Source organism: Gossypium hirsutum, chromosome A01, assembly GCF_007990345.1.
Source record: "Gossypium hirsutum isolate 1008001.06 chromosome A01, Gossypium_hirsutum_v2.1, whole genome shotgun sequence".
In the NCBI taxonomy this organism is placed as follows: domain Eukaryota; kingdom Viridiplantae; phylum Streptophyta; class Magnoliopsida; order Malvales; family Malvaceae; genus Gossypium; species Gossypium hirsutum.
The window spans coordinates 12,500,630-12,568,905 of NC_053424.1; the positions used below are offsets into that span (position 1 = coordinate 12,500,630).

The 68,276-nt window shown below is 33.2% G+C and overlaps 10 protein-coding genes across 22 annotated transcripts; 6 read left to right on the top strand and 4 right to left on the bottom strand.

The window, feature by feature from the left end:
* The first annotated feature begins 5,894 nt into the window (after nt 1-5,894).
* LOC107918196 (uncharacterized) lies at nt 5,895-7,826 on the top strand. The gene is made up of 4 exons (XM_016847728.2): nt 5,895-6,473; nt 6,568-7,017; nt 7,097-7,406; nt 7,520-7,826. Exons 1-4 carry the CDS (start codon nt 6,075-6,077, stop codon nt 7,654-7,656), a joined length of 1,296 nt encoding a protein of 431 aa, XP_016703217.1. The 5' UTR covers nt 5,895-6,074; the 3' UTR covers nt 7,657-7,826.
* Nucleotides 7,827-12,440: 4,614 nt separating this feature from the next.
* On the top strand, nt 12,441-16,695 carry LOC107917949 (EH domain-containing protein 1). 10 transcript variants are annotated; one of them, XM_016847388.2, is made up of 17 exons: nt 12,441-12,509; nt 12,603-12,753; nt 12,823-12,902; nt 13,191-13,259; nt 13,352-13,409; nt 13,589-13,644; nt 13,735-13,777; nt 13,864-13,925; nt 14,213-14,326; nt 14,440-14,542; nt 14,640-14,689; nt 14,893-15,021; nt 15,105-15,356; nt 15,475-15,554; nt 15,697-15,823; nt 15,922-16,065; nt 16,205-16,695. In XM_016847388.2, the coding sequence occupies exons 2-17, from the start codon at nt 12,669-12,671 to the stop codon at nt 16,388-16,390; spliced, it is 1,638 nt and encodes a 545-aa protein (XP_016702877.1). In that variant the 5' UTR covers nt 12,441-12,509; nt 12,603-12,668; the 3' UTR covers nt 16,391-16,695. The 10 variants fall into 10 exon arrangements, with proteins under 10 accessions (XP_016702877.1, XP_040932203.1, XP_040932214.1 ...); XM_041076269.1 differs by having other exon boundaries at nt 12,451-12,509; nt 12,599-12,753; XM_041076280.1 differs by having other exon boundaries at nt 12,453-12,509; nt 13,592-13,644.
* An 817-nt stretch (nt 16,696-17,512) lies between these two features.
* Nucleotides 17,513-20,045, bottom strand: LOC107917856 (GDSL esterase/lipase At4g26790). The gene is made up of 3 exons (XM_016847220.2): nt 19,486-20,045; nt 18,910-19,399; nt 17,513-18,700 (listed from the first exon to the last, which is right to left on the bottom strand). The coding sequence occupies exons 1-3, from the start codon at nt 19,849-19,851 to the stop codon at nt 18,507-18,509; spliced, it is 1,050 nt and encodes a 349-aa protein (XP_016702709.1). The 5' UTR covers nt 19,852-20,045; the 3' UTR covers nt 17,513-18,506.
* A 1,664-nt stretch (nt 20,046-21,709) lies between these two features.
* LOC107917858 (grpE protein homolog 2, mitochondrial) lies at nt 21,710-24,453 on the top strand. Its single transcript, XM_016847221.2, has 6 exons — nt 21,710-21,961; nt 22,663-22,873; nt 22,958-23,169; nt 23,257-23,424; nt 23,761-23,889; nt 24,091-24,453. Exons 1-6 carry the CDS (start codon nt 21,824-21,826, stop codon nt 24,145-24,147), a joined length of 915 nt encoding a protein of 304 aa, XP_016702710.1. The 5' UTR covers nt 21,710-21,823; the 3' UTR covers nt 24,148-24,453.
* On the bottom strand, nt 24,449-26,123 carry LOC107917859 (uncharacterized). The gene is made up of 3 exons (XM_016847222.2): nt 25,648-26,123; nt 25,083-25,244; nt 24,449-24,783 (listed from the first exon to the last, which is right to left on the bottom strand). Exons 1-3 carry the CDS (start codon nt 25,924-25,926, stop codon nt 24,655-24,657), a joined length of 570 nt encoding a protein of 189 aa, XP_016702711.1. The 5' UTR covers nt 25,927-26,123; the 3' UTR covers nt 24,449-24,654.
* A 393-nt stretch (nt 26,124-26,516) lies between these two features.
* LOC107918070 (trigger factor-like protein TIG, Chloroplastic) lies at nt 26,517-30,467 on the top strand. The gene is made up of 13 exons (XM_016847575.2): nt 26,517-27,021; nt 27,161-27,244; nt 27,537-27,662; nt 27,772-27,860; nt 28,036-28,219; nt 28,389-28,479; nt 28,765-28,919; nt 29,098-29,190; nt 29,287-29,379; nt 29,478-29,558; nt 29,641-29,790; nt 29,905-30,000; nt 30,138-30,467. The coding sequence occupies exons 1-13, from the start codon at nt 26,593-26,595 to the stop codon at nt 30,213-30,215; spliced, it is 1,749 nt and encodes a 582-aa protein (XP_016703064.2). The 5' UTR covers nt 26,517-26,592; the 3' UTR covers nt 30,216-30,467.
* Nucleotides 30,335-34,551, bottom strand: LOC107918072 (phosphatidate cytidylyltransferase 1). The gene is made up of 12 exons (XM_041076325.1): nt 34,383-34,551; nt 33,932-34,060; nt 33,330-33,583; nt 33,095-33,246; nt 32,651-32,792; nt 32,380-32,536; nt 31,954-32,001; nt 31,794-31,868; nt 31,332-31,460; nt 31,172-31,228; nt 30,926-31,009; nt 30,335-30,769 (listed from the first exon to the last, which is right to left on the bottom strand). The coding sequence occupies exons 1-12, from the start codon at nt 34,518-34,520 to the stop codon at nt 30,680-30,682; spliced, it is 1,455 nt and encodes a 484-aa protein (XP_040932259.1). The 5' UTR covers nt 34,521-34,551; the 3' UTR covers nt 30,335-30,679.
* Nucleotides 34,552-48,898: 14,347 nt separating this feature from the next.
* Nucleotides 48,899-53,653, top strand: LOC107917819 (65-kDa microtubule-associated protein 1). 4 transcript variants are annotated; one of them, XM_016847157.2, is made up of 11 exons: nt 48,899-49,052; nt 50,016-50,110; nt 50,210-50,413; nt 50,564-50,651; nt 50,730-50,815; nt 50,889-51,104; nt 51,342-51,497; nt 51,578-51,889; nt 52,256-52,343; nt 52,835-52,983; nt 53,167-53,653. In XM_016847157.2, the coding sequence occupies exons 2-11, from the start codon at nt 50,039-50,041 to the stop codon at nt 53,467-53,469; spliced, it is 1,674 nt and encodes a 557-aa protein (XP_016702646.2). In that variant the 5' UTR covers nt 48,899-49,052; nt 50,016-50,038; the 3' UTR covers nt 53,470-53,653. The 4 variants fall into 4 exon arrangements, with proteins under 4 accessions (XP_016702646.2, XP_016702645.2, XP_040932271.1 ...); XM_041076343.1 differs by having other exon boundaries at nt 48,951-49,133; XM_016847156.2 differs by having other exon boundaries at nt 50,564-50,815.
* Nucleotides 53,654-54,659: 1,006 nt separating this feature from the next.
* On the top strand, nt 54,660-57,181 carry LOC107916632 (protein HOMOLOG OF MAMMALIAN LYST-INTERACTING PROTEIN 5). The gene is made up of 6 exons (XM_016845944.2): nt 54,660-54,828; nt 54,928-55,028; nt 55,475-55,584; nt 55,835-55,910; nt 56,032-56,172; nt 56,292-57,181. The coding sequence occupies exons 1-6, from the start codon at nt 54,735-54,737 to the stop codon at nt 57,030-57,032; spliced, it is 1,263 nt and encodes a 420-aa protein (XP_016701433.2). The 5' UTR covers nt 54,660-54,734; the 3' UTR covers nt 57,033-57,181.
* A 2,435-nt stretch (nt 57,182-59,616) lies between these two features.
* LOC107916882 (indole-3-acetate O-methyltransferase 1) lies at nt 59,617-63,288 on the bottom strand. The gene is made up of 4 exons (XM_016846252.2): nt 63,084-63,288; nt 62,583-63,002; nt 61,347-61,622; nt 59,617-60,247 (listed from the first exon to the last, which is right to left on the bottom strand). The coding sequence occupies exons 1-4, from the start codon at nt 63,192-63,194 to the stop codon at nt 59,894-59,896; spliced, it is 1,161 nt and encodes a 386-aa protein (XP_016701741.2). The 5' UTR covers nt 63,195-63,288; the 3' UTR covers nt 59,617-59,893.
* Nucleotides 63,289-68,276: the final 4,988 nt, after the last annotated feature.

Consider the following 68,276-nt stretch of genomic DNA (forward strand, 5'->3'; position numbering starts at 1 on the left):
ATAACATTATGTAAAATCATATAAACAAAATTAAACAGAGACCTAAAGAGTTGAAAAAGTTGATGTTGGAGATAGGGAACCAATCATATGCATCTTTGCAGCTGTTGCCAATGCCATCCAGTGAGCTGATGAGATGGTTTTCTGCTATATTTCTTTTTTTTTTTTTTTAGTTCACGAACTTATCAGATTTTTGTGATTGAGGTCTAAATGGGGTGTACCAAATTTTGGGTCATAATTATTATGATATATGCAAACAAAATGGTTCCAAATTCCAATTGAAGAAAGCTTGGTGAAGTTGGTATATATATTATTTTCCAATAAGATAAAGAGAGAACAAATTCAGTTAAGAAGATGAGGAGAAATAGGGCACATTAATGATCCCAAATGATAAAAAGGAGGAAAGTTCCTTTGTGTAGCATTGGAAACCAGGAAGTATAGAGGTAACTGTTTAAATGGTTCCTTCTCTATTTACTCAACTCAATACTATAATTTCATAGTTTTAGGCCCCATTTTCTTACCCTCACAGGAAAATGGGATGTATCAGAAATTCACAGATATAGCAAGTTTTTAACAGTTCAATCCCAACTTATATTTTTTATTCGTGGTTAGGTTTCTATACTGGGCCACCTAAAACTGTGGCTTGGCTCAAGGGTAATATACTCAGCTTTACCCAAACCAATAACATCTAAAGCCTTAGTTTCAGTGTCATATTATCTTGGATAATACTTCAATTCAAATGGTGATTTTATTTGTTCAAAGTAACTCGGAGAAGCTGTCATATTTTACCTATCCATGTGTCGAATCCATCTTTTGGGAGACTGTTTTTGCTTTATTTGCTTGTGTTACTTTGCATTCTTTATGTAGGTCTGTTTTGGAGAGTTGAAACTTCTTGTAGGTGAGGTAATTTCGGTCACTGATTGTAGCAAGTTAAAGATATCCATTAGGATACAATTGTTTGTTGTGTAAGTGTAAATTGAGTTTTAGGTAATAGATTTTTGGTTCGATTGTTGAATAAATTATTCACCGAGTTTTAGGTAATAGAAGTTTGTGTGTCTATTTCTCTCTGTCTTATTCCTTTATTACCTACTTTAAACTATTTCAATATTAATTGAAAGATTGAGTTACAACGAAATATAAATTTATTCATTTTAAAAGAAAATGAGAATGGCGAAACTTATTTCATTTAAATGTCAAATGAAAGCTTTAATTAGTGCTCTAAGCAAGTCTTATATAAACATCATCTTTAGTATGGAAAGTTATACACCTAAGTTCTTCCAACCAGTTTTATGTATAGACTCCTAATGATAAAATTAATCCATTTTTATGTGATTTTTACCTATGAACATAATTTATTGTGCTGTCAACATATCTAACTGCGAAACAGGAATATTAAAAAGTTATTGATCGCCTTTGGTTGGCTTTTCGTCTTTCCTTCTTCTCTTTAGAGTGATTTTTTTTAATCATATTCTCCATTGATCGATACTAGCCACCAAGTGTCAGGCTTTTTCTTCGAAAAAAAAAATGAGTGGCTGTAAAAGTAGAAGTTTGGCAGAATGATTTTCGAGCTCCAAAACAAATGAATCAATGCATTATGCATAACAACTTTCTTTGTCAAAGAAAACATATGTAGATTATGTTTAATGGGAGAAAAACCTTCTTCAATTCTTCGGTGCATCTCTCTGAAATCAGAAAATTTGTTATATGAGTTAGAAATTAAATTATAATTTTTATGATAAAAAAATGTAATTTTATCATTTTAATAGATTATATTTTTATAATTTTTAAGTTATTAAATAAAATTTTTATATTTTTAAGGAGTTAAAATATAATTTTACCTTTATTATATGGAAAAGTTTTCATTTTAAGGGAGTTGGGTTGACCCAGCTCCTTGTTGTTTGAAGAAACCCTCTACTTCAATTAGTATTTTTCACGAAAAGCAAACATGAGATAACAAATTCAGTCTTTCACTAAGATTTTGAATAGTTGTCCCGAGTTTAAGTTGATTATGTTTCGCCTCTTACTCGGAGAATGACGATCAAACAATTCCCAATCATGGTCTTTGCGGATCGAATCATCTATATAATATACAAAAAGAAACTCCAGATGTTTGATATCTTTCTCTTTGAATGAGATCTCAATTCTAGCGACGATTTCATTAGATATCTTACAACTAGAATCCTTCTTTTTTCCGATCCAGTTCCTCTACTATCGCGAACCCCGGTTAGATTCAGGCATGATACACTTTTTAGTTATTGGGAGAACCCAAGTACTCTCTTTCGGATCCAGGAAACAGCTCTCAGAAATCTTTTTCCTTTTGGAAGATCCTGCCAGCCCTTCTAGTTTCACCATTACTCTCTATCTGTATATTTATAGATTATAAATTAAAGGGCTAATACGTAGTTTGTCCTTTGAACTTGTTTAAATGTATTTAATTGGTATCTAAATTTGTATTCCATCAACCAGGTTGGTACATTCACACTAACACTATTAGTTTGGGTTGACGTGACACACGGCATCCTATAGTGATACATGACAGTATTTCAATATAACACATGGCTAATACAAATTAAAAAATTATTTTTTAAAAAAGATATAAAATAATTTTAAAAAAGTATAATTTGTTGGACAAATTCAGATATCAATTAAGTACTTTTTTTATAGGTTCAAGTACCAACTAAATACTTTTGGACAAGTTCAAGGACAAGCAATATATTAATCTTTAAAAAAATAAATTAATAAATTGAGACAATTTGTATAACAGAATACAAATTTAAGTACTAAGTAAAATAAAATTCAAAAACCAATTAAATACTTTTAGATAAATTAATAAATTACATATTAATTCTAAATTAAAAAAATGTCCAAAAGGTTTATTCATGAGGAAGGCGTGGCTATTTTTTTCTGTAAGGGAGGCATCACCGTTTTTATTTTGACATTATACGGTAATAATAAATTTTCAATTTTCGTGTCTATATACTCAAATTTATTATTTAATCTCTATCTTCTATGTAAAAGGAATGCCTTTGAGGTAGAGGTATTTATCAGCCGGATTGGGTTTAACAAAAATTTTAGGCCCATTTGTTAGGCCCGAGTTAGAAAAACGGGTTTAAAATTTTGTCCAAATTCAGCTTAGATAAACATGTTAAAACCCAAGCCCAATTTAGCCTGTTCATATTAATTTTTTATATAATTTTTAAATATATATAATATATCAAAAATACTAAAAACATTAAAATAAATATTTTCCAACAAATTGAAAATAAATTTTAAAAAAATATGTATACTTAAATTAACACTAAAATAGATGCAACTTAATATGTAAATGCCTTTAAAATAATAACAAAATTAACAATAAAATAAGTGTTATATAATATTCAAACAGTAACAACAAAATAGTAGTAATACAATAGTGAAATGATAGTAAAATAATGATAAAACAATAAGAAAATAGTAAATTTTTTTTGTCCTTTTGTGAATTTGGGTTGGGCTGGTTTGGGTCTAGGCAAAAAATGCCTTACTTGATGCCTGGCCTATTTTAAACAGGTTTTTTTTGCCCAAATTCATTTTTCGGGCCTATATTTTTGCTTAAACCCTCTTACTTTTTGAGTAGCCCAACCCATAAACAAGTCTACTTTAAAGTAATGAGGCATTCCTGGTCATAATTTTTTTAGATAATATAATAATATTTTAATTCTTATATTATATATTTAATTTCTTCTAATTTTTATATATATCTTAAAAGCATAATGATTTATTTATTTATTTTTTATCTTTTTTAGCTTTTAAATTTGTATTGCTTGTTAAATCACCCCAAATGAATGAAAAAGTTAACATCTATTAACTTTGGTGATGTAACATGCATGTAGATGCCACATCATCAATTAATTAATTTTTAAAATTTTAAAAAATTAATGAAAATAATATTTTTTAAAAATTAAAAAGTATAAAAATTATAATATTTTTAATATTTTAATTTTTAAAAATTAATTAATTGTTGACATACATGTGGACTGCCATATTAATGCCACATCAACAAAGTTATTAGACGTTAATTTTTATATCTATTTTAGGATGATTTGATAAATAATACAAGTTTGAGAGCTAAAAGAAGTGAAAATGAAATGGGGGCTAAAGTGATTTTTTTTGTAAAGTTAGAGGGTTAAATAAATCATTATGCCTATATTAAATGTTATTGTCAGGTTCGAGTACACTGAAGTGCATTATCCTCCTATTTAAGGATTGAAGAGGGATTATAAATAATTTTATGTATCATTTAAAAAAAAAGCATATATAATAAAAACCTATCATGACATTAATGTTAAAAAAATTTATGATGTAATATTTTTTACGTGACACATGTCACTACTCAAAACCTTTCTATATTTTCTTTTAGATTATATAATAATGGTAAATTTTCAATTTTTGTATTTATATTATGCTAAAATTTATTATTCAATCTTGATACTTTAATTATGATAGCTTGATATCTCAATTTTTATAATGTCATTTATTAGTCTAAATATTTTATTTTAATTAAAATATTGATACAATTTTCACTAAACTAGCAATACTGTTAAAATTTTTTACTAAATTAAGGTCCATTACAAAGACATTTTTTTCTTACATGACTATCAATAGCGTTTTTTTTTAATTTAAAAATATATTACTAATAAATTTAATAGAAGAATTTAATGATGTTAACAATTGAACCTAAACTTTTTAATCTTTAAAAATAAAAGAATTAAATTATAAAAAATACAAATATAAAGATTAAAATACATATATATATATAAAAATATAAATTTAAAATATATTTTAACCTTTAAATATTAATCTTCGTTTATTATTAAAGCCTCATAAGAGTTTTGAGAAATCCTTTTCAGTGTTAAAATTTTTAATTGTATGTAGTTTAAAATTTTCAAAATTTTAATTAAGTTTTTAAAATTTTTAAGATTTTAATTAGATCCTAATATTTTTTAAAAGAAATTGATAAAATATTTCAAAATTTTAATCAAATCCGTAAAATTTAATACCACGTCCCAACATTGTGAACACCGAAGTAGTCATAGAGTTGATGTGTTTAATTATTTAATATAAATTGGGCCACGTAATAACATTTTGGTTTGAGTTTGAAGAACTAGAAAGCATGAGAGGAGTGGTTGGAAGAGAAAGGAGACGATAAGTGGAAAGTGAGTTCCAATTGAGATTCATAGTAAGTTTGGGATTATAATTTTGGATACCACTATGATTTATGTCCTAAATTTTTCTTTAATTGATTCCGGTTGATATTACTACAAATGTATGAATTATGAAGACGTGTATTCATTTTTAAAGTTATAAAATAATAAAAGAACACCAGACTACATCTTTCCAGATGCAATTTTTGAACAAAGTGTTTTGGACTTATGTTGTGTAAGAAGATGAGTGACAGATCAGGTGCAAACATCATCTAAAGGCCAAACCAGTATTTACCAAGATTTGGTTGGAATACAATGACTTAGGGTTTGAAAAATGCTTATAAGAATTTTAATTTTGTAAAATAAAAAAATTTTATGTATTTAAATTCATTAAAGTTATAATATATGAAAATATAAACTGAAATTTTAATAAAAATATGGAAATAAAATAATTTATCATCCTATTTTAATATATGTCAAAAAAGATAAAATCAGGAAAGCAATCAATCAATCAATAGCCCCTACCCAATGACCATATCACAGAGTAGCAAAGGTAACCCCACCTCCAACCAGCTTTATTCCCCCATCTAAACTATTAAAATAATAATCAACTGTTAAATACCTAAATCTGCAATGAACTATCAACACCTATAACTCAAGTCTTAGTATTTAAATATACAAATTATAGTAATAAACAATTAATTGTCTGACTTCCCATGTGGCAGTATCATGTGATGAGATAGATCTTTGCCATCTACAGTGATGGTGATTAGGCTGATTACCTCCTCCATTAATTTTTTAAGTCCCTTCTCCAAGCCGTGACATTGATGATCTGTAAACAACAAAGAACCACTTGATCGTATATGTAATCCAGTGTTTCAAACAAGCCCTTCATTCATGGGGGACAACATGGAACCTTTGGTGGAACGAACTAGGCTTGCAAGAACCATTTCTCACGCACAAGACGAGTTAAAAAGCTTCAGAACATACCTCAGATGGATGTGCGTTGATCAATCCAACATTTGGATGGGTTGTTTGTCTTGGTTTATGTTCATCGTGTTCGGTCTCCTTGTTCCTTTGGTGTCCCACTTTATGTTAGCTTGTTCCACTTGTGATGCTACACATACAAGGCCTTATGATTGGGTGGTTCAGCTGTCGTTAAGCAGTGTCTCGGCCTTGTCTTTCGTTTGTTTGACGAGGTTCGTGAAAAAACATGGTCTGAGGAGGTTCTTGTTCCTTGATAAGCTTTGTGATGAAAGTGAGACTGTTAGGAAACAATACACTGTTCAGCTCAATGTATGTTTTTTTTTTCTTCCTAAAAAATTTCTGCTGCCATGCCTGTTCTTTTAAATTGGAAGTTTATGGATGTTCTTTAATCCAATATATGCAGAGGTCACTGAAGATTGTGTCATTTTTTGTCCTGCCGTGTTTCATAGCTGAGACTGCATACAAAGTATGGTGGTATGCCTCTGGTGCTTCCCAAATTCCTTTCTTAGGCATTGTGTGGTTGAGTGACACAGTAGCCTGTGTCATGGAGTTATGTTCCTGGCTCTACCGAACCACGGTCTTCTTCCTCGTGTGTGTCCTGTTTCGCCTCATCTGCAATCTCCAGGTTCTCCGGCTCCACGATTTCGCCAAAGTTTTCAATGTCGATTCCGATGTGGGTTCGGTGTTGCGCGAACACCTCAGGATCAGGCGGCAATTGCGGATCATTAGCCATAGGTATCGAGCATTTATAGTATGGTGCCTCATCTTGGTGACTTTCAGCCAATTCACTTCATTGCTTATCACTACAAAGAGTAATTCTCGATTGAATATTTACAAAGCTGGAGAGCTTGCTGTAAGTTTGCGATCGAAAAAATCAAACATAACCGTATTCGATTAACATAGATGATTTATCTGTTTCATTTTTGTTGCAGTTGTGCTCTATAACTCTTCTCACAGGACTCTGTATATTGCTTCGAAGTGCAACAAAGATAACACACAAAGCACAATCAGTTACATCCCTTGCTTCAAAGTGGCATGTTTGTGCAACACTAGATTCCTTTGATGAAGGCGAGACCCCGAGGACTCCGGCCATCCATGACCAACAAGTGTTACAACACGTGGGTGTAAATGGTGAATCTGAAGGTGACGATCCGGGTGAAGAAGAGGACGAGTTGGATAACTGCAAGCTGATCCCAGCATATGCTTATAGTACCATTTCATACCACAAGAGACAAGCTCTAGGTAATATATTTTATGTCACTTTTTTAATAAATAAAAAAGAAGAAGAAGAAGAAGCTGAATGTGTTGGTTTTAGTATCGGTGTTGATTTGCATTGATGGTTGCTTTGATGACAGTGACGTATTTTGAGAAGAATCAAGGTGGGATTACAGTATATGGGATAGCGTTGGATAGGAGCACACTGCACACCATTTTTGGGATTGAGTTATCGCTTGTTCTATGGATACTTGGAAAGACCATTGGTATTTCTTGATTTTCAACTAGATCGATTATTGAATCAAATGCTTTCTTGCACAACTTTTCTAAGATTTTGAGCTCATGGGACAGTTTTACTTTATGGGTTTTATTACTAATCCTCGTATCTTGATATTTGGTAGAAGGAAAATTATTTGATCTGTTTATAAAGGAGTTTTTAGTTCCATATATGAAACTTCTCTATTATTGAAGCTCCTATTAAATTAACACATAAGCTGCAAAACCTGGCTGCCACTATTTGGCTCTTTTGATATATTCAATCAAGCAGTAATATATCTAAACCATATTCACCATTAAACAAAACCAGTCACACTTTTCACTTAAGTTTAATAAATCTGTCAGAAAACTTCGATAAATTACCTTCTTTACTGTACTTTTCAAGTTATCTTCCACTTTCCCCCCTTAACATGGGTATTCATGTCTTCTTCAATTGTAACACATCCATGAGGCCGGGACAGGATATGAGGTATTATTGGACTTAACATACACAATAACATAAAATCGGACCATAAAATTTCATTCAAATAAAAAACATTCATACATATGTATAATGTCCCTTAAATGGGCTTACAAGGCCCTAAGTACGTATCAAAGATGATTTGGGACTAAACAGGAAATTTAAAAACTTTTGAAAAAACTTAGAAAATTTCATCATGAAGCAAGGTTACACGATCGTGTGGACAAATGCTAGGCTATGTTCCAAGCCATTTTGCCACCCTCATAACACATGCACACACATATCTCAATGGCATCCAACATGGCATAAATGAACACTTAATAATCGTAAATATAGCTTATGCACGACATTCTCATAACAACTTACGCATACACAAAGCATCATACTTTATCAAGATTAATCATAACAACTTTCATACCGAGATTATCATTAATACATTTTCACATTTCACCCTTATGCTATAATCTATCCATATGCCAATTATGCCAAAATCAATCATTAAGTACTTAAGTCGTATGCACACAGTCATCTATATCAAACAACATGATCACACCATAAAACATTGGCAAATACACATGAATAATCATATGATCAGCATAAGCCATCATTCATGGCTATATATAAGTTAGACTCATCAAAGATTCTAAGCATATAAATTATAACCCCTAATTATTTTTTTTACAATTTTTAATGATTTTTCAAAATCAGAACAGGGGATTCTGAGATCATTCTGACCCTGTCTCACAAAAATTTAAATATCTTATAATCTGAAATTCTTTTACGTACACCGTTTCTTCTATGTAAAAATAGATTCAATAAGCTCTAATTTAATATTTTATTCATCCTCTAATTCAATTTCCACAATTTTTGGTGAATTTACAAAGTTGGACTACAACTACTGTCCAAAACAGTTTTAGTACAAAAATGATGATAAATAAGCTCATCACACCTTCACCAATCATTTCCACCATCATGGTATAAATACACATTATACAACATAAGCATGGACCCATAATCACAAGGTCATCACAAAATCAAATCATGTTTTCAATTTTCATGTACATTTCCACAATCGTAAAATACATTTATCAAGCACATACTATACATCAAATCCACATTTAACATAATACATATATTTTCGCTCATATACGTATAATCATGAATCAAAATATAACATCACATATCCAATGACCAATTTATCTTATTAAAATAATAAAATAAATATTTTTGGCTTTGAATCTGTGGTCCTGAAACTACTGTTCCGATCTGATCCAAAAACAGGCTGTTACATCAATTGCTTCGGATTCTTAACTTCTAGGTTTGATTCATCCTTTAGGTTCACCCTAATTTAATTGTCTTGTGTCAACCGTATATTAATTCATTGGTTAAGGGTTAAGGTTTAGGGTTAGGTTTAAGTTAGTTTTTGTCTTGATTCGTTGCATTTTGATCCGTAGGAAAATCAACAATTTCAATATTAATGGCTGACGGCCGCCCCCATCAATTTCTTTCTGTTTGTTGTTAAAATTAAGTGAAAATAAATTAGTAATTTGAAGGGCTTAGCATGGAAAAAGAATATGACGTGGATTAATTTAACTAGCTGGACTTGGTGGTAGGAAATGCTGGTATAATAAATTCATATCACATTTAGGTTGGTGTAAAAAATAAAAGATAAACTATTAAAAATATTATTATTCGATGCACTCGTGATAATTTTTATTTTACAAGCGAGATTATAAAACTATCTTATTCTAATGTATTTATGATAGTTTGAAAAACCATTTAATAATAAATTGAGGAAATAATTGCTTATAATTATATATTCGTGTCATGTTTGGATAACTATTATAATTAGTGGGTCTCATTTAATTAAATATAATTATAGTAATTCAATTACACTCTACATGATTTAAATTTAAAAATTATTTTTATATGATTAGTTTTTATTTTTAAATGTTTTGATATAATAAAATAATTCTTAAATTCCCTCTATTAAATTTGCAAAAATTAATTTAACAACACATTAATTATTTTCAAGTGTTGAAAAACTAAAAAAAAAAAACAAGTTTCTAAATATTTTAAACAAATTATAACTGTCTTTGTGTACTCCTAAGTTCAGGCCTTTAAAAAACAATCTCTAAGCTAAGTCTCAAGATCTCTCAAAGAGAATCTAACAAAGCTTTTAAGAAAAGTATGGTATTGATACATTCAAAGTCAGTAGCCACAAGGCGCGTTTGAGAACAAGATGGTCACGATACATGTTCTTCTTAGTATTGAGACCTATTCAAAAAAGTATTGAGACTTATACATTGTCTTGACTCTTCAAACTGCATTAAATGTGCAAAACTAATGTCTCCAATGGCTAGAAGCTCCCTCCAATGACTCCAAACTTCTTCAAATCAATGAGAGGGTATAAATCTAGGTCAATAACACTTGAAGAGAGGTACGAAACATATGCAAGCATCAAAGTCAAGAGAAAAACTTTTAATTTTTCATTTCTCATTTTTCTCTTGTGCATAGTTTTTTTTTTTTACTTACTGTAAAATCTTTTCTTACTCTTATATAATTGTATTTATAGCTTCACTCCAAACATATACCTATGAGAGGTTGATTGTTAGTTTGCTAGTCTTCTTTTAGTTGTAAAGATTATACTTAAGGTTTTTGAGGTATAAAACTTTAAGAGGATTAGAGATGTTTATAGTGTTTGATCTAATACCCTAAGTATAGTATATTCGTTTTGTATACTTGTGTTTTTTGAACAAATCGGTTTAATAAAATTTCAATTGATAACATTAATAGTCTTTGTATATTGTCCTCAATGTTTTTACATGCAAAGAAAAATGGAAACAAATATTGACTCATTGGTTATCTAACGTTTAACTAATACTAAACGGTATTATATGGTCGGTTCATAATACAAAAAGACAACTTGGATTGAAATCGATTCCAAAAGAAAAGAACAAATCGTTAAGAAAACTAAATCTAAATCATGCTACTAAACTACAAAGGTTTTTGGATGCGTGTAAGACAACTTAGTTACATCAAACCCCTAAAGTCTTATTTATAGAAATGTTAGCAACTCAAACTAGGTCTTCAATATATCCTAGGTCTTCATGTAAGTTTAATTGTGCAGACGAAAATAACTTTGAAAAGCTGAAAACAAATCATCTACTTTGTACCGTAGTCAAATAATTATAAAAATACTAAAAACAAATCATTTTTTTTTCTTTTTATCTAGCTTAGAATCTATTTTGATGTTGATTTTAATGTAATTGTTAAGAAAATGGAAAAGTATATTTGCTTGTTCTAGTATCTTATTATCTTTACTTTGAATCATTTAATTTAGATATTACTTTTATCAATATTTAATCATTTCATAAATAAGAGCACCATATCCTTATTAATTTCAATAAAATATACATTTTCCTTTCTTTAATAACAAAATCGAATCAATTTCCATCAATATTTTCCACGCATAGCACACCCACCTTTCACAAACCTCTTTGGGTTTTTTCCTTCTCATTAAGGATAAAAATGCCGTTTTAGAAAGTAATACTTGCATTTTTTTTATTTTTTTTATTTTTGAATTCAACGATGAACTATTTTTAGTGATGTTTTCTTTTGAGGGATTTTAGTGATGTTATTACATTATTTTAATATTGGTATACTAAATAAGCTTTTTATTATGATTTTATACTAAGCAGCCAAATGAAGAGGAGCATTTTATTTATTTATTCGACATAGTATTAAAAATATTAATTAATTTTAAAATTAATTAATCCATTCATGGATAAATTCAGAAAATATTTTTAAGGATCGAAATTAAATTATAAATTTTAATAGTCTATATCTTTATAATTTTTAAAAGATTAAATCAAAATTTTATCATTTTTAAGGGGGTTAAAGTGTAATTTTAATTTTATTAATTCAAAATTTTAAAAATTTTAAAAAATTTAAATAAATAATTTTCTATTTTAAGGAGAGTCCAGCCCTACCAACTTCTAAATACGCCACTCAATCTTTCTTAAATCAAATTCTTATTTTAAAAAAGATAAGCTTTTTTATAAGCAGAGAGTTTGTTTGGACATAATGAACTTAATTTAATGTAATTATGTTTTTTATTCAAGCAAGAAAAATGTAATGTAGTTTCATTTTCTTAATTTACTTCAAGTTACTGCAAATCGGCTCTATTTTCATTTTTAACATTTTTCAATAATAACCACTCTTGGCGCGAGTGTTAAGAGAAAGCAACTATTAAAAAACCTATCAGAACGCTGTCGTTCTAAAAACCTTCAAAAAGCCGTTAAAACTCGAAGGGTTTATACGACGACGTATGAACTTCCCCTTTTCGTGGTGTTAAAGCACTCTCTCCCTCGCAGGAAAAAACGCGGACGGTGGTACGGCTACAGCATTGTATTTTTTTTTCCTTTTTCAGTTTTGTTCCATTTTTTGTACTTATTTTCTTTCTCTCTCCACTGTTTCGAAGCCAGCTTCTCTTTTATCGAACGCTTGAAGTAACTCAAAAAAAAAAAACATCTACAGTTTTCTCTTCAGCAATGGAGATTGGGAGCGGTCGGATCGGTTCCTGCTCTAAAGAACACCAGAAAATTTATCAAGAGTGGTTCAACTTCGCTGATTCAGGTACGATTTTAGCTTTACTTTTTGTTCAAATTTTCGTTTTACTAATTTTTAATATCTTCTTTTCGGTAGATAATGATGGACGCATTACTGGAAATGATGCAATCAAGTTTTTTGGTATATCAAATTTATCGCGACCAGATCTCAAGCAGGTCAATATTCTTCTATTTTCATCGTTTTTGGTTATTTTTATTTTTATTTATTTATTTAAGTTCAGCTTAAACTTGAAGTATCTATTAAAAAAAACATAAGGGAAGTTTTAATTGCTTCTGTTACTTGATCGTAATCTCCAAAAGTAAGTCTTTAATTGAATAATTGAAGTTTGATTTTCCGTAAATTTAGTCAAAATCCAAGGGAACTTAGAGTTTGCTTACTGTTCTTGTTTCCTTTATGCTATTTTCTAAATGATTCAGCTACATTCTTGTTTTGATTCCTTAAAGGTGTGGGCGACTGCTGATTCTAAGAGACAGGGATTTCTTGGTTTCAAAGAATTTGTTTTTGCTATGCAGGTTAGGAGTTGCAAGTTTCTTTGGATTACGATATAGTATATATTGCTTATTGATTTCTTCTAATCTGACTTCTTGTTACTTTTAATGCTTAGCTGGTTTCGCTGGCGCAAGAAGGTCATCAAATATCACATGATCTCCTGAATGGTGATGGTATGATGATTTAGCATGTACCTCTTTCTGAATTGCATGGTTTGAATGTTTAATTCGTGCTGAAAACTTTTGAGGTGCATTTATTTATTTAGAAGCTGTTTTTTTGGTTGTTTTGCCAGTACATTTATAGTCTTGCATAATAGTCAGAGCTAATGTTAAGGTATGCTGATATATTGCAGTAGACTTTGAGAATATTAAACCTCCTGTGATGGAAGGCTTAGATACATTAATCATGGTATGTGGCTTCTTTCTTTTACCTTCTTAAACTCTATGTTCCATATGCTTAGCGTCTGGAATTTCTTATCATTTTGCTTGATTTATTCAGAGAAAGAAACAATCTTCAAAGTCAATTAGCCTTGAAAGCAATGGTATGACTTTCTTGTTGTAACCTTTGATGATTAGTTTACTCCGATTTCACTATCATATGTTATTTTTACTAGTTGGGGGCTTGCAGGTAGTTCTTCAAATCAAACATCACCTGCATCTCAATGGTTTTCTTCAAAATCATCAAAGAAGGTTTGTTTTGTCATTTTATAGTTGATCTTCCTTTTCTGCTGATGCTCTTGTTACTACCATTTTAGTCTAGGTATAGGGTTTAGGGTTATAAATAATTCCTTTATTTATATCAAATTCATATTTGTCTCTTTATTTTACTTCCATAACACTTATTTTTTTTAGCTTTGGTATTTGTGTTGTTAATGATGTTAATATCTGTCTAATTCCTTTACTTGATCCTTTTTTAGTTTGTTTTTATTTGTCTGCATCCTTAGCATGTGTAACTAATCCTTTCTTGTGTAGAACAGATATCTTTGTCCTCTGTGACTTCAATTATAGACGGCTTAAAGAGATTGTACCTTCAGAAGTTGAAGCCTTTAGAAGTTGCATATCATTTTAATGATTTTGTATCCCCATTGTTGGTGAGTGAGTTGTAGATCCTACTCAGTTTTAACTATCCTTGACTATGTGCCAAAAGTTCTATTTAACAGCTCTGTAAAGCTAATCAGCTGGTTCTGATTTTCGTTTATTGCAGACAAACAGTGATTTTGATGCCAAACCAATGGTTATGCTTTTGGGTCAATATTCCACTGGGAAAACAACCTTCATTAAACATTTGCTTAAGACTAGTTATCCAGGCAAGTGATCCCCTCCCTCTCACTCTCACTCAGACAAATCACTAATTTAGAAGCCCCCCCTCCTTTTTCATTCATATATTTTTGTTATCATTTTCAGGAGCTCACATTGGACCTGAACCAACGACTGACAGATTTGTTGTTGTTATGGTAATTCAGAATTGCTGTTCTGCAGATCTAGCTTGGAGAGTTTCCATTACTTGGTGGTTTTAAAATCAATTATGGAAATTGAATCTTAATTTTCTGTATACTGTCTATACTGCTTTGTTTGTTATCATTTGATGTTTGCTGTAATTGTGGAATTTTGTTTTGATCTCGCGTGTTATGCACATACTCTCTTTCCCTTTATGCAGTCGGGAACTGATGAAAGAAGTGTTCCAGGGAACACTATCGCTGTCCAGGCAGATATGCCATTCAGTGGCCTCACTACTTTCGGAACTGCATTTTTGTCGAAGTTTGAGTGTTCTCAAATGCCACATCCAGTGAGTTAATTGTTCAATTCTAGTTTGCTGTGATTAATTTTTCTGCTTATATAGAATTTAATACCTTCTTTTCATGTCTGAAGCTGTTGGAGCACGTAACATTTGTAGATACTCCTGGAGTGTTATCAGGAGAAAAACAACGAACACAACGAGCCTATGATTTTACAGGTGTAACGTCATGGTTTGCTGCAAAATGCGATCTTATTCTTCTTCTGTTTGATCCTCACAAGTTAGATGTAAGTGATGAATTCAAGCGCGTGATATATTCTCTGCGTGGTCACGATGATAAGATTCGTGTGGTTTTGAACAAGGCAGATCAAGTTGATACGCAACAAGTAAGCATTTTGGCAGCCATGTTTCTGAACCACTAGTCTTTCTTAGATGCAACTACTGATGGTTGGATTTTCACGTATGGTTGGATTTTCATGTACCCATCTTTGCCTTTTATTGCAGTTGATGAGGGTTTATGGAGCCTTAATGTGGTCACTTGGGAAAGTCCTTAACACCCCAGAGGTTGTGCGTGTGTATATTGGGTAAGCTCTTTCTGCTCGTCAATCTTAATGGCTGAAACAAATGTGTCCAAATGTTCATTGTTGCATATTACTTGAAACTTCTTTTAAACTATGATGCATCTTGGTCTTAAACTTTTTGATGTTAATATCTCATCTTTGGCAGTTCATTCAATGACAAGCCTGTAAATGAAGCTGCAACAGGACCAATTGGGAAAGAGTTGTTCGAAAAAGAACAAGAGGACCTTCTTTCCGACCTGAAAGACATTCCAAAGAAGGCTTGTGATCGTCGAGTAAGTTCATTGTACTAATTTTCCTGTGAAAAGAAATGAAGTTTTCTAAAAAAAAGATACGTGTTAAGGAGAAGTTTCGGTACTTTGTTTACCTGCAGATAAATGAGTTTGTGAAGCGTGCTAGAGCTGCCAAGATACATGCTTATATCATCGCTCACCTTAAGAAGGAAATGCCTGCTATGATTGGGAAAGCAAAAACTCAACAGAGACTGATCGATAATTTGGAAGGCGAATTTGGAAAAGTATTCTCTCTTCTCTATTGTGTGTGTGCGCGTGTGCATGCGTGTGCGTGCATGTATCAGTGCTTGCAAGTTTACATTGAATATTAAATTTGTTTATCATGCATCAATTTCTTATGCAAAAAATCTGTTTGTTATATAGGTTCAAAGAGATCATCACCTACCACCAGGGGATTTTCCAAATGTGGAACATTTTAAGGAGATTTTGTCTGGTTACAACTTCGACAAATTCGAGAAGCTAAAACCTAAAATGATTCAAGCTGTTGATGACATGTTGGGTTATGATATCCCTGAACTTTTGAAGACATTCAGGAATCCCTATGACTAACGACTGCTACAAATTTCTTATACCGAACATGATGCTCAATATTTGATTCGATTAACGACAATATCTCAATTCTACATTAGCAATCTTTAGCCAGATTTGTTGTAGATTATATCTTGTATTAGGTCCTAGAGCTGCTGTTCTTGGCGAGTTTTATGTTTCGACTTTTCTTAAACATGTAAAAAACGATGATCCTTAAACTAAGCTGATAGCTTTACGACATAGTTATGGGATCAAAGATTTTGTGGGTCTGATACTCACACCTTAAACTACCACTAGAAGTGCAATAAAAGTTAAATTTTCTTAAATGTTTTGTAATTGATATAGTTTTTGAGGATTTTTATTCTTCTATTGGAAGTCTTACGGTCCTTCGAATTGTCCTCGTATCAGATTGCGACCATGATTTTGAAAGAAAAAGTGTAAAAATATGTGCTAGAAGAAGCCAATCTTTTTCTTTTGGAAAATTTGCATTCTTATTGAGAGGCATAACCTTAACATGTCTCCAGTAATGGTTTTGTTTTCCGACTATTGAAAATTATGGTGGATTAACAAAGTAAGAGTGTATTTTGTGCCTGAACAGGTGCAATCAACTAGCTGAGGTAGAGCTCTTTTTTTGTTGAGGGTTACAAACTTTCAACAAGTTTAGTATTATTTTCGATTGGGGTTTATCTTTCTACTTTACAGGAAGTCTCGTTGATTTTACAGAATGCTTAAATAGTTAGAATCATGTGCGTAGTAGACTTGTTGAGGGTCTAACCCTTCAACAAAGAAGAACATCCAAAAGGGATTTTTTCTCCTAATTCTATTGAAAGCCTTTACTAGTTTATAAAGTGAGAGCGTGTCAAAGTGCTGGAATAAATAAACTCATGCACAAACTATAGTCTAACTCAAACTCATTACCTATGGCATTTAGATCATTTATGAAGACCTTGCTTTATCATTTGAGATAGTTATATGTCTTAGGTTATAAGATCGAATCTAATCATGCCCAAACAATTCAATTTATTATGATAAAATTTATTTAGATGATATTAGACTCTCCTTTACGCATTATAGATAAAATCAAAAGTAAATTCACAATTAACAACTATACCTGTTGAGGCGACGTCAACAAATCTTACAACAAAGAGAATTCCATTAATTTTGTTACTTTGCTAAGAACTTGAAGTGCACTTTAAAAGAAAAAAAAAATCAAATCCTGGTCCTGATAAAAAACATACAAGTGAAAGGAAAACCAAGAATAAAAGGGTGAAATTTACATCTGTTTCTTATCAGTATCTCCCTTTCCATGATTCCCTCCACTAGTGTTGCAACCGTTGATGTTATTGGCTTTGCTTCCACCATGATCATGACCACCTCCAACCTTCAACAAGAATGTTTTCATTTTGAATAAATTATTTGTCAATTGGGTCCTTTTCTCTGATGAAATACAAGCACAACATGGCCTTTTCATAGGAGACTTCTTCTTGCTATTACTGCGCCCAGATTTTCCAATATACTTTTTGATCTTCAACTTACATGCACACCTCTCTATCATATTCTTTACATAAAATAATGCCTTCTTTGCATACCCATCTCTTTTATTCCCCTTCGAACCATTAATGTTAGCTTCAACTCTTTCTGGTGGCTTAGTTGATTTTTTGCTTTCCCCCAAACCGCTGCCATTTTTAACTCTCAGACTAGAGACCTTGGATCCCATTTATTTAACAAAACAGAAAATAAAAAGAAAAAAAAGAACCCTGGAAATGAATAGAACTTCGAAATTTTCATTTTGGGCGGCAATAGAACGTGTATGACTTATAGGAGATGAATTTGCAAAGGAGATGAAATTTCAACGAAACTGTGAAGAAGGTTCAGAACTATTTCCCTTGTACATCCAGCCATATATACTATAAATATAATGGCATTTGGATCTTAGGAATAAACATTACAAGGTATAGTTATTGTCAACTGAGGGTGTTTGATGGAGACAGGCAATGGAGGCTCCAGTCATTTTCAATCGATAATAATCTTACGTGGTTAAAAGCTTGACCCATTTCTTTGCAATGAAAATAATAATAGTATGTTGAATTCTACAACAATGAAACACTGCTTCTTCTTGTTTTGTGCTTTATAGTAATTATCGGAACACGGTAAGGGTAGTTTTGAAAGCATGATCAGCCAAAATGAAATTGGTTTTCTCTGTTGGGTGAAAGGAGTCCCAGAATATGTATTTATTGGCATCCGAACATGTAAATGGGTTCATCCTATCACACAGGTAACTCATCTCGAAGTATCCTGTCCCACAGCATGCTGTTGCCACATTCTCAAATCCTGTCATGTCGTAGAAATTTCATCAGTCGAGAAACACATGCAGGTTTAACTATGATTTCATGTTTCAGACAAATATGGTTGGGTAATTTATGTTGTCCTTCTATGTCTTTACCATTTTAATGCATGAAGTTCAATTATAGACATATATCTCCTTGTCCTAGGACTTTCCTTTTCTATGCAAGTACTATGAACTATTGCTAAGGACTAACCGAACAGAATTGGATTTTGGATCATTTCTAAGAGCTTATAGTAGGGGTTCGACATCACGAGTTGGATTCCACCGAGCTCCCGATTCAGCTCCGTGACAGAATCCTGCAACTTTTGATTGAAATCTTTAGCCACGTCGTTATACTCTTCGATACATGCACTTCCGTGCATGATATTCGTCGTTCTTTCCAACGGTAAACATCCCATCGGAGGAAGGCCGCTTATTGCTATCTTCCGAGCTCCCAGATTGTAAAGCTCCCTGATGAAATTGCTGGCAATTCCTATTAGAAAAATCTCGTATTTATCGACAGGGTACTCCGAAGATCGGGTTGGAAAAGTATAGTAGTTCTCTAGGAAGTCATTGGTTCCTATGCTTATCAGGTGCAGTGATTCACTCAAGTGATGATTAGCTATATCATTGCCTAGATACCCTCTTAGTTTATCCTGAAATTCTTTGTAGTACACCATTTCCTTCCAAAATGGTATCACTGACTGCAAAATCAATGGGAAAAAAATTGAGAAAATAGCTGAAGAAACCGATAATTTTATAACTATCAGCCATCCATGGCTTGACTTACTAGGACATCAGAAGTTGCATTGTCGTAACCGGTTCCAGCCGAAGCAAACGAGACTCCGGTAGCGAAATCTCTTATGTCAAACTTGGGATCCAAGTATGCTGGTATGGCTGGCTTGATACCATATGCTTCCGAAATGAAGTCCGTGGCAATCCTACCATTGGAGAAACGTCCGGTTGGCTGACCACCGAAGTAATCCCGACCATAAGGCGCGAAATTGCTCTTCAAAACAGTGGATATCTGGTTGTTGTTCCCTGGATCCACCGTAGAATCTCCGAAGACTATAACAGCAGGCACCATTGCACTTATTTCATGCATTTCCACAAGTAGATAAACAAAGAAGAAGAATGAGAAGACCTTAATTGCCATATTTAATTTCTTTCCAAAATTGCAGGTTTGTATATATAAATAGGCAACAAGGGTTTGGTGAAGCTGGTGGGATATTGATGAAAGTGAAGAGTGAGAGGAAGTTAATAGACAATTAGACAGATGAAGTTTGTTGTGACTTTAAATTTTGCTCAAAGTAGGTGAAAGAGCTTTGTATTATTTGAGACAATGATCATTCATGACAATAACAATGTTTTATTGGCTGGGATGAACCAACTTGTTTTTGAGTTCCCTACATAGTATTTATACCAATTATAATGATGGGTTTGAAGCAAAATTTTATTAATGAAATAAATTATGATTTTTATTCGGTAATTAATAAATTGGGAAATATTTATATGAAACACATGGCCTATTTTTTGTTGATGGTCGGATTCTCTATGGATTTGGTATTATTCTCGATCAAATTTTGTTTTTTCTTTTTTAGGAGAGTTTTGGTAAATTGATAAATTAAAAAAATTTTAAATCTTTGAATAAAAGAGAATCATAGTAAACTAAAGCATTTGTTAATATTTTTTTTATTTTTTTATGTGCTTCATCACATATTTTACAAATTGAATATTGTCTTTTGTTTAAGTTTTGTCTTTTAAATTTGTTGAAAACCTTAACAGATTTACATAATGGGAGTATTTTGTAGTGCCTAAATAGACTGAAGTAATATGCTTCCTCATCACTAACCTAAATGCCAAAGGTCATGAAGTCGAGCTAGACCATATATAAACTCTTTAGTTTACTATGATTTTGTTGGTTCAAGTATTTTAAAATACTCTCGTTTTGTAGACCTATCAAAATTCTTGACAAAAATTAAAAGATAAAATACTAATTAAGAATAATACTAAACTTGTTTAAAGTGGGTAGCCCTAAAAAATAACTGATGAACTTTGAGGGATTAAAATTCAAACGAGCAGTTGAGCCTGCCTACCCACATGAGGAGGGGTAGTGATGAAAAACTTGAAGGGAGGGCCAATTGCTTTAGAACAGCTTTAAACATTGCTTCTATAAGGGGATGAGAATCCATGCAGTTATAAGTTTGTAACGCCTACAAGAAACCCAGAAGAAATGATGTTGTTTCTGGTTATTTTGCTTGTAGGATTTAAGAAAGTTGGCATTGCAACGCAACCCTTGAGTCACATGTCAAATGTGACTCCCCATTTCTTTACTTTCCATCTTTCAACTCCCCTCCAAACCAACTATGTGGTTTTAGGATTCAATCTTAAATTTTTTTTTAAAGTATTTTATTATATTTTTATAAGATAAAAAATTATTTTATAAATTCTTTCTATTATATTATTCATAGTTCATTTTCAATTATGTAATGATGTTTTAGTAATTTTTTCTATATAATTTATACATCATTTTGGTATTTTTTTACCTTCAACTTTAAACCTTAAATCTTGAATCTTAAACTTCAAACCTTGAATCCTAAACTTGAATTTGGATTTAAAGTTCAAGGTTTAAGGTTTGAGATTCGAAATTTAATGTTCAATTAAAAAATTTATCAAAATTATATATCAATGATATAAAAAAATTATTAAAATATCATTAAATAACTAAAAAAAACCATAAATAATATGACAGGAAACGCTAATAAAATAAAAATTCCCTGTATTTTTCAACTTATAATCTTCCCTCTAAGTAGAGTTTAAAAACAGTGACAATATAACAAATACTATTTCAAATGTTAATTGAAAATTAAAATCTTGACAAGGCAAAAACATAACAAAGGAAATGTCGAAATTCACCAATCCACATATCAAAACGACGTTGTTTTATCCCTACTAAGAGATGGTTAAGTCCAGCAACGAATAAAATCAACTTCCATCTCTTCACGCGCCTTCTTTGTCTCTGATTCCTTTTGCCCTTGTTTTTTTATTCTCTCTCTCTAAATACCCCTCATTTGTCTTTTTTATTTCCAAATTTGGCCCTCTAGAACCGTCATCCTTCATCTTCAGAGATGTTGATGTCTAGGGCTTTGTCACGCGTTTCAAAGAGCGTTGGTGCACGCTCCTTGCTTCTCTCTGCTCTGCAGAAGCTTCAAAAGCCAAGCTTTCCCACTCAGTTTCACTCTCTTGTTTGTCAATCTTCGAATAAGGTACTAAACATTGTCAGCAAATGAAGTAAAATAAAATAAAACCCTCGTATTTTTATGGTTAGTTCTGAGAGGGTTTTGATAGGGTTTAGGGTTTCGTTCAATTAGCTCAATTTTGATGATTTTTTAATTATTTTTTTCATAGGGGCATTGGCTTTTTATTGTATATTATTTGTTTTATCATGTTGAAATTCGCTGGTTTTGTTTGCAAGTTAGAAGGTTTAATTTCTTATGAAACTAAGTTCCTTTTAGGATCTTAAGATTCACAGTTCACACTATCTTTTTTTTCCCCTTTTCTTTGGTCTTTTTGATCGATTTTGCTGCCTTCTTATTTAAATTGTATGTTTTGATTGTGTAAAAGTTTAACACGAAGGAGTAAAAGATATAATTTTTGTTATTGCTATGGATGAAACATAACAAAGGAGCAATTTTACTAATTGCCTTAATGCAGATATTTCATTTGTGATTTAAAACTTGTAAACTCATTCTTCATATACTTTTGATTAAGATCTTGTTTAGTTTTAAGGTTCTCATGTTTTTTAAGTAATTGAGTGATCATATAGGAATTAGGATCCTAAACCCATATTTTTGGTTCTTGCAAAACATAATCACCCTTACATATTGACATAATATTTCATTATATTGCCTTTTCTTTGAGGTTTGATGCACTATTATAGGCTGTATGTGCTTTCTTCTCTGTGCAGTTGGTTACAAACGATGTGTTTCTGCTGCATCATTCAAGCCTTAATTTCTCTGCATTCCAAAAATATGGAATCTCTTCGACTGCCTCGCCGCCTGAGCCTCCGAAAAGGGAGCATGAGAATTCTGCACAAAGTAATGGTGAAGAGCCTGCAGGGCCAAGTGGGGGTACAAATCCTGGAGGGGCTGAAGTTACCGATCAAGCAAAAGAATCAGGTTTTAACCCAGGTTTCCAAGATACAATGCCTTAATCTGATAAAAGAAGGAGAGCTGCTAAACGGACTGTATTTTCTGATTCAGATTCAAGTTCAGATTCTGATTCCGAGAGTGATGGTGACTTATCAATGGCTGATATGATCAAACTTGTGGAGGAAAAAGATGGACTCTTGGAGGAAAAACAAAAGGAGATTGAACAAATGAAGGACAAAGTTGTTCGAACCCTTGCAGAAATGGAGAATGTTATGGCCAGAACACGACGTGAAGCAGACAACTCAAAAAAGTTTGCTGTACAGGTATTGTTGGTGACACAACATCACTTGATTTCTGTTGTATTCGGGATCTTATGAAAGTGATGAGAATTATTTGTCAATATGCTGCAGAATTTTGCGAAGGACCTATTAGATGTTGCAGACAATTTAGAAAGGGCTTCTGCCCATGTTAAAGGCAGTTTCTCTAAGATCGACGAATCCAATGATACTGCCGGAGCTGTACCACTCCTTAAGACACTCCTCGAAGGAGTTGAAATGACTGAGAAACAGCTTGGAGAGGTAATTTTTGTGACTCTTAACCAAAACTCAGTAGTTTGTTTCACAGCTTCCTATGGTGTTGTGAGTTCTCGTCAATCCAAGCTAGAGTTGGTAACTTCCTATACTTGAATTAGTAGGTTTGATTTCGGCATTTGTTCTTAGTAAGAGAGTAAAATTAGCAAACTAAAATCAATTCAACTATTGCAGCTTCATCCGAAAGTTTGTTATACACAGCCATTTGTGAAGTTAATTTGCAACAAGTTGTCTCTTGTCACTCTTGACAATGTTTGGACTCAACATGTGTTCCATAACATGTTAGAATTGTTACTGACCAGTTAGAAATGTTTTTGCTTTCAGGTGTTTAGAAAGTACGGGATCGGAAAATTCGACCCTACAAATGAACCATTTGATCCAAACATGCACAATGCAGTATTCCAAGTTCCTGATAACTCCAAGCCTCCGGGCACTGTTGCTCATGTGTTGAAGGTATCTCTTTCTAATCCAGTTTTATTGAAACCATTCCATTTACGTATTGTCCGTTAGAGCCGATTCAAAGTTAAATCTGGGTGAAGAAATATGATTGATAACCAAGAAGATTATTCAAATATAATAATCATTTACCAGATAGAATTTAACCATGAGCTGCTATTCAAACAGCCTTAAGTGATCTTGCCTCCTTTATTACAGGCAGGATACATGCTCTACGATCGAGTTATTCGACCAGCAGAGGTCAGTGTTACTTAAGCACTGGATCCTGATGCAGACAAGAATAACACAAGTAACAAAGACTCTGATGCTTGATGATAAACATGGTAAAGTTTCCATTGGCAAATTTTCAAAAACTTTGCCTATGTCATAAGAATTTATATATCATAATGAGGTTTTCACTTATGTTAAAGATTCATCTTTGAAAATTTGTTTCCTTATCAAAATTTTTGGCCTTCAATATCTTGTTTCACTGCCTAATAAAAGATGTCACAATAGGCTAAGCCTTTATGTAATACTTCTGCCTTAAAGCGTAATCCACATGATGAAAGGAGATATATATATCAAATCTAGGGGTTCTATTCTATGTATAATAGCTACAATGACAAGGTCTGATAAGTTGCAAACGACTGCTAAGGCTTGAATATACACCACACACTGATTATACGATCAAGCATATGTATGTACCTACTACTACTATATGGAGTGACCAAATATACGGATTCTTTTCAGCACATGAACCCTATCCCTTGAACTAATTACAAGTCAACCGATTGCCCAAAATCCCGTTGAGCTTGCTGGCTTCACCTGATCCACCTTCTCGCCAACAGAATTGTGGCTGCCGTCATGGCCTTTCAGACACAAACCTAAGTCCAAATTACCCATGCTTGAATCCTGCAAAACAGGTAGGCCTTTATCTTAATCCAGTCTTGAAAGGGAATTCAATGCTTCATTTTCAACTTTCAGCAACTCAACTATTATTTTAACAATACCAACTACGGGACAAGAATGTTCTTCCATAAACCATGACAAATTTAAGAAATGCTGTTACCCCTTGTCATGGTCAAATTTTCCAGACAAGAATTGTCAACCACCATTTTTATTTCTTACTTCCATTTGAAAAGGTCATATTACAGTTAAGTTCAACTTTCAAACGCAATTAAGACAGTTCAAATAAGAATTAAAGGTGATACCTGAGTTTCTTTCTTCAAAATGTTATTCATGTTCAGCTCGTTATCAGTCTTGGAAGACAGCCAATCTGGGGATCGCTTGGTCTTATTCTCATCTGTCTTAGCTTCATTTTCAACCTGTTTTGCAGCAGCTGCCCTTCTACGCTCTTCCTCTAACACAGCAACCTGCAAAAATGACGATCAACAACCATTTTTATGATTACCACTGTTTTTTTTTTAAAGAACAGAAGCCAAAACACTGTGTCAGAAAAAATAAGTGAGAATATTCAAGCAGAATAAACAAATTAGTGGAATAACTACAGGGGAAAAAAAACCCATTTTTAACAATAAAATATATTGGAAATTCAAAGTCTTATGTTTGATTCCATGAAAAAATGGGTAAACAGGTTATCATTTACTAAAGAAAAGTTAATGGTTTAGCTCCAAATTGAATCAAAAACATGAAATTTTAAATAACAGTAAGCAAAACCCTAGCTAAAACCACCACAAAAAGGACACGAAGCTTTATACACGGACAGATACGTGTACTTACAAGCATATATACGTATATTCATACACACACACTTACAGGGGTATAACGGTACTTGCGCTTTGGGGGTTGCTCCTCGTCCTCGCCATCGACGGCGGAGGACCCGGAATCAGCAAAGGAGAGTGGGGTCCACCTACAAAGTAGGATGCTGGAGGCGGCGGAACCGTTCCCGTTGGACTGAGAGAGTTTAGCGGTGGATGAAGGCGATACGTGAACCCACTTCTTCTTCCACTTCCTCACTGGTCCATTGAACACCGCCGTTGAACCTCCGTACCTAGCGGAAGCTCGGCCCAGCCTGGTGGAGCCCACTCCTTCCATTTCTATATTCCAGAGTTTGAAGATAATTATCAGGAGTTGCAAGCAGAGAGAAGAATTTTTTTTCGAGTGAAAGCGGAAGTGTTTAAAAGTGCTAAGTTCGTTTTGTACAGTTGTTGGTGTTGGGTTCGGTTCAGTAATTAAAACCAGACAGACGAGATTAATAAAGACAATAATCAAGCCTGTAAGAGAACGGCGTCGGTTCAGTTTGTACTTGTGATTAGGCCGGTAATAAATTAATTAAGTCCACGTGTTAAGCAAACATAAAACAAAGTTTAATGAAAGAGAAAAAATTTAAAATTATACATTAATTTTAATTTAATGTAAAATTTTATATATAAAATTTTAATTTAATCTAATTTTTACAAATTATTAACATAATTAATGATATAATTTCATTTTATATTTATATATTAAATACAAAAATAATATTTTTATCTAACATAATAATTAATTGATATATTTATTTATTTAAATATATATGATTGAATTAAAATTAAAATTTTATATATACATTTGAACTGCAATTAAAATTTTATATATATAATTACATCAAATTGTAATTTATGTATCAAATTACACATTAAATCAAATCAAAGTTGTTATATAATTTTAAAATTTATTGGAAAACGACGGAATGGAATTTATTTGTTCAAAATCAAATGGTTAATGAAACGCACCGTTTACTTCATTGAAAATCCTATCAAAAATAAATATCACACAGCAAGGTTGTCAAGTCTTTTTATCTTCAACAGCCAAAGCTTCAAGCTTTACCACAGAGCAGCCACAATGGAGGTCTGTGTGAACTCCACAAAACTCCTCAATTTGAACCAAAACACCCGTCTTTTCGTTCCCAGAAACTCCATTTCTCATTCTTTAAAAAACCCAATTCTCCAATTCAATAGCAATGTCCAAAAAAGACCCTTAAATTATCCTCTTAACCAACGCTCTTGTTTTTCCCGCCAAATTCGGTCGCTTCAACGGCCAATCTCATCTCGGATTAAGGCTGCACCAGCTTCTTCAGCGACTTCTGGATCCGAGACAGATAAGCTTCCAGCTGATATAATGGTCACTGAGACTCAAGAGCCTAATTCAAGAGTAAGATTTTAGCGGTCTGTTCTATTGATATTTTCATAATTTGAAGTTTGTGTTTCTTAATATAATTTCTTTTTATTTTTTATTTTTTACTGAGACAATTAATAGTTGTTTTCTTTGTTTTATTTGACTTCTTTTGTAGGTAAGGTTGAGTGTAGAAGTTCCGGCTGCAGTAGGTGAGGATTGTTACAAAAGGGTCCTAAAGGAGTTTATGAAGCAAGCGAAGGTAATTTCTTGGTCAAAGTTCAGTTTTAAGTGGTGCTGTAGTTTTGTCATTTGTAAGGTCATCTGGTTCATGATAAAGCCTTCTTCGTTTACAATTTCTTGATCTCATGCCTCAAACTTTTATGTTGATTATATGATAATATCCATAGTTTTGCTGTTTAATTCTCCCCCACTTTGCTATATGTAGTACTAGCACATTCTTTGTTAGTATGCTGAGATGCTCTTATGTAGCTGTTTGCTTTTTTAGATTCATTTTGAATGCTGAAATTCATTTCCTTTTTAACATGAACCAGATACCCGGATTTCGCCCAGGGAAGATCCCGGAGAGTATTCTTCTTAATTATGTAGGTGAGGAAAGTGTTCAGAAGGCCACAGTAGAATCCATTCTGAAAAGAACCCTCCCTCATGCGATGTCTACGGTATGGTTACTAATGATTAGGCCGGTCTGGTCTGGTTATTGTTCCCGAGCTTCGGCCTATACATTGTTAAGAATCAACTTGCTGATATTTGGTTGATCTTATTCTATAGGTAACCGGAAGAGCTTTGAGAGATTCGGTTCGAATAATCACCAAATTTTCTGATATGGAAAAAAGCTACTCTTCTCTTAGCTCTCTTAGGTTGGTAAATATTACATCCATAAATATCACTTTCATATGCTCAAAATCATTCCTGTTAGATACTTGAGAGAGACAGGGAGAGGCTTTTAATAGGTGGCAAGACTTGCAATATTAGTATGCATTTGCCTCTACCAGCAATGATACAAATGGTTATTAATTTGATTTGTTTCTGCAGTTACGATGTGATTGTAGATGTGGCACCTGAAGTCAAATGGATATCCGAGAACGGATACAAAAGCATGAAGATTGTCGTCGAAATAGACCATGACATAGAAGCTGAAAAAGCCTGTGAACAGGAAATAAAACGCCGCCACAAGTCCTTAGGCACACTGAAAATTGTAACTGACCGAGGACTACAGGTTACTCATTTTTTAGAAAAAACCCTTTCTTTGTTCAAAATAGTATTAACCGCTGACGCTTTAACTTTCCTTGCAATCGATGTTTTCGGTGTCGATTGTCTCATATTTGTTTATGAAAGATGGTTATCATAGAGGTCTTATAACTTATGGAAGGTTCAAATATTTTCAGGTTGGTGATCTCGCAGTCCTTGATATATCAGCAACAACTATTGATCAAGATGAGTCTAAGGTTCAAAAAGTTCCAGCTGCAGAGAGTAAAGGTCTGCCAATACGAGTCCAACTGCCCATTTTTTCCTTTTTACTGCACAAAGCATGTTTATGTCTACCCTAGTTTTATTTTATTCAATTCTCTCCAGAATGTCAAAATATATCAATGGTCGGAATTGATATTAGAATGAATATTTGAAAAAGAAAATGCCAGTTCTTTCGATTTACAAAGACTTGTTGAAAATTTCTGGCATTCGATCTCATTATGTCTCTATGTTTCCAATACTGTTTCTGCATATTGCATATCTGTTTACTAGCTGTTTTTCTTCTTTTTGTAGGTTTTCAGTTTGATACAGAAGATGATGATAAAGTACTTCCCGGTTTCCTTGATTCAATAATCGGTATTCGACAAGGTGAAACCAAGTCCTTTCCATATGTATTCCCAGAAACATGGCAACAAGAAAATCTTCGGGGTGTTGAAGCTCAATTTACTGTGAGTTCCATTTTGTTTTATGGTTTCCAAGTTGTCATAGATTTTCTCATTTGCTAAGTTTAACGAAAAAGATCAGTTAAAGGAATTGACACGCAATGGTAATTGATTTGGTGTTAATGGAATTTATATGCAATGGTATGAAACTCTAATCTTATTACCTTTCTTGGTTTTCTTATAGGTTGAATGCAAAGAACTATTCTACAGGGATTTACCCGAGTTAAATGACTCTATTGCCGATAAGCTTTTTCCCGGTTGCACCGACTTAAACCAGGTTATCGATATGATATGAACTCACACACCATTATTTTCCAATTCTAAATCCGAAAAATGCATTGACACAAATTTTTTCCGCCGCACAAATCTGCAGGTCAAGGAGTCGTTATTGCAAAAGTGCCAAGAAATGGAGCAAGCTGCGAAAGACCAAGCAACGGATACTGCAATTCTAGACCAGCTTTGCAAGGTTATTGATATACTGACGATTATTAGTTTAATGTAATTTCAGGTCTCTCTTTGTCTTTTCCTAGAATACTAAACTTTTACATCATGATGTTGAATCAGATGGTTGAGATCGATATTCCCCAATCCTTGTTTGAGGAACAAGGTAGGCAGCTTTATGGAGCTAGACTTCTAGAGATTCAGGTAAAAAAAAAAAAACCATTTACCTGTTTATGTTTGTCTCTTGTCTGCTTTTTTCATTTGTTCATTATTTTGGCATTGGCAGGCGAATGTAAAGCTAAATGAACAACAGTTGGCTACTCTATCAAGTCCTAAGGCGGTGAATGAGTTTCTGGAGAACCAGAGAGAGAACATAATAAACTTGATAAAGCAGAATCTCGCAGTAGGAGATATTTTCAAACGTGAAAATTTGCAGGTAATGTATATTGCTTCCAACTTTTGACATAATCGATATGATTGACTTGTAACTAATAATAATTGAACATCAAAATTCCTTTTCAATATGTTCCTTCTCGGGTTTTCTATGTAGTTTTCAACTGAGGAGCTTGTGAAAGAGGTACAGAATTCGGTCGCCGAATTCAAACGACACAAGCAAGAATATGATGAGGAACGCGTGAGGGAACAGGTCCAGTATTCACTTCTTTTCTTTTACTTCCTTACACATTTTAAACTGAGGGAAACATGCTTCACTCTTCCTTGTTTTCCACTAGAAGATTATTTAGTGCAGTGATGATATGATGATGTCCTTTTGAAATTGTTTAGGTACAAGATGTGCTAGAGGGTGCAAAAGTGCTTGAATGGCTTAAAGAACATGCAGATATTCAGTATGTAACTAGATAAACAGAAAAGAAAGAAGAAAATTCTGCCCTGGACCGAATCAGGGGTGCATTCGGATTAGGGGTGACTGTCAAATTGCCGACAAAAAGTAATATCTTCATTTATGCAGAATAGAATCTGCATTTGGTTGAGAAACTATGAGACGTAGATTCTTTCAAAAGATGAAGCAGTTCAAATTGTGATCAACCTTGTATCAGAACAAACATCTTTCAAAACATCGAGTTTTCCCCGAGTACTAAGTTTGCTTAGGTCCTATATTTTTTTTTTCCTTTTTCATCATAAACATGAATATATAATCCTACTCTTTGGTGTCATAAGACTAAGTTCACCAACTGTAAAAGTTTACCTTGTTGAAGATGGAAGGATCATGCAGGAGACATCCGAAGACTGTAATCAAGTCCAACCGTAACTGGAGAAGCAAAAAGTGTTTTGATCGCAATCACCTTCAAAATGCATTTGAATAAACTTCAGTCCCATCCAAACATTCTCTCCTGCAATATCTGTCCTAACTTCATATACAGTATTTGCTGCTCTTCCAAGGTAAGGCTGCTTAATATCTAGAGCAGAAGAGGGGGGGGGGGGGGGAAGCAAGACAAACATAAGATCACACTCGGTTCTTGTATGAAAAGACGCCTCATGTTTCGGAAACTAGATAAGAAAAGGAGAAGAATCGAATCTTTTAATTTCCATATATGATGAGAATAAGTGGTTACCTCGCTCATAATTGTCTCAACTGTATAATCTTGGGGAACAACAAACGATTGATGATAGATGTATGCAAAAACAGCCATTACCATCTGGAATACAACACATTAACCATATTTAACAGAAACAATGATACAGAAAACTAGCCACAGACAATATAAACGGAAGATAAATTCAAAAACATGATAATTGATATGTAGAATATAAGGATGCCGTTATGTTTTAGAAATCAAGTCATGCAACTAGCAGCTTGCCTGGCAGTCCATTCGGTCGGTAAGTCCACCATGCCCAGGTATACTATCACCAAAATCCTGTGTAACCCGACATGAAGTTGGTCAACGTGGTTGGCAGGGGCATGGAAAAAGTTCTTCAGTTTTACTATTTAGACAGCACAATAGTAAACAATATGTTCACCTTAATCTTAAAAGCTCTCTTGAAACCACTTGCGAAAAAGCCACCAAATGGTGCAATAATTGATGCAAAGAGGCCCAGCCATAAAGCATGCCACTGAACTGGCAGAATTGCTATCTCTGTCCATGGCAACTGCAACATATTACCAAAAGTAAATTACTCAGCAGCTCATATTTTGTTAGAAAGATTAATACTCATAATTCTAATGTCAAGAACTCGGCCATGGATAGCATTGACTATACTGGGCTATTACAACAAGCGGGGCTTGTTAGTCCATTTCGTTCTTCTACATGCAAATTGTTAGGTATAGATGTTGCTAGTGCCATGTATTGTGACCAGTGAGACAACATCCCACAGTCAAGGAAAATTTATCAATGACATAAACATATTTGAAGGGCTTATTTCATTTTTGGTTGCTTATCTAATTTGACCATTCATATTATTGTTTCTAGATGGCTCACTCACCCATGGTAACAACGGATAATACTCTGGCTTAAAAAGTGGACCAGGATCACAGTGAAGCCAACCGGTTGATAAATCCTGCATGCATTTAAGTCATATTATCATTATCAGAATATACAACTTTTTTCTTGATTAAAGACGAATCTGTTCCATGATGTGTTACCTTCCTAGGACACGTCAGCCACTGAAAGCTACCATAGATATTTGCGAGCTGCATAAAATGATTGTGAAGAATCTATGTCACCAATACATCACAGAACGTAAGGTTGTTGAGAGATTCATCCCGGTTCCCGTTGATAAATCAGATGTTGACAACATTTATTACTAGTTCTATTTTCAACACAATTCAGATAAACGGTTTCCCCCAGATGATAAAAAGCACTTTGTGATTAGACTCAATTGATGGATTTATAAACACCTATTTCAAGCACACACTGCATATCGTTTGCAGCATAAAAGGCTTATATCTCAAGAATTAATCTAACATCAATGGAACAAAAACGAACCAGGAATTAGGAATCTTTTTTTTTTCAGTTCTATCCAAAACAAGTTGAAGACTATGTCACACTAGCCAAGTAAAAATTCTTACCACAAATGCTGAGATTGTAGTTGCAACCGATGCACCAATGAAACCCTCCCATGTTTTCTTAGGAGATATCTTGATCAAAGGAGTTTTCCCAAAAAAGAAACCGAAGAAATATGCTGCAACATCATTGACAGCAATTAGTGATGCTGGGAGAAGGAACCTGCATAAATGAAACAAATCAATTAATCAGCAATTAATTATGACCCATATCCTATATGGGAGTGCCAATAAAATTAATTGAGCATCTAAAATGTTATTTCGGTTTGCAAATTACCAGAAGATGCCTTCAAAAATGTTGGCCACAGTAAATGCAGACTGAGTGAAAACAACAATAAGAATCATGTGTGTCCATGCAAATTGCCCAAATTGATACTTGTACATCTTCTTCTTTAGTGTAAGAATGAACCACATGAAACCTGAATCCAAAACAAATTGAAACCCTTTCAATTCCGAAGAGAATATAAGTTCAGTAGTTCTCAGATCGTTAGGATAATCAGGGAAATGGAGATAACAAGGGAATGCAGGTTACTATTCTGATTGACTCAAATTCCAGAAAACTGAAAAGTAACACAAGACTTAAATTTCTAGACAGCCAGGCAAGTTAATAGACACTATTATAATTCAAAAAAAGCAAGCACAGACAATCAAGATGAAATTGTTCAGGGGCTTATATGCACAGGGAACGGGTGTCTTGCTCAAAATCGAAATAAATACAAACCTGCTATGTATGAGAAATAACAAATAACCATCTGATACTTGATGAGCCTACTCACAAGCCTGTAGAAAATTTTATCTGAAGTTACTGTATTCACAAGCCGGTGACTAAGAATGCGACCATATACAAAGAGCATAGCCGTAAAGTAAAAGTGCCTGCAAGGACATAAAACACCACCAGATATCAATCTTTTTAGGTGCTTATCACAACAAGAAACTTGCATCATAATCATTCTTACCAATTCAAGAGCCTGAACCCCGGCAGGTGTTTATCTTCATGAGATTTTCTGAGTAGATTGAAGAGCTCCCTTGCCATGAATATTTGGATAATAACAACCATGGCCAATACATAAAGATGACCCAAATAGATAACCAGGAGGAAGAACCCCAGCATCCAGAGAGACGAACAAGCTCGAATCCACATTGACCGGTATTTGTTGTGATCATTTACTAGTAAAAGATGTCCGTTTGTTTTGCTCTCATCAGCTGGAAACTGCTTGCAAAGAACACCATCATCAATCATCATGACACTTTCACCACTCAAGGAGAAAACAGAAAGAAAAAGGGATCTTAGCACTTAAAAAAGCACAAATGGCACAACATAACATGCATCCGAACTCGCCACAGATGTTCAGTTCCCAACCAAGTTCTGAAATTCATGATACGAATAGCACAACACAGTCCCAAATCTGCTTCTAACTTATATGTTTCATTCACTCATTCATATGCAAATCCATACGAAAAGCACCTACAAACATGCCTGAACTATGCCAAGCAACAAAGATAGAGAGAGACAGGACATGAAAATAAGCATATATTTCTGTAGTAATAGAGTACGAACCTCATTGGACCGTCTTCGGTGCCGAGCTCGAGCACTAGTAGGTGTAGATGGTGCACTGTTATCCTTCGGCATGTTTCCTTTATTATTATATAGCCTTATGACAACCTTTGAGACAATATAAACAGACCCCTGCATACCAATCAGCAAAGAAATGTGAAGCAAACATACACACGAAAGAAACCACTGCAAGGATGCAATTTTTAGGAATAAAATTAGAGTAGCAGGCATTGACCCATTTACATATTTATTTGATTAGATTTCTTCCTTTGTTTCTTAAAAAACTGAAAGGGAAATTCAACTCACTGCTCTTTCTTATATCAGTGTTTCAACTTTCTTTCAAGAATCTCAAAAACGTATACTACTGAAACACAACATTTTCAACATAATAGAAAATGAAAACAATAAAATGCAAATCGATTACACTACACAAAGAATCAAGGTGAAGCCTTACGGTTGTAATAAATGTGAAAGGTTTAGACGTTCCTTGATTGCAAACCCAGAAATTGTTAGGGATCAAAATGGAAAAAGAGAAAAAGAAAGAAGGAAGTGAAAGAATGTTATTATGGATTTGGTTGTTCCACCGATTCATGGGACAGGAAACAAAAGAGAGTGAAAGAAGAAACATGAACAAATTCTACTCTTCTTTACGGGACCCAGATGATTTGCAACTCCATCCGTTAGACAGCCACGTGGATTTCTCCATTCTAGTGGCCACGTGTTATTTCATCTCTAAACTGTTCTGGCCCAACATGATTCAAATGGGCTCAAATCACCGATCAAGTCTGAAGCTAAATAATATGATTTTTGAAGATGGGCCTTTTGACTAATCAGAATAGCATCGTTTTTAAGGGTCTATTTAGATGAGTGTTTATCTCAAGTGTGATGCGTTTAATTGTTTTTTGTTTCACTTTATAGTACCGTTATAGTATTTAATCTCACCATCACCACTACTTTTACACTAACTATAAATAAACACATAATCCATCCAAAGAGAATCTACATTTAGATTGTGGGTCCAAAACTTTCTCTTGGTTAATGATCTATCCTTTCTTTGGATTTGAAGAGATGGTGATTCGTTGCTTTAACTTTAATTGCCGTATCTTATGTGCCATTATCTGAACTTTGATATTTTGTTGCGTTTCCTTTTTGCTTATATATATATATATATATGATAATTACCGTCCAAATTGAAAGAAAAACAAAAGGGAAATGCTTCAAACTTTCGAACATATTCGACCATAAATAGGTAAGTAAAATTAGTTTTTTTTTCCTTGTAATTTTTATAGATTTGAGTTCATAAGAGTTTGATTTAGCTAGCTTATGTACCAATGTGTAAGAGTTTTAAAGTTTTGAAAAGTTATCATTGTTGATTTCTTGAAGAATTAGGTGTGAAATTGATATATTTTAAGCTTGGATTAAGAAAATGACTAGATTGTAAATTAATCTAGCTTAATTATTAACTTTGTTACATTAGGGACCAAATTGAATAAATTAAAATATATCATGAAATTATGTTAGAAATAGAAAGTATAAAGTCCCTAATGAAAGTATGTGAAATCGGATTCTAATTCGAAGCTCGGAATTAGAAGTTATGGTTATTTAGAATTCAGAGACTAAATTGAATAAAATGTAAAATTTTAGGAGTATCGTAAAATGAGTTTGTATAGATTTATTCATGTCATGGCATAATATGAAAATAGTTAGTATTGATTGAATGTATAAAGTAATTGTATAGATCAATAATCAGATCAAAGCGGAGTTAATCAAGGAAAAACTAAAATTGTTTATTAGTCCCTAAAGAATCAACTTGTTTGATGTTTTGATCAGGTAAATTCATATAGAACTTACTATTTCACTTTGTATTATATGTGTATGCTTGTGTTTAATTTAGTATAAATATTTGTATATAATTGAAATATCATGGAATTTGATATAACTGGCTAATAATGGACTGAATTGGACTACTTGTAATGTTGGTTATTATTTAATAATACAGGATATAAATGTGTAAATATGGATGATTACATGATATGGAAACATCTTATGTGACCCCTTTATAGGGTATGTTATATAAGTATAAATGATTACATGGTTGATATTGAAATATGTAAAAACTTGGTGCCCGTGTGAACTTAGTAAAAGTTAAGATACGATTGGCATGTCAGTAAAGTTTTGTGTGCATTTGTACAGGATATATCACAGATGTTAATGAGATCCAACATTATTGTGGATTCTTGGATATCATGTGACACAGGTTTAGCTCGGATGAGTAACCTGATGTGTTATGATATTGGTTTAGCTCGAACAGGTAACCTGATATATATACTCAGCTCAGACGAGCAATTAGTATGGTGTATTTTACCTATGTATCTGAGTCTATTTACTAGGTTTCATAGCGCAAAATGATACAGGATTGAAAATTGAAAATGTGATGAAATGGACTTGATATTCAAATTGAAAAGTCATTGAATGGATTGAATTATAAATTATATATTCTTATGTTTGTTGATAGCAAATGTGATTAAATTGAATTATGTAAGCTTGATATAATCTTATGATTTATTTAATGAAATTGCCATTTTGATAGGTTACATGAAAGTAACATGAATTGGAATGCTAAGTTACATGTAGCATCTAAAGTTCATGTTATAAATATTTGCTCAACTTTTTGGTGTATTTAGTGCCATGTTCTAACCAAAGTTAGGTCAAACTAAGGTAGCTTTAATGCTTATTGTAAAATAAAGTGAGCGTAGTATTTTCCATTTGAACTTACTAAATATTCTAAATGCTTACTCCCGTTGTTTCCTTCCCTTGTAGATTGTCACATTGTGGAACTTGTCGAGCTGAATCAGCTAAGAATCATGCACTATCAACAAACATTAGATTTGTGTCTATTTTGAGTTTAGACATTACGATATAGTAGTATCTTTTTGAGTAAATGGTCAAAGTTGATGCCTTTGTGATTAATGATCATAAGTTTTTGGTGTGGTTTTGAATGCCAAAGTTTTTACTTGGAATATCTAGTTGGATGAATGAACTTATAAATGGTATATATATATTTATTTATATAATTAAGCATGTTATATAGTTTGGTATGTGCTTGATCATTTCAAGTCAAGTTTATTAAGTTGATTGGTTCTTAATTGCATATTGAATAGGATTGAGATAGTAAATTAAATGATTAATGCATGAATGATTGAATTAGAAAATTGGTTAGGTCTAAATGATGAATGCGTATTGAATGTCATGTTAAATGATTGATTGAAATTGTAATGAACTTGTTTGGCATGTTTTGGTTAGGTAAGATTGCTAGTTAGGTTGTTAATGTTGAAAGGTTTTGGTTTGAAGCTATGGAATAGGTATTAAAATGTGCATTTTGTCAAAAACAAGGGCTACGTCTTGATGACTAAAATCCCATGTCATAACGTTGGCTAATAGTGAAATGACGTCGCGACGTTGATATGCATGAAGTTACGACGTGACTTACTGTATTGATGACATCACGACATGAAAATTTTGAGGTCGTGACATTGGCCCGAGATTTTTCAAATTTTACAATTTCGTCTTATTTCATGCTCGGGTTAATAAAGGAGCTCTCATAAGCTCGTATAAGACCTAGAAATGATTGTATAACATAAATTGAATGTGATTAATGCTTAATTACATGTGTAAATGATTAAATATTACCTAAATGACTTAAAACCTTATAAATCAAAAAATCAAAACTAACGCCAATATTTAAAAGGGTAAATTGCATCAACTTTTTTTGGTTACCTAACTATCAACTTTTTTTAATTTGGTCACCCAACTCATTGAGATTGTTTTTTCTATCCATTTCTGTTAAGTTCCATTAAATCTCGTATGGGAGGGTGACATGAAAGTTGAAAATGGAATAATAACAAATTTAGCCCTCAACTCTTACATATTATATCGGTTTAGTTATAATTTTAAAAAATTAACCCTCAAAATTTACAAATGGTCTCAATTTAATCCTCAAAGTTTACCTTCCTCTTCTGTTTCTCCCACCACCACTACCATCATTGCCTCCACCTCCACCCTTCTCCAAAAAAAATTCCTTTGTTGTTTCTATTTAAACCTAATTTATTATTAAATTTTGAAGAACTAAAGTTATTTGCGCCCAAAATATGTGCTACTATTTAACGAGAAATTATGTTCCAATAGCAAGAAAAAAGAGAAGTTTTTTTTCGAGAAAGGTGGATGAAGTAGAGGTGGAGGCAACGATGGTAGTGGTGGTGGAAGAAGCGGAAGAATAAGGTAAATTTTGAGGATCAATTTGGGACAATTTGTAAATTTTTGAGGGTTAACTTTTTAAAATTATAATTAAATCGATATAATATGTAAAAATTGAGGGCTAAATTTGTTATTATATCGATTTTTTAACTGTTATGTCACTCTCCCATCAAAGATTTAATGACACTTAAAAAAAAATCTCGATTAATTGGGCGACTAAATTAAAAAAAATTGATATTTGGTTGACCAAAAAGAAAATAAACAATAGTTGAGTGACTAAAAAAAATTGAACTATAGTTGGATGACCTGTGATGTAATTTACCCTATTTAAAAAAAAGTTAGCTTTTATGTAAATAAATTATCACGAGGTTTAAATAGTAAAAATACCTTTCATTGGAGATTGTTTTTATCCACTAAAGCTGAAAGTAACTCAAGCTAAGTTTTCTTCTTTTTGCTTTTTGGATATTTTTAATTTCATCTTTGTATAGGTAATTCAAGAGTATTTTTTTAAGCCAATAATGTTGTCCATGCAATTTTGTTTTTAATATCTTGTAGTTTAAATTGATTTTTATATATTATTTAATTCTTTGTAAGTATGGGACAAAACAATACACGATTATTATTCACTTTTTCACATATTAATTTCTTGAAATATGAAAATATCAATTATTGACAATTAATGGAAGAATGTTGTGCGGAAGCGTGTAAAAGAGTAAAATTATTGTACTAAAAAATCACACTAAGTTCAATTCCCAGGAAAGAGAGGTGGATCACAAGGATCGCTTAAGTACCAGGTCTTTCCTAGCCAGAATATCCCTCAATCGTAATTTAATAGCACAATAAATCACTACAATCACACACACAATTCATGCAGAATAATACAATAAAGAACACAAGAATTTAACGAGGTTCAGCAAATTTTGCCTACGTCATCGGGCACTACCAAATATATTTCACTCCAAAATACAAGTGAGAATTTACAAAGAGAGAGAGAGAAAATAATGCCTTAAGTAGAGAATGGCAAGTTTGAGATACAGAATGAGAGATGGTTATGCCTATTTATAGTTGAGGTTCAGGGATCAACTTGCAAAGTCACTTTACAATTAGGGACCATATATTGCAAATATCTCAGATTTTATTATGCCAATATCTCGATACCCATATCTTTGACTTTCCAATATTTGATACCCATATCTTTGACTTTCCAATATTTGATACCCATATCTTTGACTTTCTATTATTTGATACCCATATCTTTGATTTTCCATAAATATGGATAATTCCCAATAATCTCCACCTTGAAGATTTGATTCGAGTAATCTTATCTTCACACAATTCTCTCTGTCTTTGTCAACAACACTTGATAGTGCCTTCTTCAATTGTTAAACATGCAGAATATTGATCAAGTTCAAACAATGTTCGAACTTGATTGTTGTTACCACCTTGGTCATCATATCTGCGAGATTATCTGCAGTCTTAATCTTCTGAAGGTGAATTTTCCCCCCATCAATAATTTCCCGCACAAAGTGGAAACGTACATCGATATGCTTTATACGTGCATGATAGACTTGATTCTTTGCTAAATGAATAGCACTTTGACTATCACAATACACATTAATATGCTCCTGAACCAATCCCAAGGTTTTAACCATACTTTGTAACCAAATAGCTTTCTTTACAGCCTCTGTTACAGCCATGTATTCAGCTTCTGTGGTTGACAACGCAACTGTAGACTGCAGTGTAGACTTCCAACTTATTGGTCCTCCAGCAAGAGTAAACACATAACTAGTGGTTGATCTTCGTTTGTCCAAATCACCGGCATAATCAGAATCAACGTACCCAACAACACCTTTACCAAGTGTAGTATCCTGCTTGAACAGTAATCCAATATCCATGGTCTTATGAATATACCGTAGAATCCATTTCACAGCTTGCCAATGTCCTTTTCCAGGATTATGCATATACCTGCTCACTATACTAACTGCCTGTGAAATGTCGGGTCTTGTACACACCATTGCATACATCAAGCTACCCACTGCATTAGAATACGGAACTTGCAACATGTATTCTCGTTTCGTATTCGTCGAAGGAGATAGTTGTGCAGAAAGCTTGAAATGAGAAGCCAACGGGGTACTTACAGGTTTTGTCTGCTCGTTCATGCCAAACTGCTATAGTACCTTTTTCAAATATTGCTTCTGAGACAAGCTAACTCTATCATGAGCTCTATCTCTCCATATTTCCATACCGAGAATCTTTTTAGCTTCTCCTAGATCTTTCATCTCAAACTCGAGATTGAGTTGAGTCTTCAATCTTTCAATCTCAACTTTGCTCTTAGATGCTATTAGCATATCATCAACATATAAGAGCAAGTATATGAAAGTTCCTTCTTGTAGCTTCTGAAAATACACGCAATGATCAAAATTACTTCTTGTGTACCTTTGCCCTTTCATGAACTGATCAAATCACTTGTACCACTGCCTCGGAGATTGCTTCAATCCATAAAGCGACTTTGTCAGTTTGCAAACCCAATTTTCTTTTCCAGCAACCTTGAATCCATCTGGCTGAGTCATATAGATTTCCTCTTCCAAATCACCGTGTAAAAACGCGATCTTCACATCAAGCTGAACTAGTTCAAGATCATATTGCGCAACCAAGGCTAGCAAAATCCGAATAGACGAATGCTTCACAACTGGAGAAAACACTTCATTGTAGTCTATTCCTTCTTTCTGAGCGTAACCCTTTGCTACTAATCTAGCCTTGTATCGAATTTCATTTTTATCACGAAATCCTTCCTTCTTTGCATATACCCATTTGCATCCAATTGCCTTCTTTCCCTTGGGTAGTGTCACCAACTCCCAGGTCTTATTTTTATGAAGAGACTGCATTTCTTCATTCATAGCTTGCTTCCACTTTACACTATCAGAGTTACTTCTTGCTTCTGTGTAAGTAGAAGGAACATCATCATCTGCAATTGGAAGTGCATAGGCCACCATATCATCAAAGCGAGCAGGCATACGAATCTCTCTTCTTGGCCTTCTATATGCAATTGAATCATGTTGTTGTAGAAGTTCTTGGGTCGAAACTTCTTCATCATTTGTTCCTTCAATATTAGCTGGATCATCATTAACCTTTTCAAGCTCCACCTGCTGCAAAGTGCCACTGGTTGTGTTATCCTTTTGTGAATCATTGTTCTTCATCATGGTTGATTCATCAAAAGTCACATCTCTACTGAAAATTATTTTCCTTGTATCAGGACACCAGAGACGGTATCCTTTTACTCCACCAGTTATACCCATGAATAATGCTTTCTTTGCTCTTGGGTCTAACTTAGATTCTTTTACATGATAATATGCAGTGGAACCAAAAATATGTAAAGAATCATAATCAACAGCAGGTTTACCAGCCCACCTCTCCATAGGAGTTTTTCCATTTATTGCAGCTGATGGCAACCGATTAATTAGATGGCACGCATATGTAACTGCCTCAGCCCAAAATTCTTTGCCCAATCCAGCATTGGACAACATACATCGAACTTTCTCCAGTATAGTCCGATTCATACGTTCTGCCACCCCATTCTGTTGTGGTGTATCTCGAACAGTGAAGTGTCGTACAATACCTTCATCGTGACATACTTGTAGAAATGGATCATTCTTGTACTCAGTACCATTGTCTGATCGAAGTCGTTTGACTTTTCGACCAGCCTGGGTCTCCACCATCTTCTTCCATTTCAGAAATACATCCAAAACTTCATTTTTCCTTTTCATTAGATACACTCATACTTTTCTTGAATAATCATCAACAAAAGTAACAAAATAGTGCATACCTCCCAAAGAAGCCACTTTAGTAGGTCCCCACACATCACTGTGAACGTAGTCCAGAATTTCTTTTGTATTGTGAATTGCTGAACCAAATTTTATCCTCGTCTGCTTGCCCAGAACACAATGTTCACAGAATTCCAATTTGCAAGAATTTGCACCTTTCAACAAGCCTTGCTTCGCCAAACTCTGCAAAGCTTTTTCACCAGCATGTCCCAATCGCATATGCCATAACCTGGTAGCCTCTGAATCTGCATCTTTCGTAAAAGCTGTTGATGTTGATCCAATAACTGTACTTCCATTTAAATAGTACAGATTATTCCTTCTTGTGCCTTTCATCACCGTCAATACCCCAACTACTACCTTTAGTAATCCATCTCTCAAAGTGATTGTGAGCCCTTTAGATTCTAGGACCCCTAATGAGATAAGATTTTTCTTCAAGCTAGGTATGTAGCGAACATCTGTCAAGACTTGAATTGAGCCGTCGTGATTCTTCAATTGGATTGTACCTACTCCCATTGTCTTACAAGCGCTATCATTGCCCATAAAAACAACTCCACCTTCTAGTTCTTTAAGACTAGAAAACCAGTCCTTGTTAGGACACATATGGTAAGTACATCCTGAATCCAAAATCCACTCATCTGTATGACATGCCATTGCCATGCCAACCAAGCTAAAGTCTGACTCCTCATCATGCTCCGCTACACATGCATCAGAAATAGCTTTACCTTTTTGTAACTTAGGACAATTCTTTTTCCAATGCCCTTTCTCACGACAAAAGGCACATTCATCTTTGGCAAGTCTCCCTTTGGACTTACTCCTTCTACCAGATTTGTTGCTGCGCGAACGACTTCTTACTGTTAAGACTTCTGTAGTTGTATCTCTGTGATCTTTTTTTATCTTTCTTTCGAGTCTCAGATCTATACAATGCACTACAGACTGCATCAAATGTGATTGTATCCTTCCCATGAAGCAATGTGGTGGTAAGATGATCATATTCATCAGGAAGAGAATTCAACAACAGTAATGCCTTGTCTTCATCTTCAAATTTCTCATCCAAATTTAGCAAGTCTGCTAAAATTTTATTGAATGAGTTCACATGGTCATTCATCGACATACCGGGTGCATACGTGAATCGATAAAGTTTCTTTTTCATATAAAGCCTATTTTCAAGACTTTTTGTTAGAAACTTTTCTTCCAGTGTATCCCACAACTTCTTCGCTGATGTCTCCCTCATGACAGAGTACTTCTGCTCTTTGGCCAAACATAGGCGAATTGTTCCACATGCCTGTCTATTGATCTTGGCCCACTCCTTGTCATCCATCTTGTCAGGTTTTTCTTCAAGGGCTATATCCAGCTCTTGCTGACATAAGACATCCAGGATCTCACATTGCCACATACCAAAATTATTGGTACCATCAAATTTCTCTACTTCAAATTTCGCATTGGTCACAGTAGTCTTTGACGATGACTTTTCCATTTTTTTCTCCTCAATCCCAACTACAGTACGTGAACAGTGCCGTGAACGATCGTATTCCCCAAGTACGAATCTAGCTCTGATTCCAATTGTTGTGCGGAAGCGTGTAAAATAGTAAAATTATTGTACTAAAAAATCACACTAAGTTCAATTCCCAGGAAAGAGAGGTGGATCACAAGGATCGCTTAAGTACCAGGTCTTTCCTAGCCAGAATATCCCTCAATCGTAATTTAATAGCACAATAAATCACTACAATCACACACACAATTCATGCAGAATAATACAATAAAGAACACAAGAATTTAACGAGGTTCAGCAAATTTTGCCTACGTCATCGGGCACTACCAAATATATTTCACTCCAAAATACAAGTGAGAATTTACAAAGAGAGAGAGAGAAAACAATGCCTTAAGTAGAGAATGGCAAGTTTGAGATACAGAATGAGAGATGGTTATGCCTATTTATAGTTGAGGTTCAGGGATCAACTTGCAAAGTCACTTTACAATTAGGGACCATATATTGCAAATATCTCAGATTTTATTATGCCAATATCTCGATACCCATATCTTTGACTTTCCAATATTTGATACCCATATCTTTGACTTTCCATAAATATGGATAATTCCCAATAAAGAAAAATAACTACAAGAGAAAGAAAATTAAATCTTGAACAAGATGCGTTGTTTAAAATTATAATTGAAAGAGTTAGCTCAAAGAAAAGTTGTGCATTTTTTACTGATGAACCGAGAGGTACGTGTAAAACATTTATTTATTAAGCTTTACTAGCATATGTGAGATCAATGCTATGACATCTAACGTAGTTGCAACAATATTATTTGAAAGGTGAACAGCATATTTACAATTCGTTTTGTTATTAAATCTAAAGAGATAAAATTTTATGATTTATCTAAATAAGATGTAATTATAGAGTTATTACGTAGAACGTCTTTAATTTTATGGCAAAAATATTTGCATTGAAAAAGTTGATAGTTGATTAAAGTTTTAGAAATATTATGAATAGTATAATTTTTTTTTAGGAAAAGTAATTGGTTTTGGAAGTGAATTTCATCAAGTGTTACCTCTTATCCCAAATGGTAAAAATTAGATCACGTGGATGTGAAAAAAACAAAAAAGAATCAATGATAAAAATTGCATATCTTGAGGAGTACACTAATGTAAACATGAATGTATATTTAATAATTGTTAACATTAATGGAAGACAATTAATAATGGTTGCCATTAACATTAATGGGAGACAATCAATAATGACAACCACCAACTTTGGAAAAGTGGCAAGGGATAATTTTTTTTGGTCCTTGAGATAATGGGCTATTTATTGTTTGGTCCTTGAACCTCAACTATAAATAGGTCTTCTCATTTCTCATTTCTCATTTCAATTCATCCATCGAGAAAGGCATGATCGAATTGTGCCACATGCCAACCGATTGATCCCAACCAATCTCTCTCTTAGTTTTCTCTCTTCTCTCATTTGAGAATTCTTAAGGAATTCTATTTGTTTGTAATACTTTGAAGATAGTAAAGTTATCATCTAGTGTTAGTGTCCGAGGACGTAGGTATAATTTACCGAACCTCGTTAAAACTCTTGTGTTCTTTCTTGTCCTATTTTTCTTTCAATATTTGAGGGTATAATAGTAGTATTTAATTGTGCTATTAAATTACTATAGAAGGGATATTCTGTCTAAGGAAAGACTTGGTATTTAAGAGATCCATGTGATCCACCTCTCTTCCCTGGGAATTGAACTTTGTGTGATTTTTTTAGTACAATAATTTACACGCTTCCGACCCTATTGGAACAACAATAATAAATTACTTAAATGAAATTATTTGATATTACAATTTTATTTTAATAATAAATTTCAGAATTCATGCTAAATTTAAATTTTAAATAACATTTTCAATATTTTTATTGAAAATATTTTATATTTATATTTTAATAATAAAATATAGGTTATAATTTATAAATATTCATTAACAAATATTTTATAATATAAAGTATGAATATTTTAATAATACAAATATAATTTTTTTTTCGAATCAAATATAAGTATTTTTCAAATGCTGCTTTAATCCCTCTAACTTCTATGTGCCACTATAACTCACATACATGCGAATTAAGTTTTAAATTAGGCATTAAATATTGCTATATGTAAGGTAAGATCATTATTATAAGATAAATTTCAATTTACAAAATACAATGTTTTGTAATATTTTGTTCTAACAAATATAATTTAAGCCAAGTTTGCTTTATTAAAAATAATTTTTCACTAATTGTTTTTTAAAAACTTATCAAAACAATATAAATATTTACGTAAAATTAACCATATATTAGAAGATATCAATTTTATTTTTCGAAAATTAAAATATTTTTTAGAAATTATTTTTAATGAATCAAACTAAATTTTATTGGAAATTGAAAATAATCCAAAATGCCCAATTAAATCATCAACTTTATTAATTTTCTTAAAAATTCATTTTTTAAGTTAAAAAAGTAGAATTATAATATAACTATAAATACAAATATTCAAATAATTATAAAATAGAACGATAAAATTGGTACATAAGTCTAAAAACCGTGTAATAAATGCAAGTACTGAAAAATCAAATCTTCCAACTTTTGCGAATATTATCCGAAGAACTCATTCATGCTATATGGTCTTTAAAATGTTAAACGATGGAGATATTTGTAATTTTGAGCTGATGTAAATAAGGACAAAAGTCGTGTGAGGGATTTGAGTGGTGAAAAATGTCCCCTAAACAGTACTCATCCAGACGTCATAAAATAAAGGGTAAACTCTATAAATAGTCACTCAATTATGTTTATATTTTTATTTTAGCCATCTAAATTTTAAATTTTTTAATTTGAGCATTATTGTTTAAATTTATTCAGTTTTTATCATGTACCGTTAAATTGATAACGGAAAACCTTTTTTTAATTAGTATAATAAAACATTTTAGTTCTTATTATTTACATATTCTAGCAATTTGATTCTAATTCTAAATAATTCAATAAATGTAACCCTTCACATTTACAAATTCTATCTATTTGATTCCCAAACTTCTTAATCAAAGCTTTTAGCTTTCAAAACAAATGCATTTCACACCTATAAATTTGTAAACCCCCCCAAAAAAAAATACAATTTACGATAAAAACTATGATATATGTTTATGTTTTACATTGAACCAAGTATTTGTGTGGACATATGACACTTCCGTTTTGGACCATTAGCTTTTCAGTTTTGAGTTTATTGGACTTTTATTTGTCTTCGGTTTTAATCTTTAAAGAAGTATAAGCATAATATATATAAGTTAAATTTGATGTATTTATAGTATAATTTATGTATTATCAATAAATTATACGATAATACATCATTTAATATTTTCAAAAAAAATTAATTTACAATTACTTAATTTTATTTTAATTGATGTGTCATCATTTGATTCATTAGTAATGGATAAAAAGAAAATTATATACTCTCAGGGTACCACTGAGTATAAATATAGAAAAATTATTAAAATCATCTGATAAAAAATCCAATTACCCCTTGTGGTTTGAAAAATACGAAATCACTCTCCTAAAGTTTGATGGAAAATCCACTAGCTCCTGTCATATATTTATTAAATGAGTTTGAAATAAAAGAACAATTTTACCCTTTATTAATTAATCATTATTCTATTTATACCCTTTATTAATTAATCATTATTCTATTTATTTTTGTTATCTTCCATTTTATATTCAATAATATTCAATTAAAAATAATAAAAATTTAATTAGTTACAAAAAAATATTTTAATTATTTTTAAATTAAAATATAAGGTGCACTATATCCTAATTATTTGTTTTATTGGAGAAGTTTTTTTTTTGGGGGGTTTTACAAATTTATAGACGTGGAATATCTCTATTTTAAAAGTTGAAAGCTTTGGTTAGGAAGTTTGTAGATCAAATTGATAGAATTTGTAAATATGAAGAGTTAAATTTAATGAATTGTTTTAAATTAGGATCAAATTTGTTAGAATATGTAAATATTGAGGATTAAATGTGTTATCATACAAATTAGACCAAGATAAGAACGAATTCACAATTAATGCCTAAATTGAAAATTTTAAAAGTTAAGTGACCATATGTATAATTTACCTAAAGCAAATAACAAAGAAAATAAATAATCTCTTTTCTCATTTGTCCCCATCTTTTTTTAGATTATAGATTTTCGAGGACAAAACATGATTATGGGTGAAAGATATATATATTAAAATATAGTCCACATGTTTTTGAGTCAATCAAATGTTGAACATCCAAAACATTAGTCAAACTTTCATTTCCATTACTTTTGGTATGGGATTTTCTAAGCACCACTTAATTAATCAAATATTTCTTTTTAAATCTCTAAAGTGCACAAGTTTTTCCATTATAAAATTTCATTGAGACTATAACTATTCCCCCACTGTCTTTTCTCTTCTTGCTCCATGCAATGGAAATTATTTAGTCACAACAAAGTTTAACAATGATTTTATTGTAATGACCAAACAATTCACATGACACATCTTATTTGAATATTTTGTTATTGTAAATAAATAAAAAAAAGAATGTAATATATAGTTTGTCCTCTTTTTATTACTATTATAATTTATAAATCCCACTTATTTAACATCAAATTTAATTGGAGCTAATATAATTATAAAGAGGAAGATGTATAATAATAAAAAAAGTGCATGGATATGTTTGGTAAAATCTAACAACCAAAAACACAAAGTAAATAATAATCTAAAAAAAGAAACAAGAAAAAAGACCCATGCAAGAGTTTTAATTATGACAGCAATATGTAGAGCTACTAATAAATACCAATCTCAGCTTTTTGCATGTTAATGATTTATATGTGTAAGCTAGAGATTAGAGACACCAACTGTAAGTGTTGCATTCGTGATGCCACCTATGCAACTATAACCCTTCTTTGGTCCCTTTCAATGCCTTCCTTTTCCTATTCCCTCACCACCCATTTCTTTATTAAAACTCTCCAATATTTAGGTTATTTGTTCAAATCAACTTAATTCTAGCTGGAGCTTATTTGATATTATAAAATATGAAAATAGGATTTTATTTACGAGATTTTATTTTATGAACTTTTTTACTATATCATTATAATTTATTTTTAATTATTTAATAATATTTTATTATTATTAACCCATAATTTTAATAATCTTTGTACTACGTTGGAATTCGAAGTAAAATAATTTCACCTCATTAACACTCCTTGTTATCTCTTTTTTATTAAAAAACAAAATCTCAATTGGGGGGCAAACAAGTAAATTCATTACTATAGACATTGATGTAGTGCCATCATCGTAAATAATCCAGAAAACACGGGTACTTATCCATCAAAAGAATTTGTCTGGACATTGGATATATTAGTGGGTCCCACACTCTGCATTTCCCACTCCTCCCCTCTGTATCTAATTCTAAGCTTCTCTCACTCTCACAAACTTGCTCTCTGCAAATATCAAAGCTTTAGATCTGAAGGAGAAAAAAAAACACCCAGAAATCTTTGCTGAAAGGAAGATCTGGGTATGCCTTAATTTTTCTTCTTTCGGCTTCTTTGTTCTCTTTGCTGCATTTTCAGCTGTTCTGATCTTGATGTTAAACAAAGTATGTTTTTTGTTGGTAGCAGGGAGATCTAGAGCGTTTTTGGAGTTGTTCTTGCACTTGTTTTTCCTAAATGTGTGTTGTTTTATTTGGAAAATTTTAAGTTTTGGAGCTTGGATTTTGTTAGGTGAATAATGAAAAATGAGTGAATTTGTGAGGTTGGGTTTTTATTGTTCAAGCTGATTGTTTGGTTTTAGTGAATCAAAGTAAGGATTTCTCTGATTGTTGATCGAGGAATGTGGGGATGAAGGAGTTCAGCACTTTTTTTAATGCTGAGTTGTTGATGATTTTGTTACAAGTTATTAAAGATTTATTTCTCCACTTTTGTAATTTTTTCAGTGTTTGAGAAGCCAAATTTTCTGCTAGTATGCTTCAATGGTTGCACCTTTGTGCAATTTATGTCTCTGATTAAGTCTTTTCTTTTAACTTCTTCTTTAGTGTTACCTGAATTGAAAAATACTTCCTATTAGTCAGCTTGTTGCAGTTCCTAAAAAACAATAAATAAGAGGCATTATCTAGTCTGTTTGCTAAATGCCATAGTTGCACCATACGTTGTATACTCCTTTGAGGTTCTTTTATACCATTTCAATATGTCAATGCATTAGCAATTGATGTCTTTATACGTTGTAGATTTAAATCTTTTATTGCCTTGATATTCTTTAGTTACTACTGTAATTCTTGAAGCTTCTTCTAACTTAATAGTTTGCCATTCTTTCGATTTTTTCTATTAGGTATTCATGTCATTTAATCTTGTACAGTACTGTTTCTAGCTGGTCAGTGAGATGTATATATTGTTCTTTAGTTCTGGTTTGTTATTTTCACGTGTGCCTCCAGATTCAAAGGAAAATTGTGTTAAATGTCGATTAAATAGTTCCCCTGGTGCAGGCTAGTTTGACGTGGTAGAGTTGATGGCAGTAACAGAGGCAGAAAATCCTCTTGTAGGAGAAATCACTTGCGGTTCTTTACTGCAGAAATTGCAGGTGATGTGGCTTTTAAGTTGGTTCCCTCCCTTAAAATCTTTGTTTCTAGTACTCGTCTGTAGAATATAACTGGTAAAATGTTCTGCAAATTGATTGTAGGAAATTTGGGATGAAGTTGGTGAAAGTGACGAAGAGAGAGACAAGATGCTTCTTCAGATAGAACAAGAATGCTTGGATGTATACAAGAGGAAGGTTGAACAGGCTGCAAAATCAAGAGCGCAACTTCTTCAGGCCTTGTCAGATGCTAAGCTTGAGCTTTCTACTCTTGTATCAGCTCTCGGGGACAAAAGTTTCATTAGCATTGTGAGTGCTCACTTATTTCACCCTATATTCAAAGTTACTATAGATAATAGGATGTAATTACTCCTTTATATGCAAATTAATGCTGTTTACAAGTTTCCCATAAAATACTGTTTGCTGCATTCCTCATTAGTGCTTTGGGTTTGATTACAGCCTGAGACGACATTGGGAACAATCAATGAACAACTTGCTGCTATTGCACCAGCACTCGAACAGCTGTTGAAACAGAAAGAGGAGAGAGGTAAGGAATTTTCTGATGTACAGTCTCAGATTCAGAAGATATGTGGGGAAATTGCTGGGAATGACAGTGAGCAGACAGGTGCTCCAGCAGTGGATGAGTCTGACTTGTCCCTGAAGAAGTTGAATGAATATCAAGTAAAGCTTCAAGAACTTCAAAAGGAGAAGGTATATCTATTTCCCTGGATATCCTGGTTTCTAGTCTTTACATGGATCACTCACTAACTTATTTGCATTGCAGAGTGATCGACTGCATAAAGTCCTTGAATTTGTCAGCACTGTGCATGATCTCTGTGCTGTCCTTGGAATGGACTTCTTGAGTACTATAACTGAAGTTCATCCGAGCTTAGATGACGCTACTGGTGTGCAGTCCAAAAGCATCAGCAATGACACGCTATTGAGGTTGGCCGAGACAGTCTCAGCTCTAAATGAAGATAAGAAACAGAGGCTTCATAAGGTATCTTTGTTGTATGTAGCAGTTCTTTTCATTCCCCTTTTTTTTCCCTCTTCAAAAATGTACCACCCATTTTTCTTCTTGATGCTTTGCTACTTGAACCATTGCACATTGATATAAGGCGTTATGGAACCATCTTTATAGTGGACATGGATATATGAGTTAATATATTCTTCTTCACTTCATGCTTTTGTTCCAATAAATGAAATTACAAGGTTAACGTTTTTCCCCCTTTGACAGCTTCAAGAGTTAGCAACTCAGCTAATTGATCTTTGGAATTTGATGGACACTCCTGAAGAAGAAAGAATATTATTAGACCATGTCACCTGCCACACCTCTGCATCAGTTGATGGAGTGACTGTTCCTGGTGCTCTTGCTCTGGATCTGATTGAGCAGGTAAATCAAGTTTCTCAATTGGTGTCCAAGTTTGATAGAGAACAGTTGCTTACTTATTTTCATTTCCTTTTGTGCTGAAGGCGGAGGTTGAAGTTGAAAGGCTTGATCAGCTAAAAGCAAGCAGGATGAAGGAAATTGCCTTCAAAAAACAAGTGGAGCTTGAGGAGATATTTGCCTGTGCTCATATAGAGATAGATCCAGAGGCTGCTAGGGAGAAAATTATGGCTCTGATTGATTCTGGGAATGTTGAGCCTACTGAGTTACTAGCTGACATGGATAATCAGATAGCTAAAGCAAAAGAAGAAGTCCTTAGTAGAAAAGAAATATTGGATAGGGTTGAAAAATGGATGTCAGCTTGTGAAGAAGAAAGTTGGCTCGAAGACTACAATCGGGTATTTTTAATCTCTCAACATTTCTCTCTCTGGCTTCTCTTTCCCACCCCTATCTCCCTTGTTGGTGGATTTATCGATTTGGGTTGAAGATTAGGAAATAGAAAAGAATAATCTGGCCATAATATTGTTGTCCAACCTGTTATACTAACATGATACCTTTAAGAATCTTGGCCTGAGTGCTGTGGCCTGAGCCTTAATGCTGATCCTTGAATCCCTCGTCTTATTCCAATGTTCCCTGATAAATGTTTTGGACTCTTAAAATATTAGTGACTGCATGCTCGTCAGCATTCCTAATATTGCTCATATCTTACTACCTCTAATGACATTGAGTGTTACGCTTCTACTGATATTTTCTTGCTGAGACAGGACGAGAACAGGTACAATTCAAGCAGGGGCGCACACTTAAACCTCAAGCGTGCCGAGAAAGCTCGCATTCTGGTCAACAAAATTCCAGGTAGGGCCATCTAGAATCATATTTACAGGATGATGATTCATATGCCATTGGTAGATATTGTTTGCATCTGCATGTGCATTTCACCTTGAACCATCGTTAGCAATTCATTTTCTGGTCTTAAAGTTTCTTCTACTCTATTTTTGATTAGGTTCAATAGAAAGTATTCCCTGCATTTTCCTTTTTGCCAATCTAGAATGTGGTAATCAGATAAAAAAAAGAATCTCAAAGATGAAGGTTCTATTGAGGATAAAATTAATTTGAATTTAGGCGTTCAAAATACAGCAATTGCATGGGATTCCAATATTAAGAGATGAAATTTTCCCTGAAGTCTATAATTCCTAGTTTCCATCCATTGATGGTATGTTTGCCTTAACATATCATGCATATCACATTAGAATTGCTATAATGCTACCACATTAGATCTGCATATCATGCACGTATGGCCTGAGTTCTTATTTTCCTCTCTAATCAGTTTTATTGGCCTTTGGTAGGTATGGTTGACACTTTGGTTGCCAAAACTCGAGCTTGGGAAGAAGATCGCGGCATATCGTTTTCATATGACGGTGTTCCCCTCCTTGCTATGCTAGATGAATATGCCATGCTCAGGCAAGAAAGAGAAGAAGAAAAGCGAAAGCTTAGGGTAAGGTTTTGATTCATTTTAGTTCTAACTATATAACTTAAAGCATGACCTAGATAAATAGGAAGAAGGTAAACTCAAAAAAGAGTTTTCAGCTAAATGTCTCTTGCTTTGCATGTAGACAGTGTCCTTTTTCTTTTTTTCCTTTTACTCCTGCTAAATATGGTTTAACTTATGGACTTGCAGGATCAGAAGAAGTACGGTGAGCAGCAAAACACGGAACAAGAAGCCATCTTCGGTTCAAAGCCAAGCCCTGCTCGACCATCTGGTACAAAGAAGGTGGTGGGTCCTCGAGCAAATGGAGGAACCAATGGAACCCCTAGCAGACGGTTGTCTCTAAATGCTACTCAAAATGGAAGCAGGTCTGCAACTAAAGATGGGAAGAGGGACAGCATGAAACTTGCAGCTCCTGCCAATTTCGTAGCGATATCAAAAGAGGACGCTGCCTCCCATGTATCGGGAACTGATCCAGTTCCAGCATCACCCTAATAATAAATTGATAGATTTTACACCCTTGTCTTGTTTTTAGTGTTATTACCGGATAGTATTAGTGAATTGGCCCGAATCGAAGAGCTGTCGTAGTAGAGGGATATAGTCAGTGACTGGAGAGTATAATGTTATTAGCTGTGTAATATTTGTGATATTTAGCATTTGGAAGGTGGTTTTTGATTCATGATGTTACCTTTGCATTAGTCAGATCTGTTATTACATTTTCTACTATGAAAGAGGTGAAATGGCAACAAGGTACAAGTTTCTTCCCTATAAATCAGTTTTGGCATTGAAAACCTTTCAAGCACTCACTCAAATCATTCAACTTGAACCTGTTTTTATACTAATTCAGGATCAAAATGCTGTACATTAAAACTCATATTCTCCATTGGAGCGGTTATGTATTGATATTAGAGTTATTATTATTATTTTATTATTTTATTATTCTCAAATATTGATAGTAGAGTTACGAATTGAGTTTTTAAATTACCAGTATTGTTGTATCAACTTTGTTATTGACATTAAATGTCAACTTCATGGAACATATTTAAAATATGTGGATTGAGTTGTAAATAGGTGTATATCTATTCTATAAACTACTTGAATTCGACATAGTAAAAGGGAAAAGAAATAACTCTCGTGCTTAATACATCAAATTCAGGTGGTCTATACTAAGACTTATTTAGAGCAATGGTTAGAACCCTTCTTTGACATTTAGATGATAGAGGTTCATGCTTTGTCATCTCTCATTTCCTTTCTCAATATTGAACTGATAAAAATAAATTCAAACTGATAAAAATAAATTCAAACTATCTATATATTATGTACACATTTATTTACAATTTGATTTATAGGTTTTAAATGCTCCACCTCATATCAAAACTGAAGACTAAGCCGACGGAGGGAGTTGATTAATATAATACTAATACTCTGAGGATTTGATTATAACATTTTGAAATGTAGAGATGTGTAATGCAATTAACCCTTAATATTCGTGGAACATAAATTTGCCTATTTTCCATTAAAAATTCAACAACAATAACAATTGCACTATTATTGTTTGCAAATTATGGAAAAAAGAAAAGTTATTGGGTGTTTTGTTAAAGTCCTCAATCTAAAGAGACTAAACTAGCAATTCTTCCAACAACTTCCAAAGTTGTCATCTAATCTTCAAAAACTTAACTAAGAAGAGTCGTAACATTATAAACGACGTCATTTCCTCTTTACTTCCCCACATTGAAAACCATTTCTCCTTCCCAAAGGCAATGGCAAACGAGAATGAGCCAGCAAAACTGCTCTTACCGTACCTTCAACGAGCCGATGAGCTTCAAAAACACGAGCCTCTTGTCGCTTATTACTGTAAATGAAAATTACATCTTAAACCTTCTTTTTTTTCTCTTCTCTTTTTAATCTTTTTTGTAGATGCTAATTGGAAATTTTCTTTTCTCTTTTTTAAAGGTCGGTTGTATGCAATGGAAAAAGGATTGAAGATACCCGTCAGTGAGAGAACCAAAACTACCAGTGCTCTTCTTGTTTCTCTCATGAAACAGCTTGAAAAGGTCTGTTCTTCTCTCTCTCTCTCTCTCTCTCTCTCTCTTTAATGATTAGCTGATTTTGAATTATGAGTTGTGTTATTTGAGCTGTTTAATCAATTGGGTCTACTTTACTTTCCTAGAAAATTTAATGGATATGTTGAATTAGATGTTGTTATTGATTGATTGATGTGATTTTACATGAAAATATTTAAATTTAACACCTTGGTATTTCTCTACTGGGTCTAATTTGGATACTGGGAGTTGCTGTTATTTTGTGTATTTGATCTAGTGCTGAAGCTTCAGATTACTAGTTAAACAATTCTCATTAACTAGAATCATATAGCTATTTATTGATCATTGCAATGGCATTGTTTGTTGTATGATATATATGGAGCTTATAGATAGCTTATAGATATAGATAAACAATAAATCACCTTTCATCAGTGTCTAAGGGTATTGGTACTTTGCAGGATAAGAAGTCATTGACGTTGGGATCTGAGGATAACTTGTATCTAGAGGGATTTGCCTTGAATGTCTTTGCAAAGGCGGACAAACAAGATCGTGCTGGACGAGCAGACTTGTAAGCAAATCTTCTTTCAAATATATCCATGTTGCACTAAATTGTATTTTGTCTAGAAGATGCAAAAGCAGTTCATTTGATAAGCTGAATGGCATGTTTGTAGTTTTAGTTAGTGTATTTTGTGTTACCCTCTAAATTATGAGAAAGTTCTGTTAATTGCTACATTACATGATTACACCCTTTTACTTACCTTAGTACTTTGATATTTCTATAAATGACTTAAGATTTAACTTTTGGGTGCTTGGTACAGGAATACAGCAAAGACATTTTATGCTGCCAGCATTTTCTTTGAGATTATTAGCCAGTTTGGTCCTCTTCAGCCTGATGTGAGTTTCTAGTTGTTATAGAGTCGCATTAAAATTTTGCGCTAATAATGTTGATTTCTTACTTTTTTGATGCATTACTCGGTTAGTTTTGTTTTGAACTTCTTATGGTTTTATTATACAGCTTGAGCAGAAACAGAATTATGCTGCCTGGAAAGCTGCTGATATTAGGAAAGCTTTGAAAGAAGGAAGAAAGCCTACCTGTGGCCCTCCTAATGGTGACGAAGATTTGTCTGTTCTATCAAGTACACATAGCGGTTCATATGTATGTTTCTTATCAGAACAGTGCTTTAGTCATTAGCAATATAGGGACAATGGCAATACTTGGCCTTGATTAAGTAAACAGAAATTCTGGATAACCTTCATTTATGTTTATCCTTGCAGGATCATGGACCTGGTGAACTTCCAGTTACCAGTCCCAGGCAAGATTCTGATCCGTCATCACAGTTCCATGATGAAAAAAATAACCAGCACCATGCTAATATTCCATCGTCAACTCAGTTCCATGATAAGATTGACCGGCAGCATTCTTTCGATATTTTACCATCACATCCTTCATTTTCTCCTCGCAGTTACCCTTCTCATGGACAATCCTTTCCACAAGATCCCCAAAGACGCTTCCCTTCACCACCTCCCTCGAGCAAGTCCGAAGATCCTACATATCCCCATGCATACCACCATCAACCCTATTCACAAGAACCGCAACAACATTTACCACATAATTTCCCATCCATTGACGTTCCCCCATATTCATATCCTAATTTTCAGTCTTATCCAAGTTTCTCTGAGAGTAGTTTACCCTCTGCCCCATCTCACTATCCTTCTTACTATCAAGGTGCTGAGATTTCTTACACTCCCCAGTCTGCTTCTCCAACAACAAGCTATCCATCAACATCCCAATACTCTTCAACTAGCAGAAATGAGACAGTCTCAGAACCTGCACCAACTATGTCTCAAGAACACCAATATGACAGCAATTACCAGCCACCACCGGAGAAAATTGCTGAGGCATACAAGGCTGCACGGTTTGCGGTTGGAGCCTTAGCATTTGATGATGTGTCAGTTGCAATAGATTACTTAAAGAAGTCACTTGAATTGCTGACTAATCCATCAGCCAGTCAGTAAGCTGGTTACCCAGTGGATAGATTCACATGGTTTTTCTTTGAATCATATGATTTGATTTGTATAGGTTTTATTGGAGATTCCGAACATCTGTTACCTGTAATGTAATTTTCATTTGAGAATCAAAATATTTCATGTGGTTTTCCATTAAAGATTCAGCAGGGTTTTGCTTTTTCCTCCCATTTCCTTTCCCGTAAGAAATCAACAAGGTAAATCCAAAAACATAGGAAAAACATAACTCAGATATCAATCACTACACAAATATGATTGCCAGAAATCAATCCTTAATCATATAGCTGTTATAAACAAGTTATTCAGACAGATATTCAAAACTTCAAAAACTTGATTAACTGGAAATAAGCAACACTGCAACAAATGCAGCAAGATGCATGCATGCTTGCTTGCTACTATTTCCTGATCATACTAAGGCAATATTGGATACTTATGGGCTTTTCTTTTAAAAATATTTTGGCCTTTATTTACATATATTTATAATCTCTTTTTTTTTTTTCAGAACTAGGGAAAGAAATATCCAAATTCTTAGTTCTTGGAAACTTGGAGATAAATGCAAAGGACCTCTGAACTGCTCCATCAGATGGAGCTAACCAGTAATATATTGCTCTTATTATTCAAATCAATCCTTATTTGGGTGTATTGACAACTTTTCTAGCTACTTATGTTGGTTTTCTTGCCTTCTTCACCAAATTTAACAAAGAAAGTTTTTGGCAGCATATACGTAGAGGTGGTTAAGTCAAAGACAGTGCGTTCTAACCTGTTTGTTTTGTTGATGGCATTTAAGATAAAACTTAACTATTACCAAAAATGACAAGTTCGGCCCATGAAAATATGGAATCAAATGGTTTTAGCAAGGGGGTTTTGGTCATTTGACAAGGAAATAAGATTCAGATTCCATAATCCTACAACAAAAGTGTAACGCAGGCACAAACAAGTTTAAGGTTGGAGCAATCAACGAGTGGATATCGATAATAATAAAGCTGTTAATTGATGAAAATTCTTATCCTAATCCCTTGGAGAATCCATCTTGGAATCCACTGTATATAACCTTTTATTGTACCAAGAAGAAATATGACAATTTTTTTATTGGTATCACCCTAGAGGAAAGGAAAAAAATGGGTTCTAGATGCTCTTGTTTGGCACAATCAAGCCCCCAGAGGTTGTCTGATCAACAGGAAAAAGAACATGAGAATGAGCATAAAGCAAGTTCTTGGTCAGTATTGTCTTTGCTGATGTTGGTCTGCATGTGGAAAAACGAAGCAAAAGAGAGGCAATTGTTGCAGGTGAAAGAGAAACAGCAACAAAAGCAGGTAAACAAGGCAAAAAAGGAACCAACACTGGAGGATTGGCTCATTGCTTCACCAGGGTTGCAAAAGATAAATGGGGCCACCTCAGGGGGTGAATACCATGTTTTCAAGCATTATTCATCCAAGAGGGTATTCCCATCTTGTGTGGGAGAAAATGAAAATGGAAGCAGCAGCAGCAGCTCTAAAGCAAGGGGGAGCTTTTCAAAGGAGAGGCTTTTGAAAGGTGAAGAAAGTGAGGTTTCATTCAGCATGACCCAAAGTGGGAAGTCAAAGAAAAGGGTGAGCTTTAGGCTACCTGAAGAAGCTGATATTTTCATATTTCATTCATCTTCACCAGAAGCAGCAGCAGCTGAATAGAAGGAGCTTAAATTATTAATATATACATTTGTTGCTTGTTATGATCAGTTTGGGTAGTATATGCTTACTGGTTTGTTACATTACATGCTTTTGGTTGTGCAGTTTGGAAAGAATAGATCGAGTGGTTGCTTAAACATCAATTGAACTATCAGATATGTATCAGAATTCTATAATTACCAGAAGGGTAATTTGCTTATTTCAAGAATTTGATTCATGGTGTAAAAATCCTGTCTTTACTTAACAGGCAATGTTGAAAGAATTTGACTGGAGGCCATCTGGTTGCACTCTTGGCTCTCGGTTCGAAGTGGACGGTTCAACTACTCTACAAAGTAAAAAGAACAAATTAATAATAATTAAAAAATCATAAAAATATTATAAATTATATTTAAAAAATCAACTAAAACATAATGAAGAAATTAAAAAAATTCAAATGTTTTGGTAGTCAAAGAATAAAAAGAGGGAAACAAGGAGTATGCAAGAGCCACAATGGTCTTAAAGTACAATTTAGACAAGAATAACATTTGGAAAAATAACTCTGTAATAACATTACAACCGAAATAACTACCATTGAACCCCACCCCTCTTAAAAAGAAAGGGCAAAAAAAAATTAATGAAATTCATTTTTTTTAAGTGAATTTAATAAGAATTTTAATATTTATTTATTCATTTTCTTATTGTTATACAATTATAATAAAATATATAATAACTTGATTCGGGATCCAACTCAAAATATCCATAGTTTAAATAATCCAAATACTCCATTAGAGAGGGGTAACAAAAAAAGATCCCATCTTAATTATCTTTTTCCTCTCTTTTGTTGAATCAAAAATCTTTTCTCTTCTTTGATCACTACAGTTGATATTGTGTATTAACCCTTATCGATTTTATTTGTGCCAAAAATAAAAAAATAAGAAAAAGGGATTTATGTGGCTTTATTTAAATAGTTTGGATTCAAGGGAACACAAAAGTATTAATAATATTCATTAACTATAATCACACACAAAGAAACACACAAAACAAAGTTAACAAGAAAGAAAAAAGAAAAGAGATCCTTTCCCCTCTCTCTTTTGTGTGTGAATTAATTAATACTATATCCCTTTTCATTACAATGGGAAATGAAATAACACACAAAAGGGAAAGGGGAAAAAAAGGATATGAAAGCCTTTTTCATTTTTTCTTTTTCCTTTAAGCAAAAGAAAGAGACGCAACAATGTGAAAGAATTGCAACTGTTCTAGCAACTCCTTAGCATGGCTCGTGCCTCGGCTTTCCACCCGTAAAAACAGCTCCTCGCTGAGCTTGTCCCCGATGTGAGCATCGACTAGCACCCCGGAAACAGTCCGGCAGCTGTTGGCTAGCGCTCGACCTACCTCCGATGCATCATCTGGCCGGCTAACAACCAAAGGGCTGCCTCCTTTGAATACCTCAAGCTTGTTAATGGTGAATGAACCATCAGCTTCAACCACTTCTTTGAAGTCTTGTAGACTTGGAGCATACACTGGGATGTTGAAATTGTCACGCTTCTCGGCACTTATAAGACCCTGTTGCACCATCACAATCAGTCATGTATTGGACATATATAAAATTATTATTAACTTATGATGATAATCGTTGTGGCAGCTTGAATAGAACAGTTGATTAAAGGAGAGGATGATACGTAAATGTACTATCATCTACTACATCAATTTTTGCTGCAACAGAATGTCTGGTCCCACGAAACATTTTTATGATTAATTTCATCAACAATGATCGAATGGACCCAAATCACTGTTATTGTCGTCTTGTTAAATGCATGATTATGTCAAACATCGATTTTTTTAAAAAACTTGATCCAACGGTGGTGGTCAGTTTGCATATGTGGACCCCCCCCCAGGACCGCTGCCTTGCGGTTATCATATTGTTGCCGACATGGCAATGGGAGACAAGTGGAGGGCTAGAGCGGATTCTCTTAACCAAGACCATCCAACGGCTGGCGTTCGAACAACTTAATCATGATCAGTGACAATCCATCATACAGCTCTCACTAAGCCCCAACACACCTAATCATTTCCCCTTTTGCATGGTGTTTCCCTTTGCTTTTTGGTCTGCCAAATTGCAGTAACAGACCATAGGCACAAATTATTATTTCTTATTCTTGGCCAAATATGCCGAAAAAGACATTAATTGATAAAATAAATTTAACTTTTTTGAAAAATTTAAGAAAATAATTTATTTTTAAAAAGGGTGTAAAATTTATCTAATTGAATGCACTTTCGTTGACATATCAATAAGAAAGTTCGTACAACTGAAAACACTCTTATGCTAACTAGACAAACTTTCTTATTAATAATTTTTTAAGATGAATTATGATATGATGTATAAATAATGTTCTAAATATTATTTTAAAGTATAAAATTCTTATGTTTGTTTTTTCTTTAACATTAAAATTATATTATATTCAATTGTAAATACCTTAAACTAGAACCTACCAAAAGACAATGTTATGGTGAAATGTAAATAATGGAAAGGATGTGATTGAAAGAATCTAACAATGTGAGATATAATTTAGGGACAATTGGGGAGCACTGTTGACACATGTAAAAGTGAAGAGCTTTAAGTAAACGTGGGTGATTAGTGTGAATATTAGTGCTGTAAAGGTACCTCTTGGACAAGATCATCCCAAGCATCCTGAAAGTGGGTCCCAAAGAGGAGACCGGCCCCACCTTGGTCTGTGGGGTCCACAGAAGTCCTGCCTAAGCAGACAAGGAACATGGACCCACCCCTCTTCATCTCTATGGATCTTGCTCTCAGGAACTTAGCCAGGTCTGTCTGGAACTGTTTCTTGTAAGCATTGGCTGAGCTGTCGCTTGCACCGTGGATGAACACCCTCCCTTTGTTGTAAGCCGTTGATCTTCGGTCTAACACACTTTCAGGCATCTGGGTCCCATGTTACATACCACAACAACGTTTGTCTGGTCTTAATCTTGTGTTGCACATTCAAATATATATAATAGGATTGACGCGAGACTGTAACAGTACTTTTGGATTTCCTTATGTTCTATATAAATAGTCTTTTTTTTTTAAATAGACTAACCCAAGTTTAGAATGGGAAAAGTTAAAGATAAATCTCTCAACTACCACTACGAATTACAGGAAATTCAAATTTCCGTTCCTCTAGAAACCACCTTATTTAATGCATTATTTTATCAGATTCACACATTAATTATTTTAAAAAAATCATACGAGTCATTAACAATATTCTAGGCCCAATTAGAAAAAAAAGCACAATCTAATTCCAATCTAAACATATAGTCAAAACATCTTGAAGAAAATTAGGGTTCCAATTGTTTTCAAGTTTCAAAAAGAGGGAATAGGACAAATATATATATATATACACACACTTACTATTATCATTTTGTGCACTCACTTTTGACCGACTCAATGCCGGCCAAAATGGGATGGTTAAAGATCATTCAAAATCACTTAAACTTTTGTATTTTCTTTTACCATGAAATGACATTAACTTGAAGATTATGTTTTTCTCCTATTGTTTTCACCTTAGAAATCATCCTCGGGAATAAACTCTCTCTCTCGATATATATATCTATATATGATAATATACATATGTAATAGTTTAAAGACAGGGAAAGCTAAAAATTTTTTTTAAAGGTTAAAATTAAATTATAATTTTTAAAATATTAAATCAAATTTTTATTTTTTAGGAGTTAGAAATGCAATTCTACCTTACTCGTATAACATTTTAAAATGGATAAATAAAAAATTTTCATTTACGGGCTGGGATACGCGCCTGCTTAGAGACGTGGTATTATACAGCGGCATGACCAAAAAACTAGTACACTTGAAAGTAGAAGGAATGAGAGAAGAAAAATAATAAACCTGTGATAGCCAGTGCAATGAAAACGCCGAATGGAAGACATCGATGGATCTAGCCGGAAAAAGGCGTCGGTAAAAGGATCCAGGAACTCCGGCAGCGAAATAGGAGCGATGTCCATTCGAGGCTAAGCATTCTTCCATGCTACTACCGCCGTTATTTGCTAACGGAGGTAGGAGTTGGAAAAGGGTGTTGAAATCATTGCTAGGAAGATCGGAGAAAAACGCAGAGAATTCCGGCGGTTCGTACCCCGACGACTCGTACCGCTTCACCATGTGCTTGATAATGACGTCGACGATGTAGATGGTGTTGCTGCCGCAGGAACACCCCAAATCGACCACCACGAAGGGTACCTCTGGGGAGCTTAAATGAACACTGTCTAGGGCTTCTTCAAGAAGGTGAAGCATCGAACGAGCATGTAAAGCCTGCATGGATAATATTAAACACATAGTTTAAGTTTTTTTAAGTTTCAGTATTAAAAAGAAGAAGAAGAAGAAGAAGAAGACCTGAGCTTGGGAATTATTGGCATAGCTGGCTTCACCTTTGCCTCCTTTCATGCTAAGAAGCTTCTCAAGGTTTACGTTAGAAACAACAACATTGTCTCCCATGGGAGCCATTTTTGAATGCCCTGTAGCTTTCTTGGTGGAAAGTTTTGAGTGAAGCTATGTATATATAGAGAAAAACCAAAGTGCCTAGGATTGGAAAGACAAAATTGGACTAACAATATATGGGTACCTTATTATACGGAGATAATTTCTAAAAATGTAAATTACGGGTATGGTAAATAAAATAAATATTTATATATTAGATAATGCAAGGCCATATAAATACATAATTTAAATTAATTAATATTTAATGTGTTGGCATAATGGTTAAGGGTGTTCACCGCCCCAGATGAAATTTGGGTTTAAATTGCATTCATCGTGCTTGTTATTTGAGCTTTATCATGTTATTCACCACAAAAAATATTTAATAAGGGAATAGGTTTTAAATTAATTCTGAGTTGGTATTACTTGGCACAGTAACACCAAATTTTAATAGGGGTTTAAAAAAGTAAAGATAATAATGTATATAATAAAATATTTAAATTAAGATTTTTTATTTTTTAATTCCTTTTATGTGAGTGTAGCATCACGATTTTTAATTTTTATTTTTTTGATAAAATGTTTAGAACTACCCATAACTCCTCTCCAACCCTTAAATAAGAGGATAATGCGTTTTAGCATACTCGGATCCATTGCATTGACAACAATATTAATATCAACTGAGTTAAGACTTAATCAGCATATAAATTAAAAATTTTGAATTAGTATTAATATACAATTAACTTTTCAAAAACCTAAAATGCCTTTGAATCTAAAACTTGAACGATGCAAATCCTATATTAGAATCAAATTACTCATTATTGATTTTATATTTTAGTTAAACATTAGAAAATAATAAAGGAGGTGAAATTGTATGGAAATAAAATCCACACTTACGGGAGTCACATGCAAGTAATTATAGCGAGGGTGTATAAGTAGCCCAAGATTGTCGCCGGATTTTCTTGTTTCCGGTCTCCGATGCCGGCGAATTCAACTCAAGGTATAGCACTAATTAAGCTATATATGGATTTAGCCGTAATAATATACTATGAAATACGAACCTGTTATATATTTGGCTTATTCATTAATAAAAAAGATCATTCTAATAAAATAATTGGAAACAAAATCATATTATTAGATGAATAAATCATGAATTTTTCCATAAGGACATTTTCTTTCTAATTCTATAATTAGTATTCATATAAATTATTCATGAAATAAAATTATTCCAAACTAATAAGGTAAGAAAAAGTATTATTTGATACATTGTTAATAATTCTAATAAATTTTTAAAAATTATAGTTTTCCCTTCTTCTTTTTTTAAAAAAAAAAATTTAACTTTCCCTTAATTAAGGGCCATTAATTAAGTCGTTGGTATAAAGAAAAAATTGTGTTGACTGCAAAGTTATCAATTCACAGTAAGTAATAAAATTACTAATACAAATATTCCAAGTGGAAATTAAATTACCCAGATAATTAAGTAAAAATTTTGGAATATATACAAACGGAATATATATATATAAATATTTATTCTTTTTGACACACAATATTTAAAACTATTCATAATATCTCCTCAGTTTATAAATAGGAGGATAATATGCTTTAACGAACTCGAATACACATCCTCCTGTATTGACAATAATACTCATGCCAATCGAGTTATTTTTTTTTAAAGGATAGAAATAATCTACTAAAAGTAAAACTTATATATATATATTTGCTTTTCGTTTTTACCTTTATTCTTTAGGGCAGAGTTTTATTTTGTTTTTCATATTTTTCCTCCACTTGTTATAATCAATATGGATAAGGTTAAAACCTTAAAGCCATTAATTGGGTAAATAATAATAATAATAACAACAGTAATTAGGCTGCTCCCACTATGAAATGTATTGTCATTTTTAGCATGCTTTTGATTACATTCTTTTCCCCTTTTAAGAAAGAAAAGGTTAGATATACATGCAAAAGTTTTTTTTTTATGTGTAGACGACACAACTCAGCTGGTATAAAAAAGTAGAAATTATTATTTATATAAACCAGGATTAGATTAAAATGAAGTAGCCCGGCCGGGTGGTAATCTATATGAAGAAATTATTGAGTAATAATCTGATTAGGAGGAAGAGACACCATGCAAACCGATAAATAAAACACAACATACAATTATGTTCTTTAATCCATTATTTTGTATAATAATATTTGGCCTTTTAAGTGTATATGTTTAGGTGAATGATTAGGTGGTTTCTGTTACAACAGTTTAAACTCGGATTAATTAGTGCAAACTCCAACTTTTCATTTTTTTATTTTATTTACTTTCGAGAAATCCAAGAGATCCCATAAAAGCCAAATGATGGTGAATAATTTAGTGATATATTATGGCAGAAATGAAGGTTCATTAATTTTGGACCTAACCCTTTTTTAAACTACTAATTAGACTACTAGTGGTTGTGGCCTAACTTGGGAGATTTTTTTATTTATAAAAATTATTCAGATTCAAAATCTATAACGAAAATTATTTGAAATCTACAGTGTCGGGCGGTTTCGGCATTCCGATGGTTGATACCAAAGTGAAATCATTGCAATATGATTGAGTCGGGATAAAAAAAATACATTTTTGGTGCCGGCACTGCAATGGCCGGCACCCGTATGTATTTTCTAGTGTACTTTTAGAAAAATAAGGGTACTACTCGATTAAAATTTTTTAATCAGGTGTCGGTGTCTAGATGGCCGACATCGGAAAAAAATTCGATATTTTTTTGTGTTGACACTGTGGTGGCTAGCACCCGTGCCAGACAAAAACAATTTGTCAACACCACCAGGTTATATATATTGAATTTTTCTGTTTTTTACTTGATTTTTTTTTTACTTTAATAGTTTAAGAGAGAAAAAAAACAAAGAAATATCTGTGTTTTGTTGAGGAGGAAACAAATTTTGTTGGAGATGAATAACCAGATGTTGTTATTGTATGTTCATTTCAATGTAGAAATGGTAAATAAAACTGAAAAAGGTTGTGTATTTCAAAGTCATCAAAAAATGAGGATGAGATTCAATAAGCGTGTAATGCTAGTGGAACTGAAACGGAAGATCAGTGCAAAGATAGCTACCCGTTGTGGGAAGCAAATGTCAAGATTGTTCTACAAATTTCCAGTTTCAACAAATACATTGAAGTTTGCTAATATGGAACTTGTAGATGATGATGTGGCCACAATGATCGCAATTTAGTGCCCGTTTGAGATTAAGAACCCTCGACTAGTTAAGTTATTCATAGAGTTAGCTGATCCCAAACCTGTTCAAATTGCCCCTTTAGTAAGTCAACATCACAGATTTGACTTTGATCTTAGTGTCTATTGGGAAGATCAGTCGGGTTGTGGAGGGACATCGCAACGTCTAAAAATCCAAACTAAAGTGGATGTTCGTATAACAACCCAATCCCAAGTCCCGGTCTAGAGATACATCTAGAGGTGTCGGGCACCATAATAGACGATGATGAAGAGTCCAATGGTGACATACTGATGGTTGGTGACTTATTGATGCTTGAAATGACATCCTATACAAAGCCCAAGACTCCAATAGTAAAACGCAATCGCTTATATCTTGCGTCTCATGCTTTGTCGCTCGACAAAACTTACACTACAACGTCACTAATACTACTAAGCCCCAACTATAGAACCGAGCATTGTACAGATCTGCCAATAAGGGAAAGTACATAATGTGGACTCTATTTTGATTAGAGTTTGACATTAGTACCCCGCCTATCAAGTGCAAAATATACACACAAGCAACAGAAATGAGCTCAGTCTCAATTGGATTGCTCGATAATGTTTCGAAATTTTCTTTTAACCAATAAAATCTCAAATTGGTAGGTGGTGCGTCCAAGCAGTTGGTAGCAAAGGCCCCAAGGATTAGCCACTTTCCTTGGCCTCGTGACCGCAACTCCATCAACTAGGAGCCTGAGTTGAACTGATATGTCCTCCAGTATAATCGTGCACTCCCCACATGAGAGATGAAAAGTATAGGTTTTTGAGCGCCATCGCTCAACCAGGGCAGATATTAAGTTTGAACTCAAGTTGAACATCCGAATGAATGCCGATGTGCCAAGTCCAAGACATCCAAGTACATTATAATTTGATTGTCGGGAATATGTCCCGGACCATGGAGTTGAGGCCTCAAGACCCAGTACTCATCCAGTACACATAATAAAACTGATATTTGTTAATTTTGACCACTTGAATATTCACAAGTAATGAATAATAATTTTTTATTATTTAAAAACTGACTTGAATAACATTTTTCAAAAAATAAAATAAATGGTTTTTATTAACTATTCAAGTGCTTGTATGAATTCAAATTGAAATATATCAAATTTCCAATTGAATCCACTTCAATCTAAGGATAACAAAGAAAGAAAACAAAACTAATTAAAGAATAAAAAAGAAAAAAAATAAGGGCTAAATTGTTTGACCTACAAGCTAACGTACACTAAATTGTAAACATAAAATCTATGGAAAACGTGATAGAGAGTAAATTAAAACAAAAACAAATATCCATTAGCTAAGTAAATTTTGTAATTAACCGCCAATTTATAATTATAATTTTTGACAATGTAGTGATTTTTTCATTTTACTCGTTCGTTAATCATTCGCTTTGTTGGTTGAAAGCTCGGATAAGAGAACTTATTGTGATTTATACGCAATTAATAATAACATTATCAACCACCATTCAAATTAACAAAATATAATTAAACGAATTGTTATAAAAACATATTAACTTACCTTAATGCTTCAAACTTAATACACGCAAAAAAAGATTCAAAAAGAAAATTTTCGGTGAAGGGGAGTCGGTCGGCCAGTGTGGTGGTGGAAGGGAACCATTGAAGCTATATAAAGGAAGGGAAGAAGAAGATATAGGGAAAAGAAGAAAAAAGGAAATAGTAGACGTGTGACCGGGCAGTCACACGGTTATTGTTTTTTTTTTTCATTATCATAAAACTTTTTTTATAATACTTTAAAATTTTAAATTACTCAATATATTGATTTAGTATTGTTTGATACTGAATTCTTTATTATAATACTGTATTTTAGTTTTATCATTTTTAGTTAAGTTTTTCATTCTTTGAATATG

What these genes read in the sequence shown, in the direction of transcription:
- LOC107917949 (XM_016847388.2), top strand. Translation starts at nt 12,669, where the DNA reads ATGGAGATTGGGAGCGGTCGGATCGGTTCCTGCTCTAAAGAACACCAG. An exon ending in CGCGACCAGATCTCAAGCAG is followed by an intron (nt 12,903 to 13,190) that starts GTCAATATTCTT and finishes GATTCCTTAAAG; the next exon opens with GTGTGGGCGACTGCTGATTC. An exon ending in AATTTGTTTTTGCTATGCAG is followed by an intron (nt 13,260 to 13,351) that starts GTTAGGAGTTGC and finishes TTTAATGCTTAG; the next exon opens with CTGGTTTCGCTGGCGCAAGA.
- LOC107917859 (XM_016847222.2), bottom strand. Translation starts at nt 25,926, where the DNA reads ATGGAAGGAGTGGGCTCCACCAGGCTGGGCCGAGCTTCCGCTAGGTAC. An exon ending in GCAAGTACCGTTATACCCCT is followed by an intron (nt 25,245 to 25,647) that starts GTAAGTGTGTGT and finishes TCATTTTTGCAG; the next exon opens with GTTGCTGTGTTAGAGGAAGA. An exon ending in TTTTGAAGAAAGAAACTCAG is followed by an intron (nt 24,784 to 25,082) that starts GTATCACCTTTA and finishes CCTGTTTTGCAG; the next exon opens with GATTCAAGCATGGGTAATTT.
- LOC107918072 (XM_041076325.1), bottom strand. Translation starts at nt 34,520, where the DNA reads ATGAATCGGTGGAACAACCAAATCCATAATAACATTCTTTCACTTCCT. An exon ending in TTATTTCTCATACATAGCAG is followed by an intron (nt 32,793 to 33,094) that starts GTTTGTATTTAT and finishes TTTTGGATTCAG; the next exon opens with GTTTCATGTGGTTCATTCTT. An exon ending in AGAGAGCTTTTAAGATTAAG is followed by an intron (nt 31,229 to 31,331) that starts GTGAACATATTG and finishes CGGGTTACACAG; the next exon opens with GATTTTGGTGATAGTATACC.
- LOC107917856 (XM_016847220.2), bottom strand. Translation starts at nt 19,851, where the DNA reads ATGGCAATTAAGGTCTTCTCATTCTTCTTCTTTGTTTATCTACTTGTG. An exon ending in ATGCAACTTCTGATGTCCTA is followed by an intron (nt 19,400 to 19,485) that starts GTAAGTCAAGCC and finishes TTGATTTTGCAG; the next exon opens with TCAGTGATACCATTTTGGAA. An exon ending in CCAAAATCCAATTCTGTTCG is followed by an intron (nt 18,701 to 18,909) that starts GTTAGTCCTTAG and finishes ACGACATGACAG; the next exon opens with GATTTGAGAATGTGGCAACA.
- LOC107917819 (XM_016847156.2), top strand. Translation starts at nt 50,039, where the DNA reads ATGGCAGTAACAGAGGCAGAAAATCCTCTTGTAGGAGAAATCACTTGC. An exon ending in AAGAACTTCAAAAGGAGAAG is followed by an intron (nt 50,816 to 50,888) that starts GTATATCTATTT and finishes TTTGCATTGCAG; the next exon opens with AGTGATCGACTGCATAAAGT. An exon ending in GGCTCGAAGACTACAATCGG is followed by an intron (nt 51,890 to 52,255) that starts GTATTTTTAATC and finishes TTGCTGAGACAG; the next exon opens with GACGAGAACAGGTACAATTC.
- LOC107918196 (XM_016847728.2), top strand. Translation starts at nt 6,075, where the DNA reads ATGGGGGACAACATGGAACCTTTGGTGGAACGAACTAGGCTTGCAAGA. An exon ending in AATACACTGTTCAGCTCAAT is followed by an intron (nt 6,474 to 6,567) that starts GTATGTTTTTTT and finishes CAATATATGCAG; the next exon opens with AGGTCACTGAAGATTGTGTC. An exon ending in CCACAAGAGACAAGCTCTAG is followed by an intron (nt 7,407 to 7,519) that starts GTAATATATTTT and finishes CTTTGATGACAG; the next exon opens with TGACGTATTTTGAGAAGAAT.
- LOC107918070 (XM_016847575.2), top strand. Translation starts at nt 26,593, where the DNA reads ATGAAACGCACCGTTTACTTCATTGAAAATCCTATCAAAAATAAATAT. An exon ending in CTCAAGAGCCTAATTCAAGA is followed by an intron (nt 27,022 to 27,160) that starts GTAAGATTTTAG and finishes CTTCTTTTGTAG; the next exon opens with GTAAGGTTGAGTGTAGAAGT. An exon ending in CTAGACTTCTAGAGATTCAG is followed by an intron (nt 29,559 to 29,640) that starts GTAAAAAAAAAA and finishes TGGCATTGGCAG; the next exon opens with GCGAATGTAAAGCTAAATGA.
- LOC107916632 (XM_016845944.2), top strand. Translation starts at nt 54,735, where the DNA reads ATGGCAAACGAGAATGAGCCAGCAAAACTGCTCTTACCGTACCTTCAA. An exon ending in CGTGCTGGACGAGCAGACTT is followed by an intron (nt 55,585 to 55,834) that starts GTAAGCAAATCT and finishes TGCTTGGTACAG; the next exon opens with GAATACAGCAAAGACATTTT. An exon ending in GTACACATAGCGGTTCATAT is followed by an intron (nt 56,173 to 56,291) that starts GTATGTTTCTTA and finishes TTATCCTTGCAG; the next exon opens with GATCATGGACCTGGTGAACT.
- LOC107917858 (XM_016847221.2), top strand. Translation starts at nt 21,824, where the DNA reads ATGTTGATGTCTAGGGCTTTGTCACGCGTTTCAAAGAGCGTTGGTGCA. An exon ending in CAAAAAAGTTTGCTGTACAG is followed by an intron (nt 23,170 to 23,256) that starts GTATTGTTGGTG and finishes AATATGCTGCAG; the next exon opens with AATTTTGCGAAGGACCTATT. An exon ending in CTGTTGCTCATGTGTTGAAG is followed by an intron (nt 23,890 to 24,090) that starts GTATCTCTTTCT and finishes CCTTTATTACAG; the next exon opens with GCAGGATACATGCTCTACGA.
- LOC107916882 (XM_016846252.2), bottom strand. Translation starts at nt 63,194, where the DNA reads ATGGCTCCCATGGGAGACAATGTTGTTGTTTCTAACGTAAACCTTGAG. An exon ending in CATTGCACTGGCTATCACAG is followed by an intron (nt 61,623 to 62,582) that starts GTTTATTATTTT and finishes CATGGGACCCAG; the next exon opens with ATGCCTGAAAGTGTGTTAGA. An exon ending in GGGATGATCTTGTCCAAGAG is followed by an intron (nt 60,248 to 61,346) that starts GTACCTTTACAG and finishes ATGGTGCAACAG; the next exon opens with GGTCTTATAAGTGCCGAGAA.